At 52.8% G+C, this 70757-nt stretch overlaps 1 protein-coding gene across 2 annotated transcripts; it reads right to left on the bottom strand.

The window, feature by feature from the left end:
• Window positions 1-16490: 16490 nt before the first annotated feature.
• Window positions 16491-59314, bottom strand: TBX5 (T-box transcription factor 5). Of its 2 annotated transcripts, none has more exons than XM_036276990.1 (9): window positions 56401-56422; window positions 54526-54710; window positions 52837-52931; window positions 50607-50726; window positions 49730-49877; window positions 46117-46269; window positions 38100-38191; window positions 26356-26582; window positions 16491-17409 (listed from the first exon to the last, which is right to left on the bottom strand). In XM_036276990.1, exons 2-9 carry the CDS (start codon window positions 54670-54672, stop codon window positions 16835-16837), a joined length of 1557 nt encoding a protein of 518 aa, XP_036132883.1. In that variant the 5' UTR covers window positions 54673-54710; window positions 56401-56422; the 3' UTR covers window positions 16491-16834. The 2 variants fall into 2 exon arrangements, with proteins under 2 accessions (XP_036132883.1, XP_036132882.1); XM_036276989.1 differs by lacking the exon at window positions 56401-56422 and adding an exon at window positions 58689-59314 and having other exon boundaries at window positions 16640-17409.
• Window positions 59315-70757: the final 11443 nt, after the last annotated feature.

Genomic DNA, 70757 nt, shown 5'->3' with positions numbered 1-70757 from the left:
GCCAAAGCTAAGCAAAATAGACAAGCCAGCAGGTCTGGGAGCTTCTGGACCCTCCCTGCTCCCTAATACCCGCCCAGCCCCTTTCTGTCCCCGGGGGGTCTACTCCCCAGTTGGAGTGCCTGGGAAAGGGTACCGGGCTGCATTTGGTTTCTCTCCCTTCCTGGGGCAGAGCAGGGCTGGGTGTCCGACTGCCTGGGTTCAAACCCCACTCACTAGTGTGTGATGTTTGACAATCTACTAAACTCAGCTTCCTCCTCAGTAAACGAGGATCATAATCAAACTTTTCCCTGGATGGTTCCAGAAAATGATTTTCTAATCACCCCCTTCAGGGTGCCCACCATCTCCGACTGTACTGACTTCATCAGGTGCCCTCGTCAGACTATATTTTACCCTCTGTTTAAACTCTCAATGTCTCCTCTACTGACTAGTGAAGATATACACGATGGAGCTTTCCAGAAAAATATTCTCCAGACAATAGGAACTAAATGTGGATTTATTTATTCGGGCTCAGCGCTCCCGCTGGTCGGTCGGCGTTGGGCCAAGGTGTGTGAAAGCTGCTACAGGAAGTGTTACAGCGATTCATAGGAATATTCTAGAACTTCTCTCTGACAGACCTTGCACGGTCTTTGGGTGTCATGATCAGGGGTCACAACTGCTCACGTTTTCAAACACTTTCTTGTGCATACCCCTTATCCATCCTTAGTGTTAGCACTCCGAGTGGTAACTATCTTACGTCTCATTTGTTGAGGTCACGCTGTGCGGCCGCCCTGAAATGAGCCCCCTACCTATATCGCCATTTTAATCCTGTGTGACATGAAAAGGGAGCTATCGCGTATTTCATCACTGAGTACGTTGAGACTCTCAGAGAGGTTGAGTAAGTCACTCAAGGCTGCACAGGTAGTTGAGCCAGGACTCAAACCCAGGGGTGCTTGGCCCTAAAATCCTTGACAGCGAGCATTAAATTAGTAGTATGCTCGCCTTCTTACAAGGAGGCAAACAAAGAAGGTTTACTTATTCCCACTTTACCGACGGGAACTTGAGGTCTGGACGGTGCACCTGAAATTCACGAGAAGTCACCAGCATGTCCAAAAGGGCGCCAGGATGGGCTCCTGGCAGAGACTGCACTTGCCAAGGCGGGCGCGCAGGGCGGGCGCACAGGGCGGCGGAGGACCGCGCCTCTCCCAGGACGTCTGGCTGCAGACACGCGTGTGAAGGAAGAACTTTGCACCCGGGTGATGCTGGATGGACGTGAGCTGAAGCTGAAGCATGGACGCCAGCGAGCGCGGAGGGCTCCTGACAGATGGGATATTGCACGTGGGATTATTCATCCACATGATGAATGCGAGGCAGCAAGGCTGAGCCCGGGGTCCCACCGAAACCCGCGTCCATGGGAGAAGCGCTGCGCTCCCCCCGCCCCCTCCACATTTGGGGTTGGAGCCAGCTCTCCTGACACCCGCTGTCTGGCCCTTCCCCCTCCTCCCTCAGCAATGAGCTCCACCGTGGAACCTTACCAAGTGTTTCCTGACCCAACAGTAAGTACCTAACGTCGGCTGTACTCACCCTGCCCACCCCCTGCCCGGCGCACCTTGGCTACAATATCTCCTCCTCATAAATCACGCAGCCATATTAACTGTCTCTCAATCAATCTCTTCCAGGTGTGGGCTCAGACAGTGTCTCAAGACAAGTGTCTCTCCCCTCGAGGCTTAGGCGCTAGGAGCCCCCTCGTCTGGGAACAGTTTAAACCCAGATCGCTTCTCTCCCTTCTCAGGGTCTCCTGGTTCAGACCCGAGACCCCCGGGAACCACAGACTGCAGAGAGCTTCAAGAAACCCGGGAGAGGGTCAAACACTCGGGGGGCACGGGTCATTTGATTATTCCGCCAGCAAAATCTATAGGAAGGACTGCAACCCCAGAGCTGGGGCTTGAAGGGGAAAGGATTGGGTCTTCCACAGCCACTGGTACATATTCGTTTTAGAGAGCCCTCATTCCACATCGTCTGCGCCCTTTTGGACTCGTTGGTGGGTGTGGCGGAGATGATGCTGTGTTCCCGACGCTCCATTTCAATCTTGTATTTCCCAGGATCCCTTGTGAGGTTGATGACATGAGCAGGTCCTGGCCAAAGGGAGGGAGACAGTATCTCCATCCTCTACTCCCACGTTCGGCCCCGAGACTCCCCACAGGACCTCTTTAACCTTCCCTGCTCTCCCCTCGATGAGCTCAGGCTGTGTTTCAGATGGAGGGAGCCTGGATCCCTGCATCACCACCTGGAGGAGAACGGCCAAGGAGGGCTGCCCAGCCCCATCAGGCTGTGTTGAAAGGAAGAGTGTTGAACCGCTGAGTTTGGGGAATTTGTTACTGTAGCATTACCTAGCCTACCCTGAGCAGTGCAGTTAGATTCAGAAAAGTCCATCAGCTTGTGAGCTGTGACTGCAACCCACTTACGTACCACCTTCCATAACCCAGCTCTACCGTAAATGCCACCGCGGTTGTGATTTGCAGGACATACGTCTGGTGGCAAGGGGCCATCGGCCCCTGGGAATACACCTAGCTTGTTTCAAATCAGACTATCTGTTCGTCCCAAATTAGAGTATAAATTCCACTGGGGAATCATACAGCAGTGGGTGAACGCATAGACTCGAGTCAGGCAGACCTGGGAGAGAGTATGGTTTAATTACCTCCCGCTGAGTGGGCTTGGGCCAGGCTCCCCTTTCGCTTCCTCATCTGTGAATGGGGATGATGTGTGTACCAGATCCCACTGGCTGCGGACTGTCGTGACTATGGCTCCTTGATCCCCCACTCCCGTTCAGGACAGACTGACTCCCCACTGGAAGGATTGCCAACTGGTGGTCTTCCAAAATCGCCTCATTAGCAGAAATCCACGTCATCCAAGGTCACACCCTTTCCTGGGACAGTCCATGTTCAATGACGGGTCTGTGGGGAGGTAGAAAGGCTTGATCCCCACAACCCAACTTGGGACAACTCTGAGTCATCATTCCAGCTTCACACCCTGAGATCGTCTCCCGCTGTCCCTGCCTCTTGATTCGAACACCCTTGTATCATCCTGTCCCCATGACAGTGGGTAGAACCTGTGACTTGCTTCTGACAATTGAACTTGGCAAAGGTTGTCACTTCTGTGATCACATCACATGTGATTGTCACGTCTGTCTCGCTAACAAACTCTCTCTCCCTTGATGCCTTTGATGAAGCAAGTGGCCATGTTGGGGAGGCCCACGTGGCCAACAGCCAAAGAGAGACTAGGGCCATCAGTCCTATATCCTGCAAGAAACTGAGTCCTGCCAACAACCACATGGGCTCAGAAATAGGTCCTTCCCTGCCCTGGCCAGTTTAGCACAGTGGTTGGAGCATTGGCCCACGGCCAAAGGGTCCTGGGTTCCATTCTTGGTCAAGGGCATGTACCTTGGTTGCAGGTTTGCTCTCCAGCCCTGATCAGGGCCATGCAGAGGCAACCAATCGATATGATATATCTCTCTCACATTGATGTTTCTCTCTCTCTCCTCCTCCCTTTCTCCCTCCCTCCCTTCCACTCTATCTGAAAAATCAATGGGAAAATATCCTTGAGTAAGGATTAACAAAAGAAAAGAAAAAAGAAAAAAGAAAAGAAAAGGAAAAGAAAAGAAAAGAAAAGAAAAGAAAAGAAAAGAAAAGAAAAGAAAAGAAAAGAAAAGAAAAGAAAAGAAAAGAAAGGAAGAAAGAAAGGAAGAGGTCCTTCCCTGATTGAGCCTTGACATGAGACCCAGCCATGTTCGGCACCTCGATCTCAGCCTCATGAGAGACCGTGAGTCAGAGGACAAGAGATGAGCTGCCTGGACCCTGATCTGCAGAAGCAGGGAGATGCTAAATCTGGGTGACTTTAAGCTGCTCCATTTGTAATTAATACAAGGCTTTCTGTGGGGTTGGCTAAATCCTCCTCCAGGCTACATTGAGCGCAGCCTCTCCCTCTGCCCATCTTGCTCCCTCTTCTTCCCTTCCACCATTGTCGGCCCCAGGGGCACCCCATCTCAGGGTCTGTGCCCTAGAGAACCCAACCTGCGAGCCCTATCCAATACCCACTGATTCCCCTTTCCACTTTGCTGACAAAACCCGGAATCTGTTGACTGAATCATCTCCCAGGTGACCCTGTGCTTCCGGTAGGCGGGCCCCAGCCCCTGGGAGAAGCCTGGTTGGACTCAGGCCTGTTATGATAGGGATCCTTTTAGGGAGAAGTCCCTAAGCCAAAGCTGACCAATGAGATTTGAGAAGGTGTGTGTCAGGGCTTCTAGGAAACAGACCCAGAAGAACAGCTCCCCCTCTGCCCGGACAGTGTTAGATTGTATCGTCGGAACTGCTGGAGTCACCTGACACCCATGCAAAGAGCCAATCAGAAGGCGTAGGACAGTAGAGCAAGAAGGTGGAAGGAGGCTGGGTCCTTGATGGAACAGCCTTCACGAAGTTAACCAGCCCCGGTGCTGCCCTGCCTTGAAAGTACTATGGGATAGAAGACGTTTTACCTGGGACAGCTGTATGCATTCTGATTGAGGTCATTTAAGCGGTGACTCCGTAGGATGGCTTGGAGAATGGAATGAAACGATGCCACGCGAGCCATGAAAATGTCCCACATGGACCCCCAGCTGTGGGGGTCACTGACAAGGGCTCCAGCTGCTGTGCTATGAAACCCGTCACCAGGTCGGCGCCCAGACCCTACTTACCTCGGCTGCTTCTAGCCATGGACCGAGCACAGCAAGGACACTAGGGCAGGTGTGTTCCTGGGAGACACGGGGTTCCTCAGATGGATCACTTTGGCTCAAGGACTCCCCGTGGCCTTGCTGAACCTTAAAACCGCTCTGCAGTCTGAGACTCTTCCCGCCCACACGTCCTTCCGTCCCTCTCCTTCCCAGGGCACAGGCCTCCATCGTGCCCTCCTGGCTCTCCCAGCCTCCCTCCGTCTGCCCTCCTAGACGGTTACCCTGAGGAAACCTCCTGAAGGTACTGTCTCATCTTGGTGTCTACTTCTTAAAGGACCCGAGCACAGACGAGCTGAGGGCAGAGGCAGCGTCCAGTCGGCGGTGACCGCGCAGTGACTATACTCGCCCACTCATCGCTCACTGCCGCGGTCCGGCACGGTGCCTGTCTTTGAGTGTCGGCCTCTGCTCCAATCAGCTGTGCACTGCTCAGGCGGAAGCGGAGGCTTGGGGCAGCCAGAGGCTGCGGTGTAGGGGGGCCTGCGAGGAGTCGCAGCCTGCAGATAACTAAGCACATCAGTAAGTCCAGGCCTCCGCTCAGAAGCCCTGGCGCCCCTGCAGCATCTGACCTCGTTGGATTTCGAAAGCTTTACGTGCCTAGAGCCCTGATTTTCTCCTCTGTTTTCCCACTGGTCCCTGTAAGTTTTACTTACCCAATCAAGAATACATTTGCCTTGCTTTGAAAAATTAACCTTACAGATACCCCCACCCCCACCTGGGTGCCCTCAACACCTCCCAGGAAGTAACCATTGACAGCATTTTGGGGTGTATCTTTCCAGAACTCATTTTATGCTTGACATCCCCCATACATCATACAATAGGTCATCTTGTTTTGCATGTGGCTATGCTATCGGTATAAAGACTTTTCGGGTGGAGTTGATGTCAGTGGGGTTGATTTCTGGGGGGCTTGATTCGTTTGAGTTTTTTCTGAATGGTCCCACCTTGAGCATATGCTTCTGCAACTGGCTTCTTTCATTCAACAATGTGTCTGGGAATCTTGCCATCCAGGGATATGCCAGACAGCCTCATTCTTTTTCACTGCTGTATAGTATTCCCGAAGAGAGATAGAATCTGGTTTGTTCAACTCTGGCTGCATAATAAATCATCAAGGTGAGCTGGGGAGGTGGGGGGTCCTTTATAAAATATGAATGTCTGGGCTCCTTTCCAGACACATTGAGTGAGAACTCTGAAGGCAGGGCCTAAATATCAGAACGTTATCATTTCCAGTGATTTTTAACTTGTAGCCAGGGTCAAGAAATTCATTTAACCAGTCCCCTGTTGGTGCATAGTTTAACTGTTTCCAAGTCTTCGCGAGTAACAGACAAGAAGCCTGCTGGGCTCCACGTGAACATTCTTCCTTGCACCTCTGGGCCGGTGTGTCTCCAGGGCAGGGTCCCCATCTCGGCACTGTGGACATGTGGGGCCGGACAATGCTTTGTTCTAGGGGGTGTCCCGTGTACTGCATGATGTTGAGTGGCATCCCCTCCCCCCACCACCACACACCACGCGACAATAAAACATGTCTCCAGTCATTGCAAATTGTCGCCAGGGAGCAAAATCGCCCCTGCTCTGGGGTAAGAACCCGGAAGGCAAGTGGCTGGATTCCAGGAGACTCCTTCTTGGAGCTCACAGTGCTCCGCGGGGTCTGCACTAACTCACACTCCGGTCCCCTGGTCTGGATTCAGATTGTGGGCTCAAGGCCTGAGCACCCCCACTTCCACACTGGCTCCCGAGCGTCAGAGGCGGCCTCCCAGGGCCCGCGTGCCTATGCGTGTGCGCACGCGCGAGCGTGTGTCTGAAAGAAAATTAAATTCACAGGCTGGGAAGGAAGAGGAGGGGGAGAAGCAGCAGGCCCAGCCAGTCATGTCTCTTTAAGCAAGATAAGCGGCCTGTCCCATCCATCTCTTTGACACTATCGGCCTGTTGGCTAAAGTACTTACAGTTCCCTCCTCAAGAGAAGAAGGCCTGCCCTGGGGGTGCTGGGGGAGGGGAGGAGGGGAGGCGGTTAGGACCGGGCACCCTGGCTGGCCCGCTTCCCCAGAGAGCAGGGACCTGGCTTGCAGAGTGAGGAGGTGACCCCCGCCCCCCACCTAGGGCCTGGCCTGTTTTTAGCTCGGCCCTGAGTGCTGGCCAGATGGTCCCGCCCCGGCTCCCTACCTGGGGCCCCGTTCCCAGGGGAACCACTTGAAACCAAACCTTGTCGTTCTCAAGTGGCCGGGAGAGTGTGAACCCGGGAAAGAGAGAGTGGGCAAAAGGGAAAGGCTTCCCAGGCTGCTCACGCTGACCTCAGCTCTAACCCCGGGCCCTTCCAAACCCACGTGGCTCTTCCTCCACCAGGGAATGGGGGCTGTTAGTCTCCTTGTCTTACGGGGTCTTAAAACCAGACCCAGAGAGGTTAAGTAGCCCCCCGGGGTCACACAGCTCCTCAGGGGTCTCGATGGCATTTGAATCCGCATGGCTCTCATTCCTTGCACCCCGTTAGGAGAAATCTCGTTGCTGGAGGATCGTCTGAGCCGACGTACAGTCATTTATTCTTTATTCATTCAACAAATATTTCCAGGGCACGGCCTCTGTGCCAGGATCTATCTAAATGATCCGTCCTGGCCCCAACTGCCTACGGATTTCTGTAAAACACACCCTGACGAAGCCAGACCTGCAGAGTCCTCGGTGACCTTTCGGCCTCTGCACCTCCCGATTTCGCCCAGTTGTGGTTGAGAGTTTGGTGGCACGTGGAGGAAACCCAGGATCAATATTCCTATACTATGTGCTATTGGGCTCCACGTGGCGGTCTCCTTAAGAACATCACCCCCCCAGAAAAAATGACACAGCACGATGCCATCTTTCCAAGAACCTCGGGGAAGTCCCTGCTGGATTAGCAAACATCCTCCCTTGTTTGTCTTTTACGGATACTTTGGGCTCTTGTAACCGACTATAATCCTCTCCTTGTTTTGGCAACGAGGAAGCTCAGAGCCAAACACATTTCTATTAACGACACAGGATGTTCCCGTTCCGAAGGCCGAGGAGCGAAATATCCTGAGACCCTCCCTTGCGCTCCTGGGTCCTGTGGGGCAGGGATTCGTTCTGGGCACGGGGGGCGGTTGGGCTGCACCGAGATGCCGAGAGCTGGGGCAGAAGGACCTGGAGGCTGGAGGCACAAGTCTGGGCTGGGTGCTGGCCGCCGTCCTCCTGGGCTCTCCCGGGGGCTGCCCCACGGCAAAGCGGCTACAAGTCATGAGCGTCCCAGGGCAGGAGTGGTGTCACCTTATGACCTCGCCTTGAGAGGTTGTCCTTCTAGGAGGTCCCCACCTGTGCCCCACCCTGGGTCTGGCCTGCTTTTAGCTCCGCCCCCAGTGCTGGGACATCACCCGCCACCCCACCCCACCCCCACACACACACATTCTATCTGCCAGAAGGAAGCCGCTAGGTCAGCCCATAGTCAAAGGTGACAATCAGACTCCCCCTCAGGGCGGGAGAGCGTCATGGTTCTGGGACATTGCTGTGGCCACTTTGGGCAAAACAGTGTGGCCCCTAAGACCAAACAGAAGTCACTGATATGTGCTCATCCCTCTTGGCTCCACTGAGTTACTCCTTGTGGATTACATGTATTTTTGCAGCCAGGGATTCTTTCTGGAACAAGGCAGGAGACGGACACTGTCTGTAACCAATGCCGTGTTCCGAGCGCTCGGTGCACGCGCGGTGCTGAGCACACAGGTCCCTGGGCCTCCCCCAGGCGAGTCCACAAACAGCCCTCTTGGCAGCGTTTCACAGGGAGAGGAAGCAGTGCACAGGGGGTGAGGCGATGTGGCAGAGCCAGGCGTCAGAGGTGGGGTTCCCCTCGGGGCACCCTGACTCAGCTTGGCACGCCTCCATTCTCATCCTTTGAGCCTCTCCCCACACCAAGATGCCGACTCGATGTGGTAACGGGAGGCAAACCCTCTCTGCTCCCTGACCCTGAGTCGTCCTGGGCCTCTCTGTATACATCAAAACGAACCTTCTGTCCAGCCTTGATCAGCCTGTCGGGAATTTGGGAGCTTGGCAGGACGCCTCCGAGCACCCGTTCCTGCCAGGCCCTGCCGCCAGCTCTCAGGACTCCACACACAGGTCACTGTCACACAGGACACTGTCACACCGGACTGAGACCTATCTGAGTGCCCCCGTAGTCGGGCCCACTGTCTGTGCCCCGCATCGTGAGTGGAGAAAGCAAGAGGGTTTGTCCGCCGCATCGATGAAACCTGGGGCGAGTGACGACCCCGAAGTCCCCATCTGCTCCCCCGGAAAATGGGTTCAGAATGGTTCCTGCGCACCTCGGGGGGCTGGGCTGGGGCTCCTGTAACTGAGTAGGTCTCCCATTTTGGCACTGATTTCTAAAAAGCTCAAAGTCAAGTTTGGGGGCCGAGGCAAGGGAAGAGGTAAATGCTCAGCACTAACCGGCCCTCCATAAGCAGGGCTGTGAAAGCACTCTGGGGCTTGAACTCCAGGTTCAACCGAAGTTGATGGCAACATGAAAAAAGCCACCGGTCTCTGCGACACCCCGCCCCCCCCCCCCCCGGAGGAGCAGCCTCAGTGCCACGGGGGGCCGTTTGGGAGGGTGGGGGCCGGTGTTTGAAGGACAGATGGAAGTCTCCTAAACACTGTTTTGGTCAACCCTTGATCTTTCAAACCAAGGTTTTCAGCTAAACGTCCAAGTTTGTGAATCTAACCAGACACAGTCGATGACCCTCAGAGGAGGCCCCTTCATCGCAGGTGCCCGGTTGAGGGGTGTCAGGTTGGCAGAGGGGTGCCAGGTTGGCAGAGTGGGCAGCCTGTTCGAAGAACACAGAACATCAGCTCAACCTGCCAGGTGTCGCTTCTCTCTCTTGGCCCAATTAGCACCGACCTCTGTTTCTATTTTCGATGTAGGATGGGGCTGGTGAGCCAGGGGTGTGTGGGGGGGGGGGAGATTTGCATTATTTGCTCTTGGAAATAGCAAGAATACTTGGCCCTCAAGACAAACCCCAGCTCCGGGCCGAAAGCGAAGTCCAGATATGTTATATATTTATTCAAGGCAGCAATTGGCCAGGAAACGACGATAAAACACACATTTTGAATAAAAGGGAGATTTATGGTGCATTTGTGAATCTGAGTCATATCTCTCTGCCTCCCCCAGGCCAGGATCCCCCTAATCACTAACATACCCCCAGCTTGTACACTCGGTGGGCACAGAATTGCTTCCTTCTGGCCCCGTCCCCGTTAAAGATGTGTTGCGGATTGTGCTACTTTATCTGACAGTCGGTAAATGAATTGCCGATTCATTCTGCACTTGGATGGGGGCTGGTTTTTTCCTGGGGAAGAAAAAAAAAAGTGGGGTCCTTTCATATGTATCTTTGATCAGTCAAGACTTGACAAATTATTTTCCTAGGAATTTCTCTATCCTTCGTGCCACGGGGAAAAAATGGATTTACTCGAAAAGAATAGCTTTTATGTTTCAGAAATTAGAGCGATGTAAAAGCTTTGCTTTGGGTCTCTCCTCCACCCCCTCTCTTGTTTCCCTTCCACTGGATCTGCTCCAGGAAAAGGGGGCAGGTAGCAGAGAGGACTGGGAAAGGGGGGACCTTTGTTTTAGGGACAAGCTGGAGCCCGAAGAACACCTGCACGGTGTTGCGGCAGGATTCAGCTAGACCCCAGCCATCTCCGCCCCAGTGGGTTAGACCCTCGTTGGTGAGGGCACAAGTCTGGAACAGAAGATGTCCAAGTAATTCCCATATGGAGGTTTTTTCCCAGTACAACCTTACAGAAAAGAATGCCGCCCAGCCGGTGTGGCTCGGTGGTTGAGCATCAACCCATGCACCGAGAGGTCGCCGGTTCGATTCCTGGTCAGGGCACATGCCCAGGTTATGGGCTCGATCCCCAGTGGGGGACATGCAGGAGGCAGCCGATCCATGTTCTCTCTCATCGATGTTTCTCTCTCTCCCTCTCCCTTTCTCTCTCTCTAAAAATCAATATAGAAAAAAAATTTTTTTTTCAAAAAAAAGGGGGAAAAAATGCAGCAAAATCATCAGTGGTACAGGGCAGCCATGACCAGACAGACCGCCCACGCAAATGGTGTGCCCCGAGGGTTCTGCCCGGCGACCTCAGCCGGGGCAGCTTTGGGAGGGACCGCAGGGCGGAGGGAACATTGGAGAGCCGTCGTGATGACAAAGTGCACTCTCGGGGATCCAGGTGGAAGGAACGACAACGGAAAGTTCAGTGTCAAAGACTCCTGCCCTAGGCGTTTTGGTCTGTTTACTTCTCCACTCAAGATTCTGTCTCGGGGGAGAGAAATAGGTGGAAATGGAGAGAGAGCGATTACAGACCTACCCACCTGTGGAAGGGCCGAGCTCTCGGATAACAGCCTCGTGGCTTAGCTTTGGTTCCCCTCAAAGCGGACCCTAGGACAGGGGCTTGGGGACCCGGTTTTAACTGCGGAGCGGGTGAGAAATGACCAGAGGGAGGCAGGAAGCCAGGGCCCCTCTGGGCGACTGGGATCAGTCCTGCTGAGGCCTCTTCGAGTCTGTGTGAAACACACTCACACTTGTCCCACCCAGGGGACAGGAAGCTGGGGTCTTGACAAACCAACCTCTGTCCTCATCACTTCATCCCCTGGCCAAGCACACGCCCGAGGCCGGAGAAGGACTTCGGGCAGAGGGACACGGAAGCCACGGGGTGTGTGGGCACCACCCTGCGAAGCTGCAGGTGACCTGGAGGATGGGCCCAGGGGGCTGGGCACAGTATCTGTATGTCCTCCGAGACCACACCCCATGCAGGAGAGGAGGAGAAAGAGAAGAAATAATGATAACGAGAGTAATAACGATCCTAGGGAATATGAGTCCATCTTTTTATCAGCGAACAGCTCGCGAGCATTGCGCCCGCCCTATGACGTGCTCAGCGCTTTGCACCCGCCACCTCCTGGGCCCGCACTGCACCCCCCCCCCGGGGTGGGCATTCCTGTTCCCATCATCCTCACCGCACAGGCGGCTCACTGTGGGGTCAGGAGGGTCAGTGATTTGCCCGCGGTCGCAGCAGCAGTAAGTGGCAAAGTGAATTGTATAAGCCAGGCCAGTGCAAGAATAAAGGTGAGATTCTTACAACTGGTTCAATACACGCGTGCGTTGTGTTTGCTGACAAGAGAAGAAGAGCTCACCCAGGACCATCGCCCAGCCCCAGTGGAGACAGGCGCGAGGCAGACCATCCCGTCGTGAGCACTGGGCTGACCGTGCTGGTACCAGCTCTGTCACCGAGTAGGCTGATGTCTCCCCTTGCTGGATTGCCATCCCATCAGCCTCCAAGTAGGAAAAGGTGTCCCACCGTCCTCAGAAACGCCATGTGACCAATGATAAAAAAATGAACTAGATTGTGTCCTACTATTGCTACTCCTAATCACAAAGATAATTCATCATCTCACACACACACACACACAAATGAAATGCCCAATAAAACAAAGATCATTTAAAAACTCACACCCGCCACTGTTATCATTTGTTGTGCATCCTAGCTGGGGTTTTCCCTGTCAGCATAAAGAATGCAGGTGCAGCCCAGCCGGTGTGGCTCAGCGGTTAGAGCGTCGGCCTGCGGTCCCGAGAGACCCGGGTTCAGTTGCCGCTAAGGGCATGTATCTCGGTTGCAGTTTGTCCCCGGCCCTGGTTGGTCATGCGGGTGGCAGCCACTCGATGTGTCCCTTTCACATCGATGTTTCTCTCTCTCTTCCTCTCTCCCCCTCCCACTCTACCTGAACAAAAAATAGAAAAATGTCCTCAGGTGAGGATAAAAAAAAAAAAAAAAGAATGCAGGTGCAGCCCAGCCGGTGTGGCTCAGTGGTGGAGCGTTGACCCATGCAACAAGAGGTCACCGGTTCGATTCTCAGTCAAGTACATGCCCAGGTTGTGGCTCCATCCCCAGGGGCAGGCATGCAGGAGGCAACCAATCGATGTTCTCTCTCATCGATGTTTCTATCTCTCTCTCTCTCCCCCTTCCTCTCTCTCTCAAATCAATAAAGAAAAAAAAAAGAATTTAATAAAACTAAGTAGCTACTTGTAACCGGCTTCTTTACTCCCAGTGTATCTCAAATTTCTTCTTAAATCATCTTACGAACGTGTTTTTCAGTGGCCATGTGCTATGCCACTGAATGGGTGTACGCTGATCTATTTAACCAACCCCATATTATTAGATAATAAAGCTGTCTCCAGTTTTTATGACTAAAAAAAAAAAAAAACTTGCAGTGAACTTCTCAGAACAGAAATACTTATGGGCATTCCTGATTATTTCTGTAGGACCAATTCTCCAAAGTGAAATGATCAGATTAAATGATTGACACAATTTTAAGGCTTTGAGTATATTTTGCCAAACTTTCCTCCCAAAAGCCTTATCTATTTTTATTCCAACCAGCAGTTTTTGAGATGTCGTGTTTTCTCATTAGCAATAAATATCGTTATTTTTAATATATACATTTGCTAAGTCAATGAATAAAAACTATATTTAATGTACATGTCATTGATGACAGTCTTTCTTTTCAAGTATTTACTGAGTATCTACTGTGTTAGTTACTTAAGTGGACATTTCCATAGATGCTCTGTCACTTAACCCTCTCAAGAGTCCTTTGAAGCTGGTGGAATATCACCTTTTAGTGAATGAGGACGCTGAGGCATAGACCAGCTTAGGTTGTATGCTGAGCTCTACCAGCTGTGTGATGTTGGGGTGTTCCCAACCTCTCTGAGCTGAAGAATGATAATGTCCTGAATCTCTGAGAGTTCTGGTGATCCTTCTACTCCATGACTTTGAGTCCCACACTCAAGTGTTCAGTGCTGGACCAGGAAGCCAGGAGGATACTGTAACATTCTCCCCCCCAGCACAAAGCAGCCAGCCACCCACTCACAAATCCAGTCTCTCCTCTGCAGCTACGGAAACTAACTGGCAGAGAACCCGGCACAATCAGTAGGTCTTCAGTGAGTAAGGGTGTCTACCACACATGCTTACTGAATAAATCAGTGATGCAGACTAGGTAAGTGTTACACATTCATGAACCGCTATCTCATTTCTCCATCACCTTCCCGCCTCAGGACCTTTGCACAAGCTGTTTCCGCTGCCTGAAATGCTTCCACGCACAATTTTTCACCTGGCTAATTTTATTCATTGTTCAGAGCTCAGCTCAAAAGTCACCTCCTCCAGACCAGGTTAGGACCCCTCGGCTTATCCTATGATGGCATCATACACTCTGGCTTCATAGTTCTTCCTGCATTTGCAATCCATTGATTATGCAGTTACCTAAGAGCTGTTTCTCTCTCTAAACCTTAAGGTCCAGGAGGACACCACCTCTACCACCTTGTTCACCACTGTGTCCCCAGCACTTATGACATGTCTAGTCCAGACTAAACCCCTGCTAAACACATTACAGAAATATAGTCATTTGTGTCATGCCTCTGGACATCCAAACAATGATAAAACTACAGGGACATTTGGCTGTCATATTCTTACACCGGGTGATACAGTGAAAAGGTACTTTACCATCATCGTCAAGAACCCAAGGAGTTCAACCCGCATCGACTGTGGAATGAGACTGTCCCTTTTCTGATTTATGAGACTTACTGTGAACACATTTTTAATAATTTCCCAAGGGTGGCAACTGCTCGGGTGCTGGGAATGGGGGCGTTCATTGGGTGTTCTTGTAGCGTTTTTATGAAAGAATAAGACCTATCGCCTTGTACCATTGGTAAATTCGTTTGGAAGGCAACTTTTTCAAAAGTCACCTTTTTGTGTGTGTGAACTCATCAGAATAAATATCTCGTTAGAGGACACTCAGAAGTTAGTGAAACTGTACTAATTCATTCTCTGTGGGGACACAAAGGCCATTGACCTAGTTTCTCTGCTGTACTTGAAAAAGCTGAATTGTCATTTCTTTATAACGAATTCACACTTCTCGGGGATTCTTGGACTAGGAAAAGTCCCAGGGGGATCTGATCGAACGAATAATCTGTAATCAACCCGCCAGTTATTCCTCTTTCAAGGGGATGTGACATTCTTGATCATTGAGATTTAAAAAAAAAAAAAAAATTGCAGGACTAATTTACTCACCAATTCACTGCTCTGTTCTGCCCCGGGTATGTTATATAGGACCGACTCACAAATCTTAAATTTGTGGGTTTTCGGTAAATATCCATGGACGATCCGTACAGCGGCATGCTTTGGGACCTCCAAAATACTCAGCTCTGGCCATTAATTCAGAGAAAGAGATCCTTCAGAAAAAGAGTACTGGGTGTCACATGGAGCGGGACCCGGAGCATTTTTTGATCAGTTGGGACTCCTGATGGTTTTCCTTTTCCAACTGACACACATTCAATGAAAACAACTCCGTTCCAGAGACAGAAGCCAGTGGATAAACAGATTCAGCTCCGTAACGCTCAAGTATAAGAGATTCGGCTGAAAAAAATCACCTGTAAGACAGTAACTCCTTCATCCTCCTCTGCCTAAGTTCCCTCTCTCCAGGCAGCAGAAAGAACAGAAAGAAAAAAATGGGTGTTCAAGTCCCTTGTACTTTTTTAAGCACATGGTATTTATTAGGCATTAATTGGCACACAAATATACGAAACGAGTACTTAATTCTCCCCCGCCCCCCCTTAGCAACATAAAAGGACAAAATGGCTTGAAGACACTCACGTACAAACATCCTCACACGCTCACGTACTTGGACATACTCAGCCTCGCATATTACCCTGTTCTTTTTATTAGGGTCAGTTAAAAAAAGATTTTTTTTTTTCTTTTAAATCGAGAAAGCAAAGCACATTCGAAAGAGAGGGTAAAAAAAAAAAAAAAAAAAAAAGGAACGCAAACTTGGTTTTTGAGTATCAATAAAATTAAAAGTTCTTGGCCAGCTCCCATGCTGGATTCATTTCATGTTATTACTTAATTAGAACTCCTATTTATAAATAAATAGTACCAGTAAAATATTACATCTGAAGAACCCTGCAATAACGTTTTACTTACACACTTATTTTTTTTTTTTTTAATACTGTTTTCTGCTTTCCGTAACCACAGTTTGGTGTGGGCGCTGGCGGGAGTTGTTCGGAGAGAACCGATCGATGGGCGCGTCTCGCCTCTTCCGCAGAGACGGTGGATTTCGCTGTCTGCATCCAGCCGGGCCGTCGGGCGGTTGGAGGCTGGGGGCTGGCTTTGTTTCGTAGGAGAACGAGTATTTATTTCGGCTTTTTCTTCGCTCTCGTCAGCACAGGGCTTGCCCCTTGCTGATCACCGTTCTGCCGGTGTGAACCAGGGCTCTTTAAGTTTTGCAAAGCAAGCTCTCCGGCTGGGGAGCTACCGGCCGCGTTTGACAACAGATGGCTGGACGCCCCCGAGAAGACAAGCGCCGAGTCAGACAGATGCCGAGTGGAGTCCAAGGTGATCCCAACTCCCCTGGCAGGCAAGCTGGGCTCCGCGATGATGGCGAAGGTGGGATGCAGTCAGAGAGAAGCCGGGGATGGAGGGACATTTTCAGAAACATCACATGGCAGAGGTAGGTCATTTCTTAGTCGAGGGGAGGGTGGTGAATTTAGGTTGTAGGGGTGGTTTCTAGGGAGAGAACCCCACAAGTACATACTATGAAACACTTGCCTCAGACCTCCCCCAAAATATGGGACTGGGTCCCGTTAAGAAAATTGAAAAGAAAAAAAAAATATATTATTATTTATTATATAACAATGTCAACATTAACACCAAGACAGGAAAAGACTCCAACTTCGCTCTGGGATAAAACACTCGACGAGGCAAGACTTTCTGGAGGCCCAAGGAGGAATCAGGGAGGGCCTCTGGAGGCGGTGTGAGCGCGGCCCGCTGACGAGTGCGGCGGTCGTGGTGGGGATGGGACTCATCTTTCTCAGTTCATTTATTTTTGTTTTAAAGTTTGGAGACGAAACAACAGAGTCACATTTTTTGAATTGTGGTTTCAGGCTACTGATTAGATCAGTGTCTTGGGGCTCCTCTCGAGTGCAGACACGGGGTGACGTGAAGATCTTGTCCGTGGGGTTCTCTCTCCTCCTGTCTCTCTCTCTCTCCTCTCTCTCCAGCAAACGTCTGTGAGAAGGCAGCCTGGCTTTAGCTGTTCTCACTCCACTCTGGCACCATGCCAACCCCGTGCACAGAGTGGTACTGGTGCGGGGACAGGGTCCGAGGCACACCGTGAGAGTAGAGGAACTCCGATGGTTGCAGGCTGCCGGGGGACTGCAGGCCAGTCTGAGGCCCACACTGCCTGACCACAGGCTGGTGGGCCACGGAGGTCTGGTGCTGGAACATGCCCTCCCCGAGCTGCGGGGAGCCGTGGTTGGCGATGCCAGCCAGCCGGGGGACCAGGGGCCCCGAGGTGAAGTGGGCGGAGAAGTGTTGGTAGGGCAGCCGATCCATGGGCTGCACGGTGGTGACCGTGCAGCTGCTGTAGGACGGCATGCTGGGCCAGGTGTTGCAGCTGATGTCCTCCAGGCTAGGCACCGGCTCGCTGGGCGGGGCGGAGCTGGCATACATGCAGGCCTGCCGCTGGGCTGACTCTGTCCTGTAGGAGGCGCTCAGGCCCTGCTGCTGGGGGTAGCTGGGGCGATAGAAGGGGTCCTCTTCGCTGGGCGACGTCTCCATGTAGGGCTTCTTGTAGGGATGGTCTGCGGTGGAACATTCTTCATCTGCTAAGACAGGAGGAGAGAGACTTGTGAGGCCAGAGCCAGCCACCCCGCAGCTAACAGCAAACACAGCCATGGGGCCAAAGGCCTGAAGAATCAATCTCCAGCCCGGCCGGCGTGGCTCAGTGGGTGAGCGTCATCCCATGGACTGAGAGGACCTGGTTCAATTCCTGGTCAGGGCACATGCCCAGGTTGTAGGCTGGATCCCCAGGGGGAGGCGTGCAGGAGGCGGCCCATCGATGTCTCTCTCTCACGATGTTTCTATCTCCCTCTCCCTTCCTCTCTCAATAAAATCAATACAAATATATTTATTTATGTATTTATTTTTTGGTTAATATTTTTTTCTTTATTGATTTTAGAGAGAGAGAGAGACATAGAAATATTGATGAGAAAGAACACCAATTGGTCGCCTCCTGCCTGCTCCCCACTGGGGATCGGGCCCACAACCTGGGCGTGTGCCCTGACCGGGAATCGAACCGACGACCTCTTGGTACGTGGGTGGATGCTCAACCCCTGAGCCACACTGGCCAGGCTCAATAAAAACATGTTTTTAAAAAAGAATTGAGTCTCCTGGGACTGTAAGCCCCGGCCTGATTCTGACTCGAAGAGGTGGGCTGGTCGGCGAGGGCCTGGCTGAGAGAGGCTCTAAGCGAACTGTGACCTTTCTGAGCTCAGTGTCTTCGTCCGCAAAATGGGACGGGGAACAACAGCACTTCACTCCCCAGGGAATTGTTGAGCACGAAATGGGAGAGTGTTTATTAGTCCAGCGCTTGGTACAAGGACACACTCAAGAAATAAGTTATTGTTGTTATCATCTTCCCTCCTCTCCGGCCTGTAAGTTCCACAAAAGCGCCTCATAATGAAAATAGTAATTCAATCAACAATAACGGTAAAAACAACACGTCGTGCTGTAGGGACTCATGAGACAACGCATGTAACCTTCCCAACAACGCTATGACACGGGTCCTGTTACTATCCCCATTTTACAGAGGAGAGAAAGGAGACACACTGAGGCACATACACTTGCCAAGGTCTCATAGGGCTGGTTGACAGGGAGCTAGGATCAGAATCCTCGCCACCGAACTCCGAAGTCTCTGCTCTCCAATACCACACCGTACGCAGAAGGCATGCAATAAATATCTGTGCAGTGGACGGACGCATGGATGGACAAATGGACAAACGGAGGGGGGCTCGAGTAAATGAATTTCCAAATCCTTTCCGGAAGCCTTACGGAACAAGTGCCTAGTTAATATCCGCTGAGTCAGCACAAATGACCGTATCACTGATTTGCGGCTGAGGGAGCCACTGCCATTGTCTCGGCACAGGAATTCCAATTGAGGGGCAGTAGAGATGCTTCTGACCACTTTGGGGTCACTGACCCTTTCGGGAACCAACACATGTGCTGGGCTGTCTCCTAGAAAAATACACTAAAACGCAACATTTGGAGAATGGAGTGTGCACACAATTTCCAGGGGCTCCCCAAAATCCAGACTTCGGGCGGAGAAGTCTAGAAGTGTCTGGGTTTGAATCTGGTTCTTCTACTTCATACCTGTGGATGCCAGCATCTCCCCTCGCAGAGATGTATTTTCAGCATCTCTGAATAAGAGTGATATTTACTCTGCTGGCTGGCTAAGAATAAAATAAGATGGCGCATGTATACATCTCCCGACAGGACACCTTCAAGGGCAGCTCTTCAGTGAGGGTCAGCCCACCAGTCAGTTCGTGGCAGATCCCATCTAAAACAGCTCCCGCTGTTTCCTTCAGGGGAAGCAATACTTTGGTATCTACCCAAGTGTCAACCTCAACCCAGAGTCGTTCCTTAGATGGAACTCTACCTGCAACCGGAGACAGTATTTTCTCATCTTCCAATCACTTTCTAATCAATAAACGTTAAGAAATAGGTCTGTCCTTAGGGGTGTGGGGGGAAAAGGAAACACTAGGACATCCCTGCCACTCACTGTGATGGTGGGTGGCATGAGGGAAGAACGCACGCAATCATAGCTGTGAGTGACTGAGCGCTTCCTAAGTGACCTATCTCTAACCGCACAGTAATCCCTCCAGGTGGCTGCTCTCGCTCCTGTCTCACAGAGCCAGACACTGAGGCTTGGGGAAGTGATGCACCCAAGGTCATGCCGCTGGGAAGGACAGAGGCTCGAGTCAGAGCCAGGGCTGATGACTGCCAACCACACCCTGCAGGCAGCTCTCTAGAGTTCTAAAATCCAATGCTACTCCTCCAGTCAACAGGTGTTCATGGGACCCTACCAGTGCCAGGCCCTGTACCAAGTGCTGGAGATAGAGTGGTCAGCAGGTAGTCGCAGTCCTGCTCTTAGTCCATGTACTTGGCCCCTGTCCATTCTGCCCTGAGCAGTGAGGACAGATGCTGACCGTCTGTGATCAGCAGGTGGTCCTCAGATACAGAGATCTAAGTTGGTCGCTCGCCCCACCATACATCTTGTTACTTTGGACTGCGTTACCCAATAGCGCCCCAGTAAGGCAGCCTGGGTCTGGGTTCCACCCAACACCTCCATGTGCATCATCTTCCCAGGGACACCCACAGGTAAGTCAAAAATCTCCCCCCAAAAACACAGCTATGCTAGGGTTGTACCAATCAAACAGCCTGCCAACTTATTTTCAGCTAGACTCTTTCTGGGACCAATAGGACACCCAAAGATTTGTCCAAATGAAAGTGAAAAGGGGCAGCCATTCTTCCAGATGTCCGCGTCATGCCAGATGTTTGAAGACACCCAGAAGAGCGGTGACCACACTGTTCACCTTTCAACTGGGCATTCTTTTGGCGTCTTGAAGACATGGCCACAGTCAACATTTTGTGCCGGTCACTTCCTTCCTCAATGTCTTCCCTCCATTCTTCCCTCTATCCCCAGATCCATAAATGTGAATGTTTCCATTGTTGGAAGCAGAAACTCGGGTTTTTCATTTAACCAGGGCGTTCCCCTTTTCAATAATAGAAAGTACAGCTGCAGGGTACCCTTGGCAAGAGGAAAAACAAAAAAACACACACAAAAAAACAAGGCAAACTAACCATTTCCGAGTTTCTGATCCCTTTCCAGACTTGTTACAAGTTAGAAAGAAAGGATAATATAAAGAAGGCTGGAGCCTATTTGGAAAATCGTAAAATTACACATTCCAGTCTTTTAATACCCCAAAGATCTGATGCAGAGTCTGAAGAACGGCTCGATACTGGCTCATTGATGAAAGAAAGCAGGTTGTGCGCATTCTCAAATTCCTCCCGAACCTCACCACGTTGTAAAGAAATTCCAAAGCAGGCATCCAACTGTCAGGTGGTGATCAATGCTTTGTTGGATGCAACCTCCACGTTTATTTTGGTTACGGTTTTCATTGGGAGCCCGATAACTGGTCGACAGCGAAAGCTTCTCTCCCAGACAAGTCATGTTTACCTTCCACGGTTGGGGGAGGAAGGGGCTGGAGTCACGAGTCAAGTCCTGGGTGAGAGGGGTCCATAGCTCGGTGTCGGCAAGCTGTGTGGAGTGGTCCGGAACCCATCTGAGTACCTTGGAGGGCATGAAGCTCTTCCTGTCTGACCACCGATCACTGCGTAGCGCTGGGGAAAACCTGGTCCCTTGCATTTTTCTGGATGCTACTGATGCTGAAAAGTGGCTTTAATGATGAAACCAGAACATGGATTTCAGGGCACAGTTATGTCGCTGGCTCTCACTGGCTATGTGACCTTGGACGAACCACTGAGACCGTTCCAACCTCAGCTCTTAAGGTTGGTACAGAAATTTTGTCCGTGACGATGGTACAGGAATTTTGTGGGGGGGTTGAAATAATAATAAGTACGATCTAGCTTCTGTCTATCTTCCTTGGGCATAAACTGTTCAAATCGTGTCTGTCTGAATAACTGGGGTCAACTCTCTTTTACCGCTTTTCCCCTTGGGAGACTGGACAGATGGCTCTGGGAAGGTCATCCAGTATTTGAAGGTCTCTGGGTGGATTCCAGAGCTGGAAAACTCACAGAGCTGGTTTTAAACCACTAATCCCACTGAGCCAACACTGCCACCATTCCCAAATGGGTCATTTCCCTTGGCGACGGCGTCCACCCAGACCGAGACCCCAGAGGGAGGGTGGTGAGCAGCACTGCCTTGCTGAGTGATCTCCGGCAACACAGAAGGGGACTATCATCCAGGCCTCTGACTCACCAAGCAGTGCTCTCTGCTAGTCAGCCGCAGACTTTCAGCTTTCATGACACCCATGTTCACAGGAGACAAAAACGTGGTAACCTTGACTTGGATGGATGGATGGATGGATGGATGGATGGATGGATGGATGGATGGATAGGTGGGTGGGTGGGTGGGTGGATGGATGGATGGGTGGATGGGTGAATGGATGGATAAATAGGTGGGTGGGTAGGTGGGTGGATGGATGGATGGATGGATGAGTGGGTGGGTGGGTGGATGGATGGATGGATGGATGGATGGATGGATGGATGAGTGGGTGGGTGGATGGATGGATGGATGGATGGATGGATGGATGGATGAGTGGGTGGGTGGGTGGATGGATGGATGGATGGATGGATGGATGAGTGGGTGGGTGGGTGGATGGATGGATAGAAGAATGGAAGAAAGGATGGACGGATGGGTGAATTTTAGCTCTTAGCTTAAAGTGGAAATGACCGGAATGGTATTGTAGCACTATCCTTGATTAGGAATGAAGACTCCAGTTCGAACCTCACTGAGCCATATCTGAAGCTATTGATCTACTTCCTATGACCTGTCTCCCCCATGGAATACGGGTTTCATGGGAGCGGGCAGCTCTGCCATCTTGCTCTTCTCCCAAACACCCAGCAGAGTGCCCAGTAGAAAGTCAAGGGCCCAATCAACACATATCTGGAGAATGCCTCCGGCCCCGCCCTCACCAGCCACATAACCTTGGCGATGGAACCCATCCTCTCAGCCCTCTGCTGGCCCCTGCCAAGGGGGAGGAAGGACATCTCCCTGGCTCCAGGAGTGCAGGGGGGACCCAGGGAAGGGAGCCACGTGGAACTGCTCTGAAAAGCACACGGTGCTGAGAAAGGCGCCCTGCAGACCCTTTTCTACATCCGATGCCCCTTCCCTTCCACCTCTGACTCCCCGCTGAATATCCAGTGCGGCCGACGCTTGGCTAAAATCTTTGGGTTGCCTTGGCTTTCTAGTGGGGTGGGGTCGTCAGGGTGGGAGGGGGCCCCAGCTGGGGTTGAGTGGCATTGATGAAAGACCTTCCCAGCGCCATCCATCGGGACAGATAGTTTGGAGACAGCTGGGCCCAAACACGAGGAGCCCTCTGGCCTGCCTGGCCCTTTGACATTTCATTGAGCTGGGCCTGGGCTCGTTGGAAGGGAGACAATGAGGGGAAGTCAGATAGCGAGTGGGGCAGGCAGGGGCCAGGGGAAAGCCACCCATGGAGTTATCACTTAACGGGATCCCAAACTGGAAGGAAACCTCCGCTGATTCCTTATCACTTTACAATGGAGGCTGATGATGAATTGCTTTTTGTCGTCCCGAGGCAGGCGAGACAGACAGCGCCTGGCTGGAATGTCCCCTGCCCCTGGGAGCTTTCCTGGGGGTGGAGGGAGGTGAGAAGGGCAGAGGTTTCTGCAGGGGTGAAAGGAGCCCTGCGGGGTGCACATCCCACGCACCCCAAGTGCCCAGATTGCGGTGTGGATGGGGGGCAGGGCCAGCCACTAGCTGGGTGACACTGGGCAGGTTACTCAACCTCTCTGAGCCTCAGTTTCCGAATCCGTGAAAAAGGGGTCATTCTTCACCGTGTTATCTCCAGCCCGTCACGGAGTCCTCACTCCCCTCCCATCTCCCGCTCTTCTCACACCCCGGAGCCCGCCACGGCTTCTCAGCTGAGCTCTGGTATCAGTTCCAGTCCCCTCCTATCACACAGCCATGTGACTGCTTCAGGACAAAACTGAACCCTGTCACCCACGGGTCTGAACCCCTCCGACGGCTGCCCGGTGGCGTCAGGATAACATCTGAGGTCCTTCACGCGGCTCCCGAGGGCCGGCTTCGTGCTGGCCCTGCCTTCCCGTCACTCTGCTCCGGCCTCCCGTTCACCCCCCAAGGGGGCGGGCGCCCCGTCCTCTGAGGGCTGCACATGCGCTTGCCCCTGTGCCCGGACACCCACTGTGCCCCCTTCTCCTAGCCAGCGACTCTGAGCTGAAGTTCCTCCAGATCCCCCGTCTGATACCTCCTTTCATGTCCATTAGCACTTTACGTGTCTCCTTTACAGTATTCGACTAACATTTCTGCCCAACCATCCTACAATTATGTCATCAGCTGTGCCCGTAACAGGTGAGCCACACAGGCAGGGCGATGGCTGACTGGCTGGCTGAGCGCGTCCATGGGTTACCTCAGTCCATCCCCTACCAAGCCCGCAGGGTAGGTCCTCCTGGTAGCCCCATTTTTCAGCCAAGGCAGTTGAGGCTCAGAAAGTCAAAGCAACGTGCCCAAGGCCACAGAGCTGGGACAGTGTCCGTGATGGTGATGCCTTGCAAGGGACCAGCCAGCAACTCCAGCCTCCCCAGTGGCCGCCATGAGTCCACAAAGTGCTCCCCGCAGGTCCACGGCCCCCCGCCATGGAAAGCGGCTCCCCAGCCTTCCGATCCCGCCTCCCCGCTGCATCCCCCAGGAATGCACTTGCAAGGATGCCGCTATAAATACCGAACCAAAAAAGCGCCTTGATTCTTTTCAACTTCTTCCTCCTCTTCTTTTGGTCTGGCATTAATTTAATAGACAGAGCTCCCTAATTCAAACCTGGTGAGCTCTTAATCAGCACGCTTGACCCAGGCCCGAGAGCAACTCTCTAGTGGAGGGCGAAGTTCTGAGATTGTAGCCGATAAGCGAGGGTGACAGTATAGAGTGGTGGTTCTGGGCCCGGGCAAAGCCTGCAGACCAGGCCTGGGTTCAAATCCCACCTCTGAGAACTTCCAGCACATGAGTTTACCTTTCTGAGCTTCAGTTTCCCCATCGGTCAAGGTGGTTAATAGAAGCACCTACTGAATCGTGTTACTCAAAAGGTAAAATCATGGTCTGGAACCTAGGCAGGCCACCCTTAAATAGGACATCAAACAAGACTCCCAGGCAGGGACATGTGCTCCGTGAGACCGTCCTCACCCCTGCCTGCGCCTGAAGAGGGAGGCTCGTTTGCAGGCATCTGGTCTGCAGCCCATCCGGCAGCGGACCTGCTGGGAGTCAGTCCAGGGGGCCTGGAGGGGTGATACTCTTCAGGCCTTTGAGATCCAAGGAGCTGAGATGGCCTTCAGATAAGTCTGGAAACCCCAGCGTCATCCAGATCAGCTCCCCAGCCCAGGCTCGGACCAAAGACAGCTCTTCCCTCCTCCAAAATGCAAGAGGAGTGAAGGTCAGATAGTCACACTGGTGCGTTTGCTCATGTAACCCCAGCTCCAGAGAAAGTCATCCAAGCATTGCTTCCATTAATCCTTATTACTGAGCTGTTTTTTGAAGGGCCAAACACTGGGCACCGGACTTCCAAAGGTATCGTGTTGGCTACGGAGGCTTCGAGATACAACAGGCTAAAGACCAGGATCTGGGCCTGCCCGAGCCAAACAGTGACCGCTTAAAGAGTCAACCTGTGCTAAGCCCAAGCTGGATAGCATGACATCTTCACGCCAAGCCTATGAGACAGGCCCAATCACAAGCCTGTATGTACAGAATTTTTATTTTTAATGAGGTGGAGAGGACTTAAGTAACTGGCTCTTTAATTATAAAAATTTGTAACTGGCAAAGATTAGATTCACCCCAATGGTCTGATTCTGAACCACAGGCAGAAGCACCAGACTACCTAGTCCCACCACCTGGCATCGCTTTCTCAAGACTTCACCTAGATGAGCCTTCTCTTTGCTTCCCACTGGGACACACTTTCTGGAGTGATGTCAGCTACTTATGCAATCACAGTTACTGGGTGCTCATGAGCATCAGGTGCTTTAGGAAACTTAGCGCCATTTACAAAGCGGGAAACTGAGGCACAGACAGGTGTGCCTGAGGTCACACAAGAAGCTGGTGGCGGAGGTGAGACTTGAATTTGTGTTTCCATGGCCCCGTTGCCCTCCCTGTCCTCACCGTCCTATCTGCAGCTCACACCAGGCAATGGCTCCAGTAAACTGAGCTCAGCCACACCATCCATGGCACCCGCTTTGATTCTGACTCCAAAAAAAAAAAAAAATGATCACTAGAAATTTCCTTCCTTAACCTAGTCCATTTGGACTCAAATGACTGAGGAAAAGTCAACCATTTCTTATTTGGCAAAGGAGACACCAACCTAGTAGATTGAAAAAAGGGATGCAAAGAAGGAAAAAAAATCAGTTGTGACTTTCTTTCCTTTTCCTTTTTTTCTTTTTGTGCTAAGTTTTGATCTGGAAAGGAAAGGAGAGCTCAGAATCCACCTGCGAGAAAGCCAGGCACGTGAACTAGAGAGGCACGTCCGATGAGAAGGACCTTCCCGGCGGCGTGGCTTGTGCTACAAGCAGGAACACTGGAAGCAACCTGCCTTAGAAACGCCACCTCACCTTTCTGGGGTAATACTTCCTCTTCACTTAAAAAAAAAAGAGGCAGCTCCAGGCTCAGATATCAACAACCTATTCTGAAGTTTAAAAAATGCAAGTTGCAAAATATGTAGTTTGATAGCAACTGCTAAAAATAGAAACAAAACTATTTTTAGGTACGTGGGTGCATGTGTGTAAATGAATAAAATAGGTCTGGACCTTTCAAGTAAGTTTCCCCCAAGGAAGGAGCTAAAATTGGGGAAGGACATGTTTCACTGGTATGGTTTGAATTTCTTACAGTCTCTATGTGTTTTTGTATTGTTTACATTTTTTAAATAAGCAAATAGAGTTATGTGTACTTTTTTCCCCAAGGAAAGGAAAGAAGTAGAGAAAGAGGCACATTGGACAGGGGATGTCACACTCACCTTTCCTTTTGGTACAATGGTAAATTTGGCCGTGCTCCTGGGGCAGCGGGTAGGGGTTGGGTGGGGGCAGAAGGTCCTGGGAGGGTCCGGACACACCATTCTCACACTGGTACTGGGACCCCAAGTTGGAGGAGGTGGAGAGAGCTCGAGGCTCACTGCTGAAAGGGCTGTGGTTGGAGGCCACTTTTTGTCTCACTGTGCTCCTGGGAACCACGGGATATTCTTTACTGAAAGAGAGAAGACGGGGGATAACATCGATCAGTGCCCTGATACAGATCCTCCCACTGGTTGAATCATGGGGTCAAAGAATTGACCAGAAAAGTCACAAAATAAGAAACAAAAGGGTGTTTGATGAGCAAAGTGATTCAATTACATTCCAGTGCATCATATGCCTTGGAGGTACATAGTTGGGCATTAATTTTTCATGCCGTATATAGTAGGCAAGTAGATTTATGACTAATTCTACATGTATGCAGAAAGGTGAGTCAAGCATGGTTGCTGACCACTAGGATAGTCAGAGATGACCCTAAGTTACCCTAATCTGAAGAGTTTGCTGCTTGTGCCTTAGAATTTCCTTTTGAGCTGCTGTACTTGTCACCACTGACATACTACTTAACATCTCCATGCCTTCATTTTCCAAGGGATAATAAAAACCCCAGTTCAAAGGGGTGTGGAGAGATGAAATGAGTAAATATATGTGAAAAACTGAACAATACTTGGCCCATGATGAGTGCACAACAAATAACAACCATGATCATCACTGTCATTGTAAACACAATTGGTTTCCTTTGGATCTATGAATTTTATTACATGCATTTAATCACGTTATTCTGAGAAGTAATCCAGTCTTCACCAGATGGGCAGTGAGGTCCACAGCACTAACCAAATTCAGAATCTCTGCCCCAGAAGAAACATGTATCATTAAATCCCAAATGCAATTGTGATTTTTGCCATGACCCAGAACCAACTCTTCTTTAACTTAGTGCATTTTTTAAATTGTTTTTTAATTGATTTTAGAGAGAGAGGAAGGGAGAGGGAGAGAGAGATAGAAACACTGATGAGAGAGAACATCAACTGGCCACCTCCTGCATGCGCCCCACTGGGGACTTGGCCCACAACCTGGGCATGTGCCCTGACTGGGAGTCGAACCAGCGACCTCTTGGTGCATGGGTCGATGCTCAACCACTGAGCCACACCAGCCAGGCTTAAATTGTTTTTTTGTTCAAATAAGTTTAGCCTCACTCTGGGCATTAATATCTATGAAATTATGGGCTTGTGATGTTAATTACCATTCCTCTAATGCTGTTAAAATAAATCTTTACCTATTAAAATCAGAGTACACCTGAAATCATCTCGCGGAAAAAAACATTACACCTAACACATTCTGAAAGGTGCTGTATTACCCTATTTTATCCTCCCTGTGACCATAGGAAGTAGGTGCCATTCTTGTCCCCATTTTACAGATTAGGAAACTGAGGCCCAGAGAGAGTAAGCAACTCGCCCATGGTCACAGAGCTAGAAAGAGACACACCAGAAATCTAACCCGACAGTCCCCTTAATGACTTCTAGACAATGTCCTAATTACTTCTGCCAATATTTAAAACACAATGTGCTTTTAGGGGAGCAGGGGTTTAGGGTTCACCATTACCACCCCTCAGGGGTATAACAACCCCCACTCTGGGCCCCTGCCTTTGTTTGTTATGTGAAAACACATCAGAATAGCCAGGCAGGGGACATGACGTGTCTGCCAAGTTTCCATGAGGTTCCAGACACCCTCAGGACCCCCGAGGGTCTCCTAGCCAAGTTTTCCTGTGGCATGTGCCATCTCAAAGCTGAGGCGGGAGCCATCCTGAGTGGCCACACCACTCAGAACCTCCCCCTGGGACCAGCAGGCTGGAAGAAATGAAATTAGCTTTATAGTTCTCCCTCTGTGGCTCCAGCTACGTCATGGAAAATGAAGAAGAAGAATTACAAGAATAATAATAATAATAAAACATAAAAGCTGTCAAATCTCGGTGGCAATTCTATTTGGGTCTGCCTAGTGGACATACCAGGCTGTCAAAGCTCCCCAAAAGGAGGGGTTTCTCTTTTAGTTTTATATTCTTAATAGAGATGGGTTTTGTTTTTTTTAATTAAAGAAAATAACTCCCAAAAATGTTGGCTGAGGGAGTTTACAAGAGAATGTATCAATGGGCTCTGAGGAATTCTATGCTCCAGCATCGTCAGATTGCAAAATGAATGTCTGGAAAGGGCAAGCCTGCCTTTGATTACTAACACTCGGAGAAATGAGCAAGCCACTCCACCCCAGTAATCACTCGTCCCACACAGCTTGCTTCTCTCCAAGGAGCTTGAAACACCATCCCTACCACTGGTCGTGTACCTCTCTCTCTCAGTGCCTGAAACACAACATCTGCAAACCCATCTGACAGGTGTCAACACAGGGCAGGAAATGTGTCGAGACTTCTCATTCGGTAGGAGAGAGAGGCAAAGGAAAGCAATGCTACACTCAAACAAATTCAGGTAATTTCCACTGGGCTCATCCAGTCAAAGGAATATGATTAGTACCAATACAGTGAAAATCTCTGAAGTCCTTGTGATGAGAAGATAAATTATACTCCTCCACGGTTGAGAGCCTCATCAAAGAATCCAGGAAACAAGAGAATGGAAATGAAAGTTGAAAAGGCCTTTGTGTGTCTAGAAAGAAGGGCGGCAACAGAGGGCTGGCGTTTCATCACCATCATCATCACCATTATCACCATCATCATCACCATCATCACCACCATCATCACCATCATTATCACTATCATCACCATCATTATCACCATCATCACCATCATTATCACCATCATCATCATCATCACCATCATCACTATCAATACCATCCTCACCACCATTATCACCATCACCATCATCATCACCATCCTCACCATCCTCACCATCATTATCACCATCACTATCATTATCACCATCATCCTCACCATCATTATCACCATCACCATCCTCACCATCATTATTACCATCACCATCATCACCATCTTCACCATCATTATCACCATCATCACCATCAATACCATCCTCACCATCCTCACCATCATTATCACCATCACCATCCTCACCATCCTCACCATCATTATCACCATCACTATCATCATCACCACCATCAATACCATCCTCACCATCACCATCCTCACTATCATTATCACCATCCTCACTATCATTATCACCATCCTCACCATCATTACCATCATCATCACCATCATCATTATTATCTGCCTCATCATCATCCACACTGTTCTGTAAGTGTCTCCTAATGTCCCAGCCACTGTACTGGTTGATTTCTCTGCTTTCCCTCATTTGATCCTGGCAAGAACTCCGTTTTATTGCTGTGCTTAGATTTACTTCAGAGGCAAAGAAACTAAGTTTCAGAGATGTTAAGCAGCTAAGAAGAGGTGGAGCAGAGCGTCAGCCCAGGTCAGTGCTATTCCAAAGCTCTTGCCAACTTACACTTGATAATAGAAAATCACTGCCTTCGCAGCAACAGCTTGGGCAACACAGCCGTCCTGGGATAAAAGCTTCCTGGCGATAACAGAGTTGGGCATTGGCTACACCAGGACAACGTCAAGTCCTACTGGCCAATCTGCAGATCCTACTGTTCAAAAAATCTTTCATTTACCAGCCAAACCCACTGCTCTCAGCTGTATCAACAGCTGTACCCACATCCTGCCAACTTGCTCTGCCTAGTCTACGCTCCCAGGACACCCGCCGAGGGTCCTGAGCACCTCGTTTCACCCTGGGTGTCGGAGCCCGCAGACCAACTTCTCCCAGGCTCTCACATTCTGTTCCACATGAGCGAGCCCCATGAATGGCACCATTGTCGCCGGGTCTGGGTTGTAAAACGTTACAAGGGAATATTGAAACCCACGGCCACACTGCACCCACCGCGTGCCGCCAGCTAACAAACGCCCCTGAGAACCTTTTTCCACTGCAGCCGTCTGAATCGGCCTTTTCACTGCAGCAGGTGGCCGGCTGCTGGCTGGTGTCGTGCCCTGCGCTGCTTAGTCTCTGGCAGCCCTTCGCAAACAGCCCAGGCCGCGCGCGGGGCAAGGCTGGGGACTGTAACATTCCTGTTCTCGGGGAGCGCATTCCTCCCTGGGCTAGCACGCCGGTCTGCGATTAAAATTCACAAAGGGCCCCACAATCCCGCGACAGCTTGCGCGATGTATGAACTCCCCGATGTGCTCCGGGAGGTCATTCTGGTGGAACGCACAGACGTGGGAGGACCGGGGATGGCTCGCCCCCGTGGGATTTAGCTCAGTGCGAAGAGTCCTTCACGTCTACAATTGTTTCATTACTCGGTTCCCACCACGCCAGCCAGCCAGAGAGGGGATGGTGGCGGCTGGCCGTTCCCTCCGGCTGGTGAGAACAGGTGGACACAAGAAGTCACCTGAATTTCCCGCCGTTGATTCACCCAGGGCTGTCTGATGGGAGGGGCACTGGGCAGCTCAAAGACACGCCCCACTCTGGCCGGAAGCACCCAACTCTAGTCAACTTCGGCCTTGTTAAATCTCTAGATCATTTCATGTCAGGGTGGGAACCCAGTGAACTTGGCCATGGGGCGCTGGCTGGATTCTTCCTTTCTCTGAGCCTCAGAATCCTGTCTATAAGATGGGGATAATAAGATACACCCACTCTTGAGGTTATTAAATAATACGCTGCTGCACAGAAAGGCTTAGTGCCCTGGCTGGCTGGCTCAGTTGGTGGGAGCATCGTCCTGTACGCCAAAAGGTTGTGGGTTCAATTCCCGGTCAGGGCACATGCCTAGGTTGTGGATTTGATTCCTGGTCAGGGCACATATGGGAGACAACTGGTCACTGTTTCTCTCTCACATCAAAGTTTCTCTCTCTCTCTTTTTCTCCCCCTTCCTCTCTAAAATCAATGAAAACATATCCTTGAGGATTTAAAAAAAAAAAAAAGGCTTAGCATATATTTGGTGCACTTTACTCAATAAACACCAGCTTATAAACCACACATTATTATAATCTGAAACAGAAGTTCTTATCTTGCGAGGGCTTTGAATGGTCTGTGAACACCACCACCACCTACCCATCCCCCATTATCAGATATTTAGAGTGTCAGTTTTCTAGGGAGTGGTCCATCTTTGCATCAACTACTCAGAAGGGGTCTGTAATTTATTTTAAATAAACGTTTTGAGCAACACTACAGGGATGGCTCCGGAGTCACAGGGCAAGTCCTGGACCAGCTGTGTGGATGATGCATAACATCTCCCTTTGCCTCAGTTTCTCCATTTACGGAATGAAGCAACAGGACCTATGTCACATGTCATAGCTGTGAGCCCCCAAATAGAAAATGTCAATGCAAAGGAAACTTCTGATGGGCTCGTGGTAACAGTACGTGGAGCAGTATTGCCAGGTGCCTTGTACTGAATTGAAGAGCTCAATACTTAACTTTGGTCTCATAAAACTAACCATTTTAAGAAATTTAACTGAGTCTCAGTTTTAGTAGGGTTTTTTTATATATATATAATTTTGAAGGAAGGTGGGAAGGCGGAGAGCAGCAATCAGAGGCTCAGCCTCTTGGTCCTTCTGGAAGCCAGAAGGTGGGAGGGGCCACGTCTAACTGACCTTAATCAGACTCCTTCCTGCATTCAAGGGGACGCGGCTGAGATCTCCTCTGTTCAGACAGGAATCACACAGGGGCCCTTGCTCATGCAGAAGGAAGCCAAGGACCTCCTGGTGACAATCAGTGCAAATGGCGACCTTGCTAAGATCACCCCAAAACAACAATCCCTGCAGGAATGCTAACTGTTCTGTGTACTAATCAGAAATTGTGCCTGCCCTCCAGGCGGGTACCTACAGGGGGATGGGTCTTTAAAAAAGCAGTGGGAACAGTAATTATTGGGGTCGGGCGTTGAGAAACAGGGCTTAGAGTGGGGAGGGGTGGAGGGGGGGAAACCTTTGGGGAGGGGCTTTCAAATCTGACTCTATGCTGTAATCTCCTGGCTTTTTTTTTTATACTGACTCCTGAAAGCGCACCCCCCCAGCAGAGACACTGGTCTTTGCTCTTCTGCAGGGCGGCCCAGACGTTGGGAGTCTTTAAAGCTCCCCAAGAAAAAGCAGCCTTTTGCAAAAGAGGACACACCGAATGATTTAATTTATACTAAATTCTGTAGCAGACTAAACTAACCTCTAGTGAAAGGAAATCAGAACATTGGCTGCTTCTGGTGGGGAGGTGGAGGCAGGAATTCACTGGGAGCTGTCTGGGGTGGAGAGTGTTCTATACGACGGCCCAGACTTGGGTTTTGCGGGCTAATGCGTCTCTCAAACGGGGACCGGCGCACTTGCAATGTGTGCATTTCACCGTCTGTAAATTTCACCCGAAGTACAGAATCATAAACCACCACTGGATCCTGGTTAATGATATTCATGCTGAAGTATGCAGGGCTGGAATGTACTCGGGTCTGTAACCTGGTCTGTAACCTCAAAAAGTAAGATGATGGATGGATAGATGGATAGATGGATGGATTGGTGTGCAGAGACGTCCCTGGACTGGGACTGACAAGTGAACCTATTCGGTCTAGCTGGGGCACATTGTGGGCTCCAAGCCTTCCTATCTGCTCTTTGTCGGGGGCTCCAACTCCAGGCCAGCGAATGCAGAGCCTCAGGGCCCCCCACCGCTCCGGAGACCACGTCCCAGCTGTCCAGGAGAAGACTGAGGAAGTAGAGGCAGCCTCAGTCCTTCCGTGAGGAGCTCTGAAGAGCCCACTGGTCCCCGAGTGCGACACGACCACCATCTGCTAGCCCCAGAGGATGCTCCATAAAGACGGAGTATGGCGAAAGACCTGGCGTTGCTCGTGGCCACTCTGTGTGAGGCGAAGCCCAAAGTGCCCGCTGCTTGTTCCCATTGTGGGTTTGTTACAAGAGGACAAGGGGCAGAAGGCACATTCACTCCACCAAAGGAAGCCAGGCCCGCAGCCAGGCCTCTGCCCCTTGACCAGCCGTGTGACCCCGGGCAAGCCCACCAGGCCTCTGGCTTCACACGGGCTCAGGCTCTATCTCACACCCGACGTCCATCCAGCATCACTCTGGGCAGACACTATGCCAAGTGCTTCCGTGCCTGCCAGGGCGGTGCGGTGCCATGTGGGCACACCCTCTGACTCTCCTGTCTAGAAGAGGGATCACAATCAGGACACACGCATTAGCTCATTTCACCCACGCAACAGCCCTGCAGGCAGATCCCATCATCATCCCCATTTTACAGATGAAGAAATCGAGACCCAGTGGGGTCGAGGAGCCTGGAGCTGCCTCGTGTGGCAGTGTGGACCCCAACTCCAAAGGCTGCTTCTTCATCTGTGGGCCCTGTTCCCCTGCGTGTTGAGTCACCTGTGCGTCCCAGGGCCTGGCATACAGCAGGCGCTTAATAAAGGCGTGTCAGCTGAAATACACACCAACAGCTCAAAAACTGAATAGATGGATGCGTCTCCGGGCCTCACTGTCCCCTTCTGGGAAGGCAGGACCGGACACTGTCTACCCGGGGCCCTTCCACCTCTAGCACCCCCAGGACATCCTGAGATAGCACCGGCTTTCAGGGATCCTCAGAATCTGACCTCAAGTCTACACCCCAAAACTTCTAGACCCCTGCCCATGTCTCTGCTCAAACCCAGAAAAGCCTTCTTCCCGACCGATGCAAATCCCCTTCTTCCTACAAGGCCTCCTACCCATGTCTCCAAAAAGGTGTCTGTCTGTCCACCCCCATCTCCTCCACCCCCCACCGGCCCTGGCATCTTTCACTCCTCGGAAATGCAGAACTTATCTGAGCACATCTTAAAGACTGGAGCAAAGTGCAAAGAAAGCAACGTTTTGTGAAAACTCTAGATTATTCCAAAGAGCAGTGAACTCCTGCACCTTTCTTAGTAGGATGCGCCTTTAGGTGCATTCCCCAAATGTCTATCATTTGCATATCACCTTGACAACGCTCGCCAAATCTTCATACCCACTTGACTGCTATGTAGTTCATTTTTTTTCTTTAAATAATCAACCTTAAGTTAATTTATCTTCCTCTTCCTCCCTTCCTTCGAACTTACCCCCATTCCAAGCAGTCACGGTATGCAGTCAGCCCAATGTACCTGTCTGTGCATCCGCTCAGATCATCCCCTTTATAACCAGGGTAGGGGCCGTGCAATTTAAGAAATAATGGGTTTTTGGATTAGGTGTTTTTTAAGCCACAGACTAACCTTGCAAAATAACCTCGATGCATGTTTTAAGCAGTCTGCCAGAGACGGGCTTTTTAAATGATTTTCTTCTCTTCTTTCTGCTCTCCCATTTTTATATTAAGCAGTTGTTGCTTCTGTAACTAGAAACTATAAGTGAATGTTGGAAAATCACTGAGACACCATCTGCGCTTTTCCAAGCGCGGAGAGGGGGGGAGGAGAGATAGTAGGGTGAGTGCCCAGGCATGGGCCAAGCTGATCCAAGCGCGACTTCTGTAGACTCACTTCGAGTTACCGCTCAGCCCGCCTTCCAATTGTTGGGCTCAGAGGAAATCTCGCCCCTCCTGCTTTTCTCCCCCGCAGCTGTCACCGGGTGTGTGTGGAACAGGAAACAGGATTAGAAGATTAACAGTGAGCCTGCTGGTCCAGCCCGGCTGTTATCACGGCCAACTCTGGACAGCCACCTTCCTGGGACACTAGTCACTACCTGCTGCAACCTGGGAGCTGGGACCACGGCCCAGAATTATGCTGAGCAAGTATGAAACCAGGAGTGATGGGGAGTCTCGCTCCACATCAGATACATTTTACTGAGCCAGGACTAGGCACCGAGCCCTCCCCGGGCATTCTTATAGCATTCTCACAAGAACCTTAGAAAGTGAAAGCTACACTTATTTGTGCCCATTTTACAGATGAGGTATCTGAGGCTCCAGAGGTCTGACCACTTGCCCAAGGTCACATGTAAACCCAGGTTTGTCTGCCTCTAAAGCCTTGTAATGGGGCCACTCTGCTTAGTTCCCTGTCCTTCCCAAAAGCGTCTCCAGGGAGATGACCCTGAGCACGCTCCCCACCTGGTCACTGCTTAGGACTCTTGTTCCCCGGCGCAGCTCCTAACACGGCCACGAAGACACACGTGGCTCTTTAGCTGGGAGGCTTGCTCCTGCACGTCAATGACCCAGTGCCCACGATGACCGGCCGCCCTTGCCTGCCCTCCATCTGCTCCACCTACCCCAGAAAGTCCCCTAATCAAACCCTCCCAATCTACAGCAGCAAGGGGTGGTTAGGACAGCCCGCTGAGACCCAAGCAGAGTCAGCTGCCGAGACAGCTAACCACTGTGTTGAGAACTTCAGGGCCGAGTCCCCGGGATCAGTGACATCTGAGCTCTTAACCTCCTGTGCCTCCCACCTGTCTCTCCTGGCACATCTATCAGCCGTCCAATCAGCTTCCAGAGTGCAGGGCCCGGGCCTGACCCCGGAAAGCAGTGAGGGGTCCTGGGAGCGGACAGGACTACTCAGCCTGTGGCCAGGGGAAGCTTCTTGGAGGAAGGAAAAGCTACGAGGTGAGCCTAGTGATGGACAGGGGGAGGGGACAGAGTCTGAGGCAGACAACACGTGTGGTTTGAAGGGCCAAAAATCATGGAAAGAATTAGGTTTGGAACAAGGGTGAAGCAGAGAGGAGGCACTGGTGCGGGACAAAGCTAGGGGGAGAGGTGAACCCAGAGGGGGCGTGGCCAGGTCAGAGGGGCGTGGCCAGGCCAGAGGGGAAGGGCCTGATCAACCTGGGAAGGAGTCTGGGCCTCCTATTGAAAACAATAGGCCTGGAGTGCTGGCCTGCGCAGGCAGGGATGGTGTGCTCAGAATAGACAGTCTGGAAGGAGAAAGGAGAGAGCAGTCTGAGATATGTCAAGAAGGTAGCATCCACAGGACCTGGTAACTGGTGATGTCTGAGGGGGTGATTTACAACACCTTAAACCCATCACCCCATCTGCAATTGACTTTGTGGGAGCGAGGGAAGAAGTGGGGGTTGGGAAAAACCCTTTGTCTGCAGGCTGGAACTGGGTGGCTTCTACCTGGTCCCCACCGCACAATCTGGACCCTTTCCTGCAGGAGAGGAGACTGGTCCATGGCTCAGCAGCCTGGATGGCAGGTAACGGGCAGACTGGGCTGGGCGTGTGAACACGGCAGAAATAAAACCTTGGCCCTCTGAGCCCAGGGCCACCGAGAGTCTGACCTCTTTCAGCTTTGTGATATTTACTGCCAACCGTTTCACTGACCAGAGACTAGATCCAACTCCAATTGCAAAATGTAGACGCTTAATGCCAAATTTTTTTAAAAGAATAATTTAAGAACTTGGTTATTTTAGCCACAGAAAGCATCTTACTAATCTACCATCGTGAGGAAAACCGATGATGACTGCAGGAATGTGGTGTGGTGTGTGCGTGTGTCTCCCTGAAGATGATGCCATATTTACTTGTATTAAAATATAGTTAATATACAACACTATATTAGTGTTAGGTGTACAAAACAGTCAACGCTCATGTACCTAATAAAGTGATCACCACACTAAGTCTCCTAACCATCAGACAAGATTATCACAATATTGACAATATTCCTTATAGTGTACATTACATCCCCGTGACTTATTTCTTTCATAACTGCCAATTTGTATCTCTTATTTCCTTCACCTTTTTGCCCTTTACTATTATTTTTATTTAACTAATTAATTTGTTTTTGTTACAGATGTGTCTCCTTTTCTCCCCATTGACTGCCCTTTATTTTTAAAAAGCATGCAAAATGCGATCTGGTCAGCCGCTCTCTGCACACCCTGTCCATGACAGGTACTTATACACCCAGTGTTAGAACCACAAAGCTGTGGCCCTTCCTCTCCTGTTCCTTCCAGGTCTCGTCTTCCTTCCAATGAGCCCATGTGTCCATCCGCCTACTCTCCCTTTCTGTGTCTTCCAGAAAGGACAAGGAAAAGCTTCCTCAGTGACCTCGTTTTATTTTGAAACACAAAACCCACCAAAAGGGGAAGGACAAACGAAACAAAACTCACAACGCTCTTGGTCAAAGGGATCAAGATGGATTTCTCACGCTCTCGCCATATGGTAACTTATTTTGGAAGCATATCAAGAGGTAGAGAGAGTGTTTGACAAAATTGGCAATGCTCGCACAATCCCTTCAAATCAGACTGAATTCCCACTATGTACATTTGCTACAATGTTTCTATCCATCACATCAGCGACTGTGACCACAGGACATGTTACAAATACGGAGCCATTTTATCACCGTCTCCCAATCCCCCGTGCCCTGGACACCACGTGGCGTCGAGCTTGTCTGTATTTCACCCCCAGGAAATCAAGTCGTTAACTTCCCTTTCATTGACTGAGAGCGGTTGCCAGAAGGAAAATCATTCATCGGCCCTGACTTGTGGGAAGCAAGAGAGGGGGGCTTCTCGGGAAGGAGCGAGACAGCCAAGGAAGAAAGAGGGGAAATGGTCGCTTTGTTCTCTAGGCAGATGAAGGATGCCAAGTTCCCTCGGACACATCCCACCCCCGCGATCATTCAGGGGACTCGAGGAGCTCGTTCAGCCTTTTCCGTGCAGGTTAACAGGGCCCGTTTCTCTGTACCTGTTTGGCTGGTGGAGGGAGGTGCCAAGTTGCTGATGCCTCACCTGGGCTGCCGGGGTGGGGGTGGGGGGTACCTGGTGAGGAGGGAGCCCGGGAATCTATGTTCTTACCTTTGCATTCTTGACATCCTGTGCAGTTCCATGTCGTCGCTGCCCCGGAATCCTTTGGCAAAGGGATTATTCTCAATCTTCAGCTGGGTGATCTGAAGAAAGGAGAGAGTTGGTTTGCACATGATTGCTATAAGACGACCTCGGGACACGAGCGGAGACTGTGTTGCAGACACGCAGCTTCTAGCAACCTCCCCCCCACCCCCCCCCCCAAAAAAGCAAATTCAGCCAGCCCCATCAAAGGGACCCACCACTGGGATCAGGCGGAATGTCGTAGATCAGATTGCTTTTCAACAGAGGGAAAAAGCCAGGATTCGGTTTGCCCATTAATTAAAGTCATACCCTGCATCATTCCAGCCGGTTTGTTATTGTTGATTCATCTGAGCATTTTGTGTTCCAAACACCAATTAGGCCTCAACTGTGGGACACCAGCCCCCCCCCCCATCCCGCCTGTTGGCATCACACAGCGTGGCCATCTCCACTTGGGAGGGTCTGGTTATCCTTTCCAAGTCCTACGATGCCGCATTTCAGGTTCGTTTCATCGTTTCACAGGTAGGTCTTGCTAGCTCAGGTGGAAAACTGTGTCCAATTAAATAAACATCAACAGATGGAATGACAACTACATAATGGCTATCGGACAGTTTCCAAGCCTCTTTCGTTTTTTAGGTAAGCAAGAGACAGCCCTCTTCTCGGATATTTTTGTTGCCATGTACAACGTTTAGCAAGAGAACGGGGTTCTTGGTTCAAGGCCCAGAATTTTCATGTGAACCACCACCATATAGTCTGTTAGCACGAGAGCACGGTAGCTGAACCAGACGAGAGGGGGCCTCTACATGGCATTTGCTGCAGTGCTTTCTGGAGGCTGTGTGGGAATTAATTTCCACAAACTGAGTCACTCCATAGACACCACGGCGGCAGGCATCAAGGTGCGGCTGTTCACGTCTGGCCTTCCCCGTCACTGTCATATGTAAATCACACCTGGACACTGGTCTGTTCAATACGTTTACTGAAATCTATTTTACTTCAATTTATGTCATACAAAATATTATATGGCTTCTTTCTGGGTCCAACCAGAGTCACCTGCTATTCAATAGAAAGAAAACAGTTATATCCGATTCTCTCTGCTGGTCCTGCTTCCTCTTTGCTCAAGGGGAGATTAGACACCTTTCAAACAGTGTTCAAAAGAGCACCCGTTGGCCCTGGCTCAGCGGTTAGAGCGTCAGCCCTTGAACCAAAGAGTTGTGGGTTCGATTCGGGTCCAGGGCACGTACCTTGGTTGCGTCTTGTCCCTGGCCCTGGTTGGGGTTGTGCGGGAGGCAGCCAATCAATGTATCTCTCTCACATCGATGTTTCTCTCTCTTTCCCTCTCACTCTGTCTGAAAATAAATGGAAAAATATCCTCAGGTATTAAAAAAAGGGGGGGGGGACCAACTGAACTAAGACTGTCTCCCTGATTGCTGAAGAGAAAGATAATCAAAACAGAACAACTTTCTGTGATTCCATTATATTCGAGTAACTGCCCCCCCCCAAATCATCTCATCTACCCCCAGTGGTATAGTTAGAAACTTTCACAAACTCTGCACCAGGCGTAATTAATTTGTCCATCTGGAGGCAGGCATTCTGGTATGTTTTGTTTTCTAGAAGAGATGCTAATTAAGGTCTTCTAATTCCAGCACTCTATAATGAGCATAAAATTACTAAGTATGTAGATGTGTGTGTGTGTGTGTACGCATGATAGATATATGTGTAAACTGAATATTTTAAAAGCATGTTATATGATTCTGATCATCTGACATTTTGGAAAGGACAAAACCATGGCGACAGTAAGAAGATCGTGGTTGCCAGGTGCTGGGCCGTGGGGAGGGAGGGCGGTCTGGCAGGAGCGCGGGGAGGTTTAGGGCGGGAAACTGCTCCGTGTGAGACCGTGATGGTGGGTACACGTCATCAGACGTCTGTGCAAACCCACAGAACGCACGGCACCAAGAGGGAGCCCGCACGTAGACTGGAGTCTGGGTGACCACCACGTGTCAGTGTAGGTCTACTGATGGTAACAAATGTCCCACTCTGCTGGGGATGTTGGCAGTGGGGAGGCTGTGTGAGGGGGGGCAGGAGGTAAATAGCAAACCCGTGAACCTCCGCTCAACTTTCCTGGAAACCTAAAACTGCTATAAAAAAAAAAATCTATTACATTTTTTTAATATAGGGTGGGGCCAAAGTAGGTTTCCAGTTGTTCATATGGAACATAATACAATAACTTAGAAATAATAATACAAGCAGAAACTCTGTGCTTCGCATACTCACCACCGTAGACTTACTTGGCCCCACTCTGTACGTGTGGATATTAATGTGTACACATGTCCTTCACCCGCAGTTTCTAAAAAAATCGTACCCATTCCTGCCGCTTTCTGATTTTGACTTGACTCTTCAGAATGAGTAGAAAATAATACAAAATCCCTTTTGAAAAACAGTCTTTAAAATGTGCACGAGGGCCCTGGCCTGTTTGGCTCAGCCGTTAGAGCGTCAGTCTGCGGTCCAGGAAGACCCTGGTTCGGTTCCCGCTAAGGGCATGTACCTCGGTTGCAGTTTGTCCCTGGCCCTGGTTGGTCGTGTGGGTGGCAGCCACTCGATGTGTCCCTTTCACGTCGATGTTTCTCTCTCTCTCTCTCTGTCTCTCTGTCTCTCTCTCTCTCCCTCCCTCCCTCCCACTCTATCTGAACAAAAAAATGGAAAAAAATGTCCTCGGGTGAAGATAAAAATAAATAAATAAATAAAATAAAATGCACACGAGGCCAGTTCTGTTTTGAGTCTAAAAGCCCATCACCTAGTGGGGCTCTCTTTCCCACTCAGGTTTTGTCACAATAAAATGCAACCCGCTTGACCATAAATTACGTTTTTAAAAAGGAGGGGGTTCTCCAAACGTTGAGTAAAAATTAGACCACTGAAGATCTAATGAGAAAACTAGATGTGTGTCCTGACCGGCGTGCTCTGTGGTTAGCGTGTGGGCCCGCGCGCCGGAGGTCGAAGGTTTGATTCCGATCCAGGGTATGTGCCTGGGTTGGGGCACCAACCGATGTCTCTCTCTCTCTCTCCTCTTTCTCTCTTTCTCTCTCCCTCCTCCCTCTCTCCCATTCCCGCTAAAAATCAGTGGAAAAAATATCCTCGGGTGAGGATTAATCAAAAAAAAAAAGACAGAAAAAATTAGATCTTGCACTACTCATTCCTTATGTCTCCCTTCCCCACAGTCCCTGAGGCCAGTCCCCGAGAGTACTGAAGACAAACGGGGTGTGGCCTCAGGTCGGAACTAATGCCCAGTCCACCATGTCACCGCTCCACCAGGAGCTCAGGACACAAACACTACCCGAGGGAAAAAGAAAAGGGTGGGTTTTGATATTTCCTCAGACCAAATGTTTTGCTCAAACCCACTGCCTGCACCTCAGTTTTCTGCCACCTCATTCTTGCACCGTCACCACGGCCTGCAGAACCCCGACTGCACAGGGCAGGCACGGTTTGCTCTGGACGCTGAGCGGTGCTGCTCTTACGGAGTCTGGCTTTGGAGACCTCATCTAGATGCCTACAGGCCGTAAGAATTACCCTTGAGAACTGTTCACATGCCAGCTTAGCTGCAGGTGACAGTGTCTGTCTTATTTCATATATGCCTGTCTTATTTCGTCATAACAAAGTCATCTTTATTTTGATCCACACAGTAACCCTGTTTTTTGGGGTTTTTTGAATCCTCACCCGAGGACACTTTTGCATTTATCTTCAGATAGAGCAGGAGGGAGAGAGGGAGGAAGAGAGAGACACATCGATGTGAGAGAGACACATCGGGTGGTTTCCACCCACACGACCCCAACCGGGCCAGGGACAAACTGCAACCAAGGTACACGCCCTTAGCAGGAACCGAACCCGGGTCTAACTGCTGAGCCAACCCGGCCAGGGCCATAATAATAACCCTGTTCTTGACTTTCTCTTTTCACACATCGCGTATGGGCTAGGTCACTCACGGGCACGCAAACACACAAACAGATACACTGCGATGTCTGGGCTCCACCCAAAGGCTCCCCGAAACCGATTTCCACTCATCCTACACATGCACTCCCTCTGCCGTGAGCAGAGAACCGGATATCCGGGGGAGGGCTGGGGGAGGGGGGAAATACAAATATAAATGCCAGCTCCAACCAGGGAGACAGAGGTTGTAAAAATTAATGAGAATAATTGTTGTGAATTCTTGCTTTTGAAAAAAAAAAAAAAAAAAAAAGCAAAAACCCTCACGAGGGCCAAAAATCTTAATTATGTCTCTCTATTAGGGGTTCATTTCCTGGTCCCGACCAGCAAGCTCATACCTCATAAATACAGGCTCCTTTGCACAATGATTTAAGCAGGAGGAAAATGCCTTTTAATGGCAAAGTAAGTTAATATCGGGGGACAGGCATGCGCGCATACATAGCCATTGTCGCAAGAGCAGGGGAATGGGAAGCTCACGTGACCTTTTTTTAACACCTAAATATTTCTAGGGATTGCTCCCGGAGCTGCTGACAACCCCAGGGAGAGACCTTACAAAAACGCGTTTCACAGAGCAAACGTCGCTGGGGAAGATTCGAGTTTTTAAATATCTTTTTCAAGCTGTCAACCATCTGGGGAAATAACCCCCAAATCCAGCCCGGGATCGCAGCTGGGCTGAGGAAATGCACTGCGCCATTAGCAGCCCGTGTACACCGGTGTGTGACCGCAGCCTCAGCAATGAACTCGGCCGCATGCCCGCGTCCACCTGGTACCCGCGACCACGCGGAGATCCTTGTGACCACCGGGCCCTTTCACCCAGAAACAAACGGTGGCTCCCACGTTCCCTAATTGCCCTGGCAATGGGGTCACGCAGACCGCCTGTCTTTCCCCGCTCCCTTGTCTAAAGCACGACGCTGGGCAAAGGGTCCCTACACTGACGACATGCTCGGGCGCATGAACGAAGCCCCAAAGACTAACCTTGGGTGGTTTCGCGACCACAGGCATAGGAACTTAATGAAAATCTCAGTCTTTCAGATTCTGAACGAGGCAGGGCAGGAGTTTTCCAGAGCCTGCCTGCGTTTTGGATGGAGCTGCCCTGGAATCAATCGATCAGTGACCCAGTCGGTCAGTGGAATGGTCACTAACACCCTGTGCTCACCCCGTGCCGGGGTCTGCTCTCCACACTTCCACGGAGGAACTCCTGGGATCCTCACGACGATACTAACGGGTCATCTTTCACTATCCCCATTTTACAGATGGGGACAGCTGAGTTAAGCAACGAGCTGGAAGTCAAATGGATTTCAACGCGGAGTCCCACTAACCCCGCGGAGGAGCTCAGGTGGCTTCTACCCAGGAAGTCAGGGGTCTTGACACCCAGCCCAGGTGGCACCATAAAGTATCGAGACAGAGTCCACAAATCACACTCGGGCTGGCCCGCCGATTTAGGTCACACATCATATATCCACATGGGGCACGTTGGCAGCACCCCTGGACTCGAACGGGAAAACTGTACTGCTGCAGACTTTCTCCTGACAAAGAAGGTAGGTGCCTGGCACACCCCACGACTGCAAAGTGGGGGGAACCTCCCAGCGAGGAGAGTGACGCAAAGTTGTCTCCCGTGAAATCCCCCTTTCAGACGTCAGGCTGGTGAAAGACCTGTCTGTGCCGTGTAACCGAGTCCCCTGAACCAACCAACACAGGAAGAGAAAGATTCCCGTGTGTGGTCGTCAAAGGCACAAACACCCACATGCGTATTTGGAGATGCACACTGTGGACCCGTGAACATTTAGACACCGACCCCTAAACTCTGCTGGTCACGCACGCGCACACAGCCCGCGGGACAGCCATGCCTTCGTGCAGGGACACCGCGAAATACGTTCATTGGAAACATTTTTTCAGCAGAAATGTGATGGGGCACACAGCTATCTCATGATGATGCCGTGCAGCTGAAGTGTGTATAATGTTAGTAACCAATGTAACCCCAATAAATCGAATGTTTAAAGATGAAGAAAAAATAGAAATTTGGAAGGTGTTGGGTATAGTCACAAGTGGTTATGGTGCTAGTTTCCTCAATAAAGCTGTAAACACACACACACACACACACACACACACACACACACACACGGAGAGAACTCCCCCAGATCTACGCATGCCCCATGGACACAAAAATGAGGAATTTCCCCCAAAGGATCTGACCATCCATGCGTTTCTTTAGCAGGTCACTGTCATGTGTCCACCACTTCCTGTCCTTTCTGTATGAACCTGGGCTTTGTTGAGGGGGGGAAATATGATATATTTTTGGAGCCTGTAAGCATATGTATATATGGGAAGGAGCATCCTCGCTGCTGTTTTTTCCAGGCCCTGTGACTGTCACCGCGGTTACACATGGTGTACAGCGCGACAGGGGGAACAGGTTGCCAGCGACCAGACTCAAATGAGCCCGAAACGGTTGTGCAGTGTTCAGGGTCCTCAGTCTTCATGTTTTTGTTCTTGTCGGCTCAACAGATGGGGACAACCCAGCCAAATCCTCTTTCCTCCTCAGAAAGGAACTGCCTTTTGGGGAGAGCGAGTTCTCTCCTGGAGGGAAGCTCTCTCGAGACTTGGGTTCCCAGACAGGCCTGTGGCCTAGAAGGGACCATCCATCACACCTTGGCCCGCTCGCTGACAATCTGAATTTGGAGATGACCCCACAGCATCTTGTAACCACCCTGGCCTCACCAGGGGGCTGACCTGACACCCAGTCCAGGCTGGAATGACCTCCACGGGGTGACTGGAGGCTGCAGGGCCCTTTCACCCTACTGGCCTCTCCTGCCTGGTTCTGCAGCCCCTGTGACTTCCTTATCTTGCAGGTGGGGCCAGGAGCTGTGGAGGGGGAGGGGCAGCACCATTCCCAAGTCCATTTCCTTCCGTTGTCCACGTGACCCACCCTCTCGGATCCCATACGGGACCCTCTAACCCCATATCACTGCTTCATACTCTGAACAGTCTACAGCCCACAGTGGCTGCGGCCCCTCCCAGCACCCATATCTTGCCTTTACAGACTCCAGCTCTCTTCATAACAAGCCTTAGGAATCATTCAGTCCTGCCCCGACCCCAGGCAATGAATCCACGCGCCCCGGGGTTTCTAAAGAACAGACATAGACCATGACACGTCAAGACAAGCCCTCCTCCTGAGGAAGAATGGAGGACACTCCCCAACCTGTGGTGATGCGGCGCCTTATTCCAAGGTCACTGTCAAGCTTTGAAATGCCAACAGCATAGGATCTGACACCATCACCTCCGGCCCAAACTGCAGCCACCTTCTCCCCAAGCACACACTGACTGCGAGCATGACCCCCTCACCCTCACCGAGCTGTGGTTCTGCAGGACCCTATCGAAGTCCTGGGAGCGGAGATCTAGGCTGCTGGTGGCACAGCTTGCTCAGTTTTGTTTTTGTTTTTGCTTTAACAATGCAAACCTTGCTTTAGCATGTGATGGGTGGGGGAGGTGGATCAGAAATCCCTGAAGCCCATTAGAGAAGCATGTGGAAAATCCAAGCCCAAGGTTTCCGGCAACTGTGCCACCTGCCCCAAGTGGAGTTGAAAGGCATCCAAAAGGCAGAGTGGACGGAGGGGAGGAGACAGATCCCAACAGAACAGTGGCCCCAGGAAGGGTGGCCCCGGGCTCCCACCCAAGAGCACAGGGTCATGCAATAAAGTGACCTTTTTCTCACTGATCATTTCTTGAGGGTGGTGGGATGTCTCCTTGTTGTAGTTGAGTGTGCGGACATCTGTGGTTTGATAACTGTGTTTCTAACTGGGGTGCATGAGAGAGAGAGAGAGATGCCAAACCCCTGAATATAGTACAAAACAGCTATGATCCTTGGGCTGGAGCTCTGTCCCAGGCCCAGCCGCCCGGGCAGGGGTGCCCGCTGTATAGACTCAGCAGCCCTAAGCCTGGCGTTTTCATAAGAGACCCTGCAGAGCCCTGCACAGGAGCCAGCAGCGCCAGACACTCGGTTCCTGGGTACTGGGCTTACCTTGTGATTCTGGTAGGAAGTCACCGCGATAAACGCCGTCTCAGGAAAGACGTGGGTGCAGAAAGCAGTATTTTTTGAGCCAAATCCATTATTTTCGTCCGCTTTCACGATGTGTAATCTGGGCTGGTATTTGTGCATGGAATTTAGGATAATCTAAAAATAATAAAGAAAATGAGATTGTAAGAAAAATGAAAACCCCTTTGTTTCCAGATAAAACCCTGCTCTCCGCCCCCCAAAATTAGCCTCCCCATCTAGGCTCTCGAAAAATAGTCCGATTTTTTTTTCCCCTCCTGTTTTGAAAAGGGTCCAGTGATTTCATTAAAAAGAAACATTTCAAAAATGACAATTTCCAACCGAAAAAGCCAGGGTAATATTCCAGGAATCTACCCAAAGCACACACGGCAGTAAATCAGAATTCTTAATAAAGTTTGCTTAATAAATTAACTCCCTGCGTAGGGCACTTTCGGCCCCCAACGGGAGCAAAGCAAGTCTGGAGCAAGGAACTGGCGCCCCCAGAAAGCCTGGGTGACAATTTTTGGAGTTAAAGGAGAGAAGGAACAAACAAACAAACAAACAATCAAGCATACAAATACCTCTCCCCCGCCCCCAAAGAAAAACAACGACTCTAAGAGATGCAAAAGAAGGCGCCAAGCACTTGCAGAACGGGAATAAAAATCAGGGGCTTGGCCCTTTGGAGAACGTGCTAAGGGTGAGAGTCAGTGAAAAAAAGAAGATAATGGGGTGAGGGGACTCTGAGGAGGGTGAGATCGAGAAGCACCCTCCCCCCCCTTCACCATCAAACAAGGGACTGGTTGCCCTGAAGCTTCTTTCTCCAACGTTATCAACATTTCAGGATCCACAACCAGAATTATCTCCAGACGTGGCCCCAGACAGAACTGCTGCACCGACTTTCCTGGGAATGTTCTGTCTCCTTCCCTTCTGTCTCCGTGTTTGGGGTGCTCCTAGGGAAAGCGGGTCTGGCTGCTGTGCTGCCCTATTCCCACCTCTAGCACCGGTATTAGGAGGGGCCTCCAGGCGCACGATCTGGCGGGAGCAGGGCTCTGAGGCGGCGAGCATCCTTACTAAGAAACTGGGGTCGTCGCTCTGATGACGCCTGGGTTTGGATGTTCCGGGAAGGCTGTGGCCGCTAATATTTACCAAAAGGTTCTGATCTAGACCCACCGAACGGGGCGAATCGCCGCGTTGAACGCTGGAAACCTGGCCTGCCTTTTCCCCAGGACCGAAGGCCGCCGTGGCGGAGGCTGTCTGGGTGTCTTTAATTATTTGCATTGATGACCCTGGGGCAGGGTTCTCCGGCCAACCCTAGAGACCCGGCGGGAGGAGAGGGAGGGCCCCCGGGCTCCCGGATCCCGGCTGCGCCGCTCTAATCTCGGGCCTACGCAGCCCGGCCGCCTGCCTGACCGATAGCGACACTGGCCGGGGCGGCGTGGCGACAGAGAGACGCAGCGGGGAGACGCAGCGGGGCCCGCGGGCCGCCGCAGCCCCCGGCCGGCGCGGCCATCGTCCCGGCTTAGCCAAATTGCTTTGACGGCCAGGGACAATGTGGAGACTTCAGCGCGAGGGCGATCTAATGGCTCCTAATTTCATTAGGGCGGCTCAGGACTCCAAGTCCGGAGTTTGGGGTGGGAATGCGGGGCAGCGGGGGAGCTCAGAGCACTCTAAAGGACCTGAGACCCCCACAGGTGCCCGCAGCTGGGGGGCTGGGGGGCGCTGCACACCTTCCCCAGGTGTCCACCCCCGCATGACCCCAAAGGTGCTCCCAGAACCACAGAGAGAAAGCTAGGATACAAATTGGGGCCAGAGGACAGTCCCGCTCCCTGCCACCAAATCCCACGCAGGTCCCCACAACAGCGTCCCAGCCTCCAGAGAGAAGGCCAAGCAGCCGGAAGGTACATGTGGGGCCTGCACAAAGTAGTCCCGGCTCTCCCCAGCCCGTCATCTAAAGGATCGGCTCAGTACCCGCAGTACGACGCCCACGCAAGCCTTTCGGTTCTGGGGTGCGCCAGCTTGCAGGACGCTGCAGACCAAACACCCAGCTTTAAACGGAGAGGGGACCTGCATTGTGTTTTCCCGTAGAAACGGCCCCTCTGCACCCTTCTGAGCGCTCCGTCAGCAAGGGAACCGGCCTTTCTCCTCTCTGCTCCAGTGGCCAGCGGTCCAGTCTCCCCGCCAGCCAAGGGCTTTGCGCGCAGCTGTGGAGCGCCCCGCTGTCCCCTTCCCACAGGGACAGATTTCTCATTTGGACCTTCACAAACTGACCTCCCTCCTGGTAGAACCCATTCCCACCCAGTCCCCTCGTGTCCCCAAACCGGGGACCATGTTTCTGTCCATTCTGTCTAGAGAACATAGCAGGACAGGGAGCACTTTTGTAATTAGAGACCTAGCCTCAAATCCTCTTCCCAAATACAAGCTGTAGGACCTTGGGCAAGTCCCCTCCCCTCCCCAGCAGCTGCGTACTGCTGGCCTCCAGGCCCCCTCCCCAGGCTGCTGTGAGGGTCCAAAGCTTTATGACCAAGTGGCCACATGGATAGTGGTAGCACCCAGCTAAGGGTGCTAAACACTGGATTCAGAGTCTATGTTCTGTCCTGTTGATGAATTCTTTCTAGCAATGAGTTTTGGGGATATTTTCCTAAAAATCAGTGTTTGGTTCTCCATTTGTTGTTCTTTAGGGAAGAGAGGGCGATGCCCTTTGGAGCATTTGCTAAAAGTGACACGTGTCTGGGAGGCTGGGCGTCTGCACACTCATATCCTGTATGCAGTTGCAGAGGGTTCCCCGGGACCCTGGCCCAGGTTTGCCTGCTGGGGACATTGTTGGGGGAAGAGAAAAGTTGGAAGTTTGGGAGAAAAAAAAAAACAGGTCTGCCCAAGAGTATCCAGCTAGAAGGAGCAGGGGCACCAGAGTTGGCCTCTGGTGGGGAGTTCTGCCCATCTGTGACAGAGGGGGCAGGTGCCCTGGGGACTCCGTCTCAGCTGGAACCTCCCAACACTAAGGCAGGATTCGGAGGGGGTGGGGGAGGTGTATGGCTCCCACCCGGTCTGGTCTCTGTGCCCTCTGTGCTGGGTGCCCCCTGGGTGAGTGTGACCATGATTTTTTCTGTAGGACTGAAACACAGCCCCACCCCTAGTCACAGATGGGACTGGGGCACAGACCCAGTTCCCAGCCCCAGCATCCAGGCCCGGAATGTGCCACTTCTGTCACTGTGACCCCTGTCCCTCAGCAAAGGCAAAGGCTGGCGGGGACGCAGTGTGAGCCTAGGCCAGAACTGGGGCCCCATCTCCATCCCCCCCAACAACAGATCAGACTGTGGGACAGTGGACCACAGGGAGGACTGCAGAGGGGCAAATGTCTCAAGGGAGAGAGGTGGGAACAGAGAGAAGAGGGACAGTGGAAAGCTGGTAGAAAGTGAGAAATAAGGCACAGCAAAGAGGAGAAAGGCGGGGCAGATCCAGAGACCAGGGGCACAAAAAGACTAAGGAAGTGAAGTAAACAAAGCGAGGAAAGGAGCTGGTGGGTTCAAGAAGCCAAGGAGAGAAGGAGAGAAAGAGAGAGATGGACCTGAGGATGCCAGGCTGGGCTGCGCCAGGTACTTACATGCCCAAATGGGTCCAGGTGGTTGTTGGTGAGCTTGAGTTTCTGGAAGGAGACGAGCTGCCGCATCCAATGTGCCCCAGTGGCCGGCGAGTCTGGGTGCACGTACAGGCGGCCGGGCATGGCAGGCTCCGCTTTGCCGGTCACCGACCTACACCAAGGAACACCCCGCCTTAGCGCACCGTGGAGCTGGCCGGTCCCGCGCCAGGCCCAGACTGCTGAACGTGAGAATGATTTGGAAATGGCCTGACCCTCAGGTCTCCCTTGTCCCGCGCTGGTCTCCAGACGAGCTACCCTCCCTGGCTCTTTTTCCTTCCTCCTCATCCCTCCCCCAGCACCAGGGGCGCGCTGGGCCTCACAGCTTCTCGCTGCCCACAAACAATTGGCGGGTTCTGGGAGCCTCGGTGTGCAAAAAAAGTCATGGAAAACTCCTCGAGGGCTTTCAAAGGGGGCTTCCTCGTCAAGCCCCTGTACTCTTGGCAAGGGAATGGGCCTCTCCTCTCCGCTCTTGCCTGTTTTACTCAAATACCACGGGCCGATTTTGCAATTTCATAAAAAGGCATGTTCAAAGCGGGTAACTCATAAAAAGTAACTGTAAATGGTTTTATACCCCCAAATACCTCCAGCACTTGGTAACAATACCCTTTTTAAAAATCGGCAACCCGCGGGGGCAGCAGTAGACACATGGGCACTTTCCCCCTCTGGGCCTCAGTTTTCTCGTCTCTAAAATGGGGGCTAATGGCTACTCTTTCTCCCTGTCAGAGTGAGGTCAGGGGATGCGACCGGATGGGCGGCAAAAGCATCCCCTGCACAGGAGGAGCTAACCCTGCGTCTGGGTCCGTGGGGAGAGCGCCATCCCCACCTGCGGTCCGGGGCCTACCATTTATTATCTGCAAACTTGTATCTGTGGTCGTCAGCCGGGACGATGTCCATGAGGAGAATGTACTTCGTTTTGGGATTAAGGCCAGTCACCTTCACCTTGTAACTGGGAAACATCCGCCTAAGAGAGAGGCGAAGGAGGAAGAATCCAGACAGAGAGGGAGGGAAGGAGAGAGAGAGAGGGAGGGAGAAATGGGGGGGGGATTAAAGCTAATATACTGAAGAGCAAGGCCACACATTTCAAAAGATTCCTTTAGAAACGTGGAAAACAACAGTGGCCCCCACTCCGCGCTGGCCCTGATCCACCCCGGGTTTCCCTTGGAGTTCCGGGGAGGAGGAAGGCGAAGAAACAGGCCGGCTGGCGACTAGGTCTGGGCAGAAAATAGAAACCAGAGGCAGAGCTCCTGGAGAACTGGTTTTGAAGAAAACCCGCGTGGGACCCCCATTTCCACCCTTGCTTCATGCCCTTTGCAGAGCCAGACACCTACTTTTTAAATTGGGGGCAGGAGGAGGCTTCTTGGGTAAAAAGCTGGCTTTTCCCTCCACCCAGCCAGGTGCCTTGGCCGCTCTGGGCATCACTGCCAGGTCACGTGGACACCAAGGTGTGTGTACCTTAGGGACCGAACACACGTGGGTGCCCACACACGTCCTGCCCTGGCTTCAGCCCTCCGCCCCAGAGGATACTCGGGTGGTGACCTCCACCACGAATCTCGCGGGCACTGACTCCTAAATGCCCCCCATGTTCTCCAAGGCGCTCTGCCTTGGACAGCCTAAAATCTCCGTTCCTCGGCAAAGAAATTCAAAATCCGTCCAGATTTGGTTGCAGAAAGAGGAGCGGGTGGTTGGGAAAGCGATGCCCAGACCCGCGTGCGCTGCGCCCACTGCCTCTCCGCGCACAGGCGCGCCCCGAACTCCCGTCCCACACGGGAACGCTGCGCCCTGGCAAACAGGCACTCCCGAGGCTGGCCGGGGTGAAAGGGTAAGGGGCTGGATCCCAACCCGCTCAGGGATGGCGGGAAGGGGTGAGTGGCGGCCTCTCCCTCAAGCCTTTGAGCCGAGGCCTCGGTGTTTATCTGCCCGAGCGCGCGCGCCCAGAGGCGGAGGGACGGGAGGCCGCGCAGGCCTTTTATAGTTAAATCCTCTCGGCTCAGGCTCCGGGGAAGGAGGCCCAGGCCAGGCTTTCCTTCCCGGGCGGAATGGGAAGAAAACCTTCGTTCTCTGGTATAAACAGAACGCGCCTCCTAGTTCACCCAGGCCGAGCGGGGGAGCAGACATTGTTTAATTTCAAATAATAATAAATGTCACTGTTGTCAGTTTATTGCGGGAGGCTTCGGGCTGGAGAGCCGGGGGCGTCTGGAGAGGCGGCTCCACCCTCCCCCTTCACACACTCAGCGGCTCGGGCCTATCGGCCTCTCTGGCTTCCTGCGCCCGTTTTGGGTCAGCGAGGGGCTTTCTGCCCCTCGGCACGCGGAGGGCCGGTGCGGTATGGCTGGCGAAGTGGCCAGGCTGTGCCCAGGGCTGGGCACCCGAGCGAGCGCGCACTCAGACACCGAGGTGCAGAGCTGGCCGGTCTCCCGCCCCCTCCCCCAGAAGCTTAGCGTTTCTGGCTGCAACTCCGCGAGCTTTAAAAAGGAACTGCAGGGTGAGTCTCTCGGCGAAACTGCCGTGTTTATCGGTGTCTGTATATAGAGCCCGGCCGAGCCCCGGCTCAGTTTCAAAGGCTTCGCCTGCTTTCTATAAACAATGGAAGAGGTAGCGAATACATTCAGCGATTCAGACTTGGGCAATCGGGCGGAACTCTGGAACCACTCCAAGGTCAGGGAGGGTGGGAAGGAGGATGGGGGCGAAGGATCGAGACTGAAACCTGGTCTCATCTCTGAGTCCTCTCTGCACCTCTGTTTTCCGTTCTCTCCCCCCCGTCTCTCTCTCTCTCTCTCCCATTACTAATCCGTCCACACAGCACAGCCTCCGAAGCTCTTGGTTCTCCTTATGTAAGTGGTGGAAGAAATGCCCAGTTGGAAGAAATACGTGTTTCCGCAGTTGACCCTTCCAGGTATTTCTCCCACCCTAATGGAGATCACTGGAGGAATTCTCTGACCCTCTTTCACCAGAATCCAGTCAAACAAAATACAGTCTAATATCTCTCTGGCTCTCCTTTCTCTTCTCCCCCAGACACCTCCTCTTCTCTCTCACCGCCTCTCCATTACACCTCCACAGAAGCCCGGACTCACCTTCCAGCCTTGGTTATGATCATTTCTGTGCCCACTTCATGGAATTTCAGCCACAGTTCTCTTTCATGGAGAAACACCTTGATCCCTTCCATGCCCTAGAGGGAGGAGAGAAAGTCACACAGACAAGCCCAGAGACCGTGGGCCTTGGTTCCCCAAACTGCCCCCAAACACACAGACTTCTCCTCCTCCCCTCTGGAGCTAGTGGGCTCAGAGGCTGAAAACTGCCCCCAGCCCCACTGCAGAGCCTCCTGGGCTCTGGAGCCCCGGCAGCCCCTGCCCGGGAATCCTCACATATGCTCCATGGTGGGGGTGGGGGGAGGGTCTCTTTCTAATGTCACCTACACAAGACTAGAGAAACAAACAAACAAACAAACAAACAAAAAACTGGCCATGGGGTGCTCCAAAAAGTCCAATGTGGGGATGGGGCTGAGAAAAAAAATGAGACCAGTCTCAATCCACTTTAGCCAGAATGCAACTAAAGAGAAAAACCCTCAATCTGGAAAACCCACTTGGATATTTTCATGGCGACTCCTATGTCCACACGCAAACATACAGGCGTGCAAATACTGTACGTGTGCGTGTTTATTCTCACCATGGTGGCACAATAGAGACACAGGTGCGACTTTAAATGTAAAAATGTGTATGGTGACAATAGGTTGGCGCAGTCCAAGACAAAAATGAATGCTCAAAAGACCAGATTAATAAACTCTCTAGGCCTCCCCCCACCTAGCCGCCTTCACTCAAGCCGTTTTAATTATGAGCACAGCTTCAGCCATGTAACATCTCTGCTTTTAACTAAGAGTTATTTTGCAAAAGTGATCCCCCCCCAAAATTATACTCCACGTCTTCGTTTCGGAATAATCTCTAAAGGAGTGAATTTGCTCTTCTAGAAAAAGAGAAAAAAGCATCCACGTTTCCAAAACGGCGTGCCCCCTGCTCTCTCGGCTTCTCTACAAATAGGCATCTTTTCCTGAGACCCGCGAAGGGCAAAGTAGAGAGGCGATGAACTAGCCGGGAAGGACAGCGAAATCCCCAAGAAGGGTTTTAGCTTTGTCCAAGTATCTCTTCTGGTTGAGTCACCAGCTTCGCGCCATCTGACAGCTTATTTAAAACCATCGAGGTCTACAGGGGCCGCCAGGCGCCCAGTGCACCGGGCCCAGTTTCCAGCCTGGCGAGCCCGAGGCTCCCTGCGCCCTCTCGGCACAGCCGTGCGCGCCAGCCGGCCAGGCCCCAGCGCAAGACAAATGGGGCCCCGCGCGGGTCTGGGCGGCGGCGCGGAGGAGGCGGGCGGAGGCGAAGGCTACGGAAGATCTGAAGAGGGGTCAAGCCATCGCTCATGCTGGCCTGAAGCGGCCGCTGACCTGGCCCTTAATGAGGAACTCAGGGCCCACTCTACACCTAGTGCATCGGGAAAGGAAGGATCTGGGTTCTTGTTAGCTGCCCCCAAATAGCTGGGCAATGAAGGCTTCTCTAACAACTTAAATGCATTTCAAAAATCCTCCTGCCATAAAGATATTTGTAATAAAGTGGATTGGAATAAACTAGTATTTGGGGAGGCAGGGCAAAGGAAGGTGTGAGTGGGGATAAAAAGGAAAGGGGACAATTAGGGGCAGTGGGTAACCAATCCCACCTCCCCCGCAAGAAGAGCTTTGGTTTCTTCCGAACGCCCCTAGGCGCAGGTCTCCTTACCTGCTGGGTGAAGGCGGCCTGCGGGGACGACGGGGACTTGCTGGGGGCCCCTAGCGCGCTCTCCGGTTTTGAGTCGCAGGGTAGATCCTTTGAGTCAGGTTCCAGGGGTGTATGCGCCAGGCCAAAGCCCTCGTCTGCGTCGGCCATGGTGTACCCGGGGCCCTGTGACCGCACGGGCTCCTGAACTGTGGACAGGAAGCAAGGGGAGGGGGGGGGAGAGAGAGAGAGAGAGAGAGAGAGAGAGAGAAAGAGAGAGGGGGAGAAGGTTGGAGGAGCAGTTCAAGTAACAAGAAGGAGCACTTAGAGCCCCCTTCCCAGCAACCAACACCTCTGTTCCCAGCTGAAGGAGGCTGCAGAAGGTCCCCTTATTATTATCATTACTATTACTTTATGATCACGCACAACCTCTTGCGCAAGACCCGCGTCAGACCCGGAGGAGGCGAGGCCCGCATCTCCCCTGCGCAGGCTCCCCGTGATAAGCCAGCTGCCCGTCAAATTTGTCTGGACTTCTGGAAGAGCCAATAAAGATAAGGCCAGGGTATTTTTGGAAGCCATTGGGTATGAACCAAAAACAAAACAAAAACCTAGTGTCCTTTGGAGAAAGAAAATGTTTTCTTCGTCGAATTACAGGAGGTCGTCAGAGCTGTGTCTAGGAAAACTCGAAAGCGCAATAGTTTTGAGCAGCAGGCAAAATGTCTGAAATAACCCGCCTCTTGCAAAACCAAAAACTTAGGAGGGGAAAGATTTGCAGATCGAGAGACCTGTCCGAAAGGGAATTCACGTTCATCGCTGATCAGTTGCAGGCCTTAAAATGAGAAGTCCTTTAACAGTAAGAGTCCTTCCCTTTCGCCCAACCTTAAGTAACGTTAAAAAGCAAAAAGACAGCCAGGCTTCTGGAAAGCGCGGGGCAGCAATTCCGAGGCAGTCTCGCTACTGGGTGCCGGTGGCAGGCGCTCTGCCGCCGCCCGGGGCGCGCGCGTTCCCTCCGGCTTTCTCTACTCTCCAGCCCGGGTCGGGCATTTTGTTGAACGGCCAGGCCACAGGGAGCTTCTCCGAGCTCCGGCTGGGCCTAGCTCGCTGCAAGCGCAGGCCCAAGCTGGGCATTGGCGAAGACAAAATGGGTCCCCGCAAAATCCTGGGCTTCTGGCATGGAATCGGCCGCCTCGGTCCCAGGCAGCGCGCAGAATGGTTCGGGTTTGCAGACAGAGGACGTGGGGATACACAAAATAGCAGCTGCAGAGCTGTTCAAACCCGGATGAGCCAGCCTCCTGCTCTGATCTCCTTCCAATCTCTGGTACGTTCCCAAGGAGGGATTTCCTCCCTGGAAACCCGGGAAGATGGAACAAGGCGCAAGGGATGGCTCCCCAGATCTCAGCAGCTTCTCGAGCAAAAGGCCAGATCTCCCCCTGGTCTGCAGTGACTGCAGACCCAGAAATGGGGGACGAGGACAGCTGCTGAGGCCCCACTCCCAAGAGCTCCCCTCACCACACCCTTAGGGTTTTCGGGAAGTAGTGGCTGGAGCCCGGCAGGCGCTCACAACAAAAGATAGGCGGCCTGGCGCCCCCCACGTGCGCTCCCGTGCACCGCCGGCCACGGGGATAATCCCACCCCGCGCCCTCGCCAGGGTCGCGGGGAGCTCAGGGCTGGCGCCGGCGAACGAGATACGGTTTGACAGAACCAGGCCGCGCGTCCTAGAAACCACGCCGCTCCCCCGGCCGCGCTGCCTGCTCAGAGCTCCGGGCCCGGGAAATCCCTGCGAGCCGGACTCTGCAGAATCCAAGGCGAGGCTGCAGGGCGGGCGGGCGCGCCTCCCGGAGCCCATTCGGCCGGCGGGCTCCCACCCGAGCCTCCCGGGCCATCCTCGGGCAAGGTTACCTCGCTCGGTGAAGCCGGTGCATTCACCACATCCCTTGTGCTCCTAGAAGGGAAGCCGGCCGCGAGGCGGGGGCGCCGGCATGGTGGCTCCGGGTTTATGCGGGAGACTGCCTGCCCAGACTAGCTGCGGCTACTGCTGCCCACAAAGGAGCACCCACCGCTGGAGCCTCAGCAGCCACGGGCCACCTCCAACACACACCTCCTCCGCTCTGCGCTGCCTTCTCCCTAAAGACTTCCAAGTTGTCAGGCGCCAGAAGGGCTCCGAGTAACGCAAAACAGCAGCCTCGGGGCACCCTCAATAGGGTAAATGCAGTGGCCTGCTCCTCCCTGGAAGCCCCGGGGAGGGAAAGTTGGGAGACCAGAGGAAGCCGTGGGAATGGTCCAAGTCCTCTCTGTGTGCCGCTTTCAGGGTTAAAGTTCCGGAATCCGAGGTAAGATATTTCTCTCTCTCTCTCTCTCTCTCTCTCTCAGAAATACAAGCCGACTCAGCTGAGCTCAGTGACGTTGGGCTGCCTTGATGCTTACAAAGTACTGGAATTGCCTATCCAACTAGCTCCTTCTGCGCTGCCTCTCTCTCTCTCTCTCTCTCTCTCCCTCTCTCTCTCTCTCCCTCTCCCCCTCTCCCTCTCTCTCCCTCTGCCTCCCTCCCTCCCTCCCTATTCCTTCCCACTCCCTCCCCCAACCACATTTTCCATTAGATTTCCCGAACACTCACATCACAACACGACTCTCAAACCCAGACCTGGAGATCACCCCCTCCTCTCCACCCCCATCCCAGCGTCCATCCATCTCTGCTGCTCTGAGTGCGGCTCGGTGGCTGCAAAAATTCCTGCACAAATCATCGCAAACCAGTCGGCTTCTGCCGGGGAAGTCATCTCGGTGACGCGGGCCGTGCAGAGAACAGAGTCTGAACGCAGGACGCGTGCACACACACGCCGCGTGTGCCTCTGCAGCCTCACCCGCGTTCTCTCTCCGAGGCTGACCTCAAGACAGAGGGCTCCGTGACCCCGCCTGGCCCAGCCGGCCGCAGCTAGCCGCCCTGACATCTCTCCCCCTCCCCACTCATCACCCAGACTCTCAGTGACTCCGGGGTGAAGGCAGGGTGAAGGTGCGTTGGGATGGGGGCCGAGATCAAAGATGCCAAGAAATCGCCATTGGCCCCCACCCCAGAGCCACCAGACCTCCCTGGCTGGATGGGACGTGTACACAGGCAATGCCCAGTTTTATTAAAATAATCAAACAGTCATTGGGGGCTGGCTGGGTTTTCATCTCCCCTTGGCTCCTCTCCCTGCCCCCCCCCAATGTATTATTTTGAGGGTCGAGTTGAAGAGGTCAATAGAAACGTAAACACAGTCAGTAATTAGGTCTTAGCCTGAGCAGACCCACACTGGGGCACCAAGTGCTTGGAATAAATGTCAGGGTTCCGGGTCTCATCTCCTGTACCCCCAACTCTGTTCTTTTCTGCGGCTCTGGTGAGAGACTTGGGCGAGCAGGCCAAGGTCTGGGTAGAGGGATGAAGGGAGGAGAACCGTCTTGGAGATCAGCACCGCCTGGTGTAACCCTCTGTGGCCGCCGGGACTGAAATCCGGGCAGGCCTGACACATGGTTGCACAGCTCGGAAGTGAATTGTCCGACCCTAAAAGCGGGGCCGCCTCGGAGAAAACCAACCCGAGAATTTGCTACAGTTCTCGCTCCACCTTCCAGGTTTGTTTGCAAACAGTCTTTCACCAAGACTGTTTATTTATTTGTGAAAACACCCTCACCCTTCCAAAACGTCAGCTCAGAGGACTCTGGGCTTGCTAAGTAGGCGACCCCCGGGGCCACAGACGGAAAACAAACAGGGCTTCAGGACGAGGCGGAATGTCTGCATCTCTGGCAAAAGGAAAGGGAAATCCAGAAAGACCTCTTCAATCCCTGTAAATTCTCAGAGATTTTCGGATAAAATAAATTCCCATAAATAACCTGCAGGCCCCTCTGAGAGGGAAAATCTGGATTCCCCCCATCACTGCCTAGCCAGATCCGCGGAAGTTTGTGGAGCACAGATGGTGCGGCCACCAAGCGAAATTGGGATTTTGAAACCTCCAGGGGGAATCTATTCGTGCCAGGTGACACTCAGGGCAAAATACAAGAGAGTGCGTTCTAATTTCGCCCGCCAGAAGTAGCAACGCTGAGAGGGGGGATTCAGCAGGGCCGAGTCAGGGCGGGAAGCTAGGGGGCCGGGGGCAGGCGAAGAGTTGAGAGAAACCTATCCCCCCCTCCTCCCCAAAGCTCTCCAGAGCGACACTCACCTCCAAAAATCCCACCTCTTCTATCCAGCGCAGAAGCCAGGAGTGACGCCTCGCTGGGGTGGGGGGGACTCAGGTGAAGAGTTTGGAAAAGACCCCCAAAAGAGAACCCTTTTAGGCCAAACCTTCTTCCAGCGTCTGTCAAGAGTAGCATGTACCTCCCAGCTCGAAGTTGGTTTGTGGTCTTCGACAAATTAAATATTACTGTTTATTACCAGGCATACCCCAATAAAATAAAGAGGCAACCAGGCGATACCGGCTATCTCACCAGCCGCTGCACCTATAGGACTTGGAGACGTCACGAGTCACGCAACCGGTCCGCGCTGTCACGCTCGACTGGGGGGCAGTGGCGGGAGGTTAATTTCTCTCCGTCTTCGCCTATCAGTCCCCGGGTCTGCGCAGCCACAAGTCCCGGACGCCTCGGCCACGGGAATAAATAAAGAAATAAACAAACCCAGCGCCCTCTGGGGAAATGGGGGTGGCGAACTTCAGGCACAAATTGAGCCAAGATCGATTTTCTTAGGGAGGGGGAGGGGACCTTTTCGTGAAGGGAGGTGGGAGCCCACCTCAGCCCACGATTGGAAAGCAATCAAGTTGTTCCAGGGGAACAAGGTCTCTTGCAGGAGGCAAGAGAGTCTCCTTATTATTTAAAAATTATTTCTCTGAGGAGGAGCTCTCGCCCAGGGAATGTTGCGGCGCCTCTGTAGCTGGTTAGGTTTGGGACGCGGTAACTCAGTGTCCCCTTGCAGACCTGCGTAGAAGTAATTACTGGGTTATCGCGGAGGGGAAATGACACAGAGACGCTGGGAGGAAGAAAGAGAGTCGGCTGTAGTGTTTCTTGCTGAGAAAAAAGTCCATTCTTCGAATGGTCCTTTAGCTAAGTCCGGGGACGAAAGTGGGCCCAGCGCGGCGTGGTGGGGGCGGGGTGCGAGTGGGTGGTGGGGTGGGCATGGAGGGGCAATTTCTGCAGAGAAAAATTATAGCGCCAGGGCCTGCAGAGGAACGAGGAGCTCTATTTTGTTTTATAATAACGTTTATTTTTCTTTTTTTCTTTTTTTTATCATCTGTGGGCATAACTTCTACGCAGCCCCGTGGAGGATGCGCGCGAGCTTTTGCGCGCAGCTGGAACGGCGCTCGGTCAGCTGGGAATCGGCCCTGCATAGACGCCCCCGGCGGCGCCGAGAAGAGAGCGAGCGAGCGCGCCGGGCCTTCCGGAGGGGTAAGTTCCCCGCCGAGGGACCCCGAGGGAGCCGGACCTTGCAATCTGGCCTTGCCCCCAGCTTCGGGGTTCGATCCTGGCTTTCGCGCTCCCCCTAGTCCCCAGGGCTTTCCGAAGCCTGGCCTGGCTCCAGGCCTGGTTCTTCTGGGGCTGGAGCGATGGCAAAAAAGTGCAGGAACGCGGTCAACTGAGCCTCCCAAGGAGCTAATAAGGTCAGGCCCGCGGGGAGAGCACGCAGTCGGCTCCGGCGCCCGCCGGGCCGCACACTCTGCTGCTTCCAGCACCAGCACCCGTGTCCCCACGCTTCGGCCAGGCCGCAGTGGCTTCCGTGAGCTTCGCTTTCGTTCCCCAAGTTACTCAGCATTATCTTTTCCCCAATCCGAGGCCCGCGGGCGCAGCCTTCGCTCCCAGATGCCAAGTGCGCAACCCGAGGTCCTTTGCCCCAAGCTTCGAGGAGAGTTGCTATTTGACCTCAGGGCCGGAAACCGAGGCCGAGGCCCGGCTGTAGCTGCAAGGGGAAGGCGAAACCCCGAGCGAGACGAGTCCTTTTCCACTCGACTCCCTTCTCTCGAGTCCCCGGTGCAGGCCCCAAAACCACCCCGCCCGACTCACAAAGGATTCAAGGATTCCGCATGCTCAGCTTCGCAGGCCCACTGTCCCACACGCTCGGGAGGCCGCTCCAGGGAGAGGGAAAATAAAGGCTTCAGCTAGACTGGAGAATCTGCCCTGTTTTTCCCAGTCCCTGGGCAGCAAACTGGAAAAAAAGAGGCTGCGGCGCGCACCATCCTTCCGCCTTTTGAAGCACTGATGTTTTCCCTGACCCGCTCCCAGCTCGTATTTCTCCCAGCACCTAGTTTTCTCATTTCGCCAAATTTCTGCCCTGGTTTTAACACTGCAATGGCAAGGAGAACAGGGGTTTCTATTGAAAGAGTCACAAACAAAACACACAAGCCAGGATGGACCACTGTTGATCGTTTTTTTTTTTTTTCCTTCTTTACTCTTGCCTAGTTTTTAAAGAAAGTCACCCTATTTATTTCCTCTCAAAAGAGAACTTAAGAATCCAACCCTTTCTGTTTCGCTTCCGACGTGTCCCCGCCTGACTGGGGTCTCAGGAAAAAAGTAGGGAGAAGTGCGGACAGAGGCTGGGAAAATTAATAAGAATTATAACAATAATCGAAATGATGACAAAAGTAAACTTTGACCAGCTCATTTTTCGAAAGAGAGGGTCAGACGGAGGGTGGGAATTTCCCTGGTTTCTCAGGGGGTCACTTTCCCTCCTGCCTAGTTAAATCTGGCTCCATGACATTTTTTCCAGGATTGCAGTATCTGACTTCCCAAAGTCTCATTCAGTTCCTAGCTTCCCCACTTCTGACCGGATGTATTTGGGAAGAATACTGGCTGCCGATGGGATTTTAATATCCATTATTCTCCAATATCTCCACCAATTATTATTGCTACTGATTGGACGGATCATTATTCATGCTGGTGTTGTTACCTGGGCTTTGGGAATATGCCTCCCCACTCCCCCAAATTTGGTGGGTGAGATTTTTGTCCCCTGGTCAGGGTCATGGAATCGGAACATCGCTTTGGAGGCCCAGCTGAGGTAGCAAGGCTAGAGGTTTGCAAGCCGCTGAAGGCGGGGACAAGCAGCACTTGGGGTGCAAAGGAGCGCTCTTCTTGCTTCCTTCAATTTGGGGGTCCCCAGTGGAGGAGAAGGGTGAAGGTCTGGAGATGAGAGAGCTGGGAGCGGACCCGCTGTCCTGAGAACTCCAGCCATATCTGCCGCCCAGAACCTATAGAAAGGCCGCTGGTGCAGTCACCGTGTCTGCGTGGTCAGCACTCCTCCACAGCCTCCAAAGACGTGGGGGAAAATACACAGAATTCCAGGGCTGTGACCCGGGAAGATAGAGACTCGGGCGAATACCTCCAGGTCTGGGATGCAGGCGGGGGGCTGTCTGGAGACCCCCTCCTTCAACTGGAGGGCGCAGTGGAAACTTGGGAGCCCGCTGCTGCTCTCCGGGGCTCTGGAAAGACAAATTTTCTTTGGCAAAGGGAACGGTGTCGCGCTGTCGACACGGCAGACTATTTTTCTTGTTCCCTCATAAGGAGTGGGTGGGTGGGGGGGAGAAAAGAGAGCAAGAAAGAGAGGGAAATTAAATCCACACGTGTTAAGCTTGCTCAAAGGGCCGGATTCAAAACCAGAGATGAAACTAGGACCCCAGTTCTGGCTGCTCGCCGGCCTCTTTCCAGCCAGCCCCAGCCTCCCAGGGCAAAGCGTCCCCACCGGAGAGAATTCGATCTGATGTTTCATAAAGCGCTTTATTTAAGGGGGCTAGGGGCAATGGTTCCTCTCTGTCTACACCGCAGAGTCAGAACTCAGAGTAGCAAAGAAAACAAAGGCGGTAGGAATTGCAGACTCACTGCCCCCTGTACTAAGGCTCGGCTGCGTATCTCCCAGTGACCCAAGGGTTCAGGTAACATTCGTGGCCAAAATGAGCCAGACATTCACAAAATCTGACCAGGTTTTTCGGGCTCGAGCCTCCCTGGGTCAAGAGAACCGAAAAGGCTGTTGTATTGACGCGGGAATAGCCGGCTTCATCTGCAGGGCTGACACGCATCCTTTGCCCCTTTCTTTGGGGAGAAACTTGCCTGGAGTGGAGGATACAGGCCCCAGCCCGGAGGAACCCTGCGCGTGCAGGGAAGGGGGGCAGATGGAGGCGGCCAACCCTCCAGGAGCTGCCAGTGAAAACTCTAGTAATGACGTTAAGGAGGTGAAGGGAGGCGGGTGGGGGTGCGGGTGAGGAGGGCGGCCAAACCCCAAACTGGAGGGATCCATCACCAAAACGATTGCTTGGTCGAGACCTCTAATTTTTCTTCCCTTTCAGCCCGGGGCCCGCGAGCACCGCATCGGGTCTCTCCTGGCCTCCTGGTGCTGGGTTTCCGGCCTTAGGGGGCAGCCGCGACAGAAGGGTCGGGAAGCGGGGACCCGAGACGCCTCGCTCCCCGGCCGCAATCACACCCGGAAAACACTGGGGTACAACTGACAGCGGTTCGTGGTGGAAACGCTTCTGGCAATAGTTTCCGCAAGAGCCCTCGGTTTCCTGGTCACCATGGCAACCCTGGAGTCCCGTCGAACTACCACCGGGAGCCCGGGGGACAATCGCGCACGTCTGCGGCGCGTTCTGAGGCCTGCAAGGCGCTTCCGCCCGTGGCGCTTGGCTTTCCCGAGCCCCCGCAGTGGTTCAACAAGGCAGGGGTCGAAAAGCTCCATCTTTTTGCAACAGAGGAGGAAATCTAGACGTAGTACCATCCCTGACGGGGAGGTTCAGATCTTGAGTAAAAGCCCCCACGTAGAGCAGCGACCTCGGAAACGCGCGCAGGCAGCGGGCGGGATACTTCCTTCGAAACCTGCACCTAGAACGTCTCGGCCGGGACCTGGGACCCCAGTAGTCGCGGGATCTTTTCACATCGACTGCCCACCCCGATCTGCACTCAAGGCTGCCACACCCGTCCGAGCCTGCCTGGAATAACTTCTCCGAAAGAGAAGGAGAAAAGTCGGGACGAAATTCTCAGCATGAATGTCTGCAAGGTCTTACTGAGGGAAAGAATAAATTATACCCCTTTTCCTTTTAGAGAAAACATTTGCGATTGTGGATGCAATATAAATCACATTGAAATAATATTTTGGGGTTGCACGGTCTTCCTTCTTGAACCTGCAGGGGGGAAAATGCCCCCTTTCTCTCGGGGATGGACAGTGGACAATACGTTTTGCATTTTGGAATCAGCAAGCTCTGAGAAAGAACCAGGGCGCTGACCAGCTCGGACTGAGCAGCTTGGCAGTGACTGAGGGGGCCAGCGGACAGGGGGGGCCACAGAAAGAAGGGGTCCAGGCCTGGGTGCCTGCAAGGGCCTTTGGCCATGGGGTGGGAGTGATTCCTCTTTTGGGGTCCTACCCCGTTTCACTCTCTACCTTAGACCCCATTTGTCTCTGGGCTGGGTAGAAAAGACAAAACTTAGCTTCCGTTTCTCTACTTCTGATGGGTCATCTAATGTCCCCCAAAGCTCTGGGCTGACCTGGAGTGCCCCCACCCCCTCCTTCCCAGCCTGAATCCCAGACAGTCCACAGAGGTTCCCTTAACTTCACCCCTGTCTCCTGCCCTCCCCAGTTTTAGGCTCTAATATTCTCAGAAGAAGCCTCGCCTCTGTCTGCAGAGCCACAAAGAGAAAGAAGCGTGAGCATTTGGGGCTCAAAACGCTGTTGGCTTTTGAGGTGTGATAATAGCTCCCATTTATGGCAGGCCAGGAGGCAACATGGTTTCACTCACTCCTGCAGCGCTCCCATAATTAGGCTCAGAGAAGGTGAGGGCTTGACCAAGTCACACGGTCTCTGCTGGAAGTGCACCCATCCCCTTGGCTTTGTGTCTGCAGGTAGAGGCTGAAAGGGAACCCCAGCTGCTCCCCCAGCCAAGTGTGCAGGTAGCTGTGGGCTCAGCCTGCTAAGCTCAACCCCGGGAGGAGCGGAGGCAGCAATCAGATGGGCGTGGCTGCCTGGCCAGCAGGGTCCTGGGTTCTTTTTCCAGAGGCTCCTTCTCAGGGTGGAGGGGGCCCTTCTGTCTGCGTCACTCAAGACTAAACACTTCTGGGGCCGCTGCCTCCAGGTCCCGGTGGTGGGTCTCAGGAAGGTCCCAGAGCTCCGAGGGGCTCTGGACTTGGGACCCAGAGGGACATGCACCTGGTGCCATCCTGAGGACTCCAGTTGTGACCCTCTCATTGTCCCACTTCTAGAATCTTCTTCCTGCTCTCGTTTGTCACGACTACGGTGCACACCTCTCCCACGGCACAGCGCTGCCTGCCACAGGTCCAACTTAAGAGAAGGTGGGGGACTCTGAGATCCAAATCCTGGGAGTAGTGCCCCAAAGGGAGGCTCAAGGGGTCCCCACTCTCCAACTTCAGTTTCCTCTACGAGGGGCCACTCAGCCTGAGGTCTTCTGGGGACTGATTCTTCCCACTCTGTGCAAACACGCCATTCCTCGGAGGCTGGCCTGTCTCCAGTCCCCAGGGACCTCCCAGCTCTTCTTCACAGGACCTGGTGAGGACCCCAGACCCTGTTGGGGGGCTTTCTCCAAGATCCCTCACCCCAGCTCACCAACAGCAGCTCCCCCAAAGGCCCTAGTTCCTAGTGCACCTGGGTGAGCACCCAGGACCCAGGAGTGAGCGCCCACCCAGAGCACCTGGATCTGGGCCGGGCCAGGACCAGCCGCCCCAGCTCCAGGTCCTGCTGCCCTCCTGGGGGCCGGGCTGTGTGGCTGAAGAGGACCTTGTCCTCCAGCCTCCACGGGTGACTGGGTATCCCTGTGCGGTTGTGTTGGTTGTGTGGTTGTGTGTGTGTGTTGTTGTGTGTCCTTCCTTGAGAGGGGCATTAAACAACATGGATGTACTTTTTCCCGTGTCCCTCCTGATGAGAAATCAGCCGTGCGTGTGCACTGCGCCCTGGGCCCGCATGCGCGCTGCGGGCTTGCGCGGGTCGGCTCTCCTTGGGGACGCCTGTGTGGGCGTCACCTGCAAGGCAGCCACCACCCAAACATCTCCACGGTCAAATGGTGCCCTGGGCTCATAACCCAGTGTTCAACTCCCTCTATTTTTATTGGCCACTTTTATGATTATTATTTTCTACCGACAGCTCCACGCGGGGACGGTGGACCCTGGCCTCCCGGAAGGCGGCTGAAGTTGTGCGGCGCAGACGGGAGGCCGCCGGGGCTGCAGGCGGCACCCGGGCCACCGGAATCTATATTTGGAAACAAATTCCACAGTCACTTCCTGGGAACTGGGCAAAAGGTGCTGTGGAGTGGAGGAGACGGTGTGCTCTCCTGCCCCTCAGGGCCCAGGGGAAGCCCCCACAGCCCTGGTGGTGGGGAGCCGAAGTGGAGCACAGGGGTATGGGCAGTACAGTTGCCATAGCGACGTGGGGCGCCAGGTGGGCACGAGAAATACCGAGGGGATAACTAGGTAAAGTACATGATTGTCTACCCACTCAGCTGTCCGCCCGAAACCAATGCAAAATAAAACTGAAAGAAAAAGTCATGTGCCCGATACACGCCTTAACAGGAAACAGAGAGAAGGAGGTGGGGAGTTAACACCCACGCACCCCCCCCACTGGCCCACGTACCCGCAACGTGCGCCTGCTCCCAGGACAGAGGGGTGGGCTCTGAGTCCCACCCATGTTTACTTTTGGAAGTTGGTCTCAAGTGCCTCACCCCCAGACAGCCTTTGACCTTGTCCCCCAATCTATGGGCCTGTGGGCTCTGTAGACACCTGGGCAAAACAGGGGGGCTGGGGGAGACAGGTCTTTCCTGCGCTGCTGAGCCCCTCCCTCCACCAGCCCCGCATGGAAGGTAGAGAGGCTTCTAATTTCTGCCACTTGGGCCCCGTGGGGCTGGGAGGAAGCTGGTTTGCCTGAGCCCCATGTCCTGGTCCTGTGTCCAATGGTTTGTCACAGCCCTCTGTCCCAAAGGGGTCAAGCAACAAGATGTCCCAGACCCAGCCACTTGGGAGTCGCTTATATAACACACAGCCATGCACAGTGGCCGCTGCATGTCCTGGTGTGGTGATCTGGTCACTCACACCGTCACGTCAGACAGAGGCACCCCGCATAGGTAAGTGCGGTCGTTTCGTTGCACACAGAGCTGGCCACACGCATCATCGCACATTCACATACACGTACACACTGACTCTGTCCCACACACAAGTACACGAACGCACTCGCACGCCTGGTCTCCAATGAGCTGACACAGAGAACTACTTGCAAATGTGCACCTGTTCATTCCCACCCGCACTCATTGTCACGCACAGACGCACCCACCTGCACACACTGAGCATCACACACACACACGCAATCATGGCCACGCAGCCACCCACAGGCTCACGCCTGCACATATGCAGACGTTAACTCAGTCACACACACAGTCACAAGCAGTCACCCTTGCCCACAGTCACGCATAGAAAGCCTCACACACGATGCGAGTCCTTCCCCCGGAGTCACACGCACGAGCCACATGAGCTTGCGTGCACACCCGTGCTCCTACGCACGGTCAAGTTCACGTCCGTTCATTCGCGATCCGTATTCAGTCGCTGGGGCCACGGGCCCCTTGGACCCCCACTCCTCCTCTCCTGCGTCCTGGCGGTGGGTGCACTCGGTGGGGGCACGTGGTGGCGGGTCGCTCACGGACGCAGTGAGGTACCCCTGGAGAGAACCCCTCCATTCAACAGCCCACCCAGGCTGGAATCACCAGTCCAGGAGGAGGGACTTGTGGGTTTTTGCAGCTGGCAAGGGAGGAGCCAGTCTCCAGGTACCAGTCCCCAAACCACCTGTCACCCCCCACAGAGGCCCCTGGGCTTAGACAAAGGCCCACCCCAGAGGGCAGGACCCCAGTAAGCCCTTAGCAATAAGTAGTTCAACTCTTTCATTTTACATATGGGGAAACTGAGGTCTAGCGGCACAGAGATGGGGAAGGGAATTGTCAACGTTCCAAGACTTTGGAACAGAGCTGGGACTGGAACCCCACCTTCTACCCCACTACAGACCACACTACAAGACTACTGGACACCCCCATCACCTCCACAGTCATCACCACCCTTCTGCCCACTGGCGAAGTCAGCCCCCCAAATGCATGAGCAACCTACCCTTAAACAAAAATGCGGCGCCGGGTCATGTCCAGTTCCTCATCACAACCTTCCAAAGAACATCTCAGAAGTCTTAGAATAAAATCCCAATCTCTTCCCATATCTTTAAGGCCTTGCAGGAGCTGGATCCTATCTCTCCCTCCCGCCTCATCTCCTGCCCCCCCTTTCTGCCTCCACATTTCATCCCCTTCCTTCTGTTCCTCATTTGCACCAACCTTGGTAGCCACCTCAGGGCCTTTGTACATGCCATGCTCTCCGCTCCCAGCTCTCCCTGTGGCTGGCCACTGCCTCCTATCACTTTCGCTTTGTGCTCGTGTATGATCTGTCTCCACCTCGGACTCTGAGAGGCTGAGAACAGAGATTGTGGTTGTCTTATCCTACATGGTGTCTGTCCCTTTTACTAGTCAATACTAGATAAATATTTGTAGAGTAAAACACATAAAGCTATTACAACAGAGGGATTCAGAGCCAAGGATGCAGAGACACCGTCAAAACATATAGAAGAAACCGACGAAACACACACCACTAGAACTTGCCCCTGTCCATGCGTAAAACAAGAATACAAGTCTGAATGGTGATGAGTTTGGAGAGAACAAAACCCCGCAGCAGATTTGGGGTTTTCTGCGCCTCGCAGCTTGAGCTGCGTCCTCTGTCCTCTCTCCAGGTGCCCCCACCCCTGGCCATCCCTCCCTCGTCCCCCTTCCATCTGTTCCCAGGAGCTGAGAAGGAGCCAGCAGATAAGTGAAAGCGGTATTTTTATAGGCTGATAAAAAACCATGCTTATCTAAAAAGCTCTGTCCCATCTCCCCAAGTGTCCCTAATTGGTCATTTGCCCAGTGCCCTCTCCACCAGGGCTGCAGACACCCTGGGAAAGGTGTGTCCTCCCTGGCCTTCTTCCTCCTGTTCCATTGCCCTCTGCCCCCCCCCCCCCCGCCCCGGCGAGGACCAGCTCACCGGAGACCTTTGCCACGGGGACTTGGGATCAGGAAGGAGGGGAGAGGGGTGAGGAAGAGGGGCGGTGGGGAGGGAGGAGTCCGGATTTCCCCAAGTGGGTTCGCTATGCCACTATTTAATGGTGCCAACTATATTAAATTCTATACTCTAGCAGCCTCTTAAATCCATTTATGGCCCAAGCTAGACCCTGAGCTGTAATAATAATAAAAATAAAAGAAAGAATTTATGCACCCAGGGTGTGGACCCGTCACTGGCAGAAAAGAAAGAGCTGTTTCTAGCTGATCTCGCTGGCCTGTCGCCCACCCTCTGGCCTCCCGTTTCCCCTGGGTGGGGGCTCCCAGGGGCAGGGAGGGCACCTGGGCTCTGAGTGGGGGCGACTTCCGGAGCTCAGAGGAAAGGCAGCTGAAGGGAGCCTTTGCCGGAGCCTCCCCTTGCTCTCTCTGGGGCAGAGGTGAGGACTTTCGTGTATTATAGTTCTTGTTTTCTATTGTATTTAGGGCAGCGCTCATCCAACCTGTGGCCAGGGACTGCGGGGAGGACAAAGGGCTGGGGTGGGAAGGGCTCAGAGAGGAAGCCAGGTGTGGGGGTTCGGCCCCCAGACCTCGCCCCAGGCTTAAATCCAGACCTTGTCACTTCCTGGTGCTGTAAACGGAGCACGTCTCTGTCCCTCAGCCTTAGTGTGTCCGTCAGTACAATGGGTCTCATAAGAATACCAGCCTCAGGTGCGGTGTGAGGGGAAGAAATGACATCACACACGTCACACCCCTGGCGCGGGCCTAGGGTAGGGGCCGATTTCCTGGAAGCAGCAGCCTGTGCCGGGAGGAGGCGGGAGGAGGCTGGAGGAAGGAGGGCGGGGCTGAGCTTGGCAGCCAATGGTGTAACCGGTTCTCTGAAGAGCATCAGTGCCAACCTACAGGATCCCACTGACCAAGGCTTCTGGGGACGGGGAGTCAGGGCCAAGACAAAAGGAGACCTGGTCTGAAGGGCCCAGAGGGACCTTCCACCCCATCCCCAGATCTCTGCACGCACTGAAGAACCTAGGCTGTACCCACTGACTTCCAGTCTGGCTCCCATAGGAGACAGCCCTTCTGTGTCACTGTGGTCCCCCAGCTCCAAGGCCATCCACAAAGGCTCATCGCGTGAAGCTGGAAGAAGAACGGAGCCCGGGCCCTCCAGGGTGGTGGTGCCCTAGCTTCGGCTGTGGATGAGGCTATAGCCGGAGGCGGGGAGGGAGAGCATTCTGTCTCAGCTCGCTGTGGCCCCGCCCTCACTTCCTGATCACCCTCTCATCAGGAAGCGAAAAGAATACCTTCAAAGCCTACGGGAGATGGATTGCAGACAATGACCCAATGTTGCCTGCCACCTATGCCCGCAGCCTTGGGGAGCCCCCTCCCACACTGACTCTGAACTTGGCCTCTGTGTCGTGCTTTGGCCACGGGACAGTAACCAAGTTGACACGTTGTGCATTTCTCCATTTACAGCTGGGCTAGGTTGCTGGAGGACGAGACGCAGAGCTGAGTCAGCCCGGTTGTCCCCGCCAAGGCCTTAGATAAGTCAGAAAGCCCAGCCAAGACCAGCAGGAGCCACCCAGATGCCTGCAGCGACCCGCAGGCGTCCGCAAGCACCTGGGCAAGCCCCAGTTGGCAGACCCGTGCAGCCGGCCCTAGTCTCGCAGGCAAAAACAAGTGCTGTTGTTGCGGCCGCTGGCGGGGTGGTTATTTGTTACACGGCGTTATTGTGGCAGTCGGTAACTGCTACAGGGCCTTGAGCTGAATCCAGGCCTGACTGTCCCCGCATGCCAGGTGTGGCCAACGAAAGGAGTTTTAAGGGTTCAGTTGCAAAATTTCAGACCCTGAGTTTAATTTCAGTGGTTGGTTCTTTAGAGCATCAGAAAGAGATTGATGCTCCGGCTTCCAACCGTGGACACTGGAGAGGACAAGGGGAGGGGGGGAGAGTTCCTCTAAGGCCAGGTCGACACTGAAGCAATATCCTGGTGAATCTGAAAACTCACGGACCTGGGTTTAGTGAAGGAGGATCAGTGGAGAAGAAACTGTGGTGGGTGTTTCCACATCACAAGTTTGCATGGTGGGCAGTGTCCATTTTCTCCTCTGGTTACAGCACCTTGACTTTCCCTGGGAATCGCCCCCTTCCTCACTCTCATTATTCAGTAGATGGCCAATTAGCATATTCCATCCCCAGCCACCATGATTGGTTCAACC

This window comes from Molossus molossus, unplaced genomic scaffold (assembly GCF_014108415.1).
Source record: "Molossus molossus isolate mMolMol1 unplaced genomic scaffold, mMolMol1.p scaffold_m16_p_22, whole genome shotgun sequence".
Lineage (NCBI taxonomy): Eukaryota > Metazoa > Chordata > Mammalia > Chiroptera > Molossidae > Molossus > Molossus molossus.
Note: the sequence above shows the minus strand (reverse complement) of the source record. Positions and strands in the feature narration are given on the sequence as shown.

Bases quoted from the DNA above. Each gene is read 5' to 3' on its own strand.
- TBX5 (XM_036276989.1), bottom strand. From the start codon at position 58,839: ATGCTACTCTTGACAGACGCTGGAAGAAGGTTTGGCCTAAAAGGGTTC. The intron at 38,192-46,116 runs GTAAGCCCAGTA...TCCTTTCTTCAG, and splicing joins CTTCCTACCAGAATCACAAG to ATCACCCAGCTGAAGATTGA. The intron at 17,410-26,355 runs GTGAGTGTGACA...CTGTCTTAGCAG, and splicing joins CCATTGTACCAAAAGGAAAG to ATGAAGAATGTTCCACCGCA.